Below are 70,299 nucleotides of genomic sequence, written 5' to 3' on the forward strand. Positions count from 1 at the left end.
CCTGCAGAGCACGGAGCCTGATGCGGGACTGAATCCCAGGACCCCGGGGTCATGAGCTGAGCCGAAGGCAGACGCTTAACTGACTGAGCCACCCAGGCGCCCAATGCCATGGATTTCTAGAGGAAAAGTGACAAGCAAGAAGGGAAGGAGGGAAGAGGAAGGGAGGGTAGAGGGAAGAGGAGGGAGGAAAACCATGGAGGTAAATGGAGTTCTCTCTTCCCCCCTGCATCAGCCACCCCATGGGGGCAGAACAGCTGCTCAGAGCTGAGTTACACAAGTATCCGAGGATCCTGAGCAACAGCAGTAGGGAGGCCTTCCAGGAGGAAGCGGGTGAGCCCTGAAGTACGGAGAGATTGCCACAAGGAGGGGCCTGGAGGGAAGAGCCCCAGGAAGAGCCAGCAAGTATGTTTGGAGGTCAGATGGACATCCAAAAGAGCATCACCTCCTACCTCCATCCTCCCATCCTGCCCGTGATTGTAATGATTGCAATTTTCAGAAAAATACTAATATTAATTATCATTGAGTATTTTCAGAGAAATACAATATTATACCTGCATGGGAAAATCAAGGTTTAAAAAGGCAAATGTACTTGTCCAAGGCCTCCTGTAGAAGCAGTGCCGGGATTTGAACCCAGGGTTTTGGCTCCAGGCCTCATGTCCTGACCGACTCCAGTCTCACTGCTGCCCCAACCACAAGTCCACCCTGCTGGGTCTCTGAAGTGTGGCACCACCACATGCTGGGCACCCAGGCTCAAAACCTCCTTGGCCCCCTTCCAACACCACTTCGGGCAGACCCCAGATTCTGAGTCTATTTTCTCCTCGTGGCCAGAATCAGACGGACCCGGATTCTAATCCTGCTCCATCACTTGTCAGCTGTGTGATCTTGGGGAAGTCACTTAACCTCTCTGTGCCTCAGTTTTCTTGAAGGAGAGAATAGTAATGGCACTAAGAGGATTGTGGTGAGATTTGAACCAGTGAATTCCCATAAAGAACTGAGACAACATCTGGCAGAAGAGATACTTAGGAAACGAGCTATTTTTATTTCCACTAAACTACCCACAGTGTTGATAACCGCCCAGCACAAGAACCTGTCACTTGTGCCTCCTGCCTTGCAGATGATCAGGCAGACTGGGCCAGAAATTTCAGAACACGTCTTGCTATCTATATTGGTAGGTAGGTCTGCTCAGGCTGCCATAACAAAGACTACAGGCTCGGGGGGTTCCACAGTGGAAATTTATTTTCTCGCAGTTCCGGAGGCTGGAAGTCCAAGATCGATGAAAAGTGTTGGCAGATTTGGTTTCTCCGAGGCCTCTCTCTTTGGCCTGCAGATACACAGTCTTTCCTCCATGTGCGCACCCATCCCTGTGTCTTTGTGTGTCCAAATTCCTTCTTCTTACAAAGAAACCAGTCAGATCCACTGAAGGCCCACTCATATGACATCATTCAACCCTAATTACCTCTTTAAAGGCCCTCTCTCCAAATACCACCACTTTCTGAGGGATTGGGGTTTAGTGGTCTGATGCACAAATTTTATGGGGGACACAACTCACCGAATAATACTATCTTCCTTCTCTGGGTGTTTGCTCACGTGGCCTTTCTCTCTGCCTGGAACAGAGAGAATTCCTCTGTTCCTCCTCTCCTCCCCTCCCCTTGACGACCTCCTACTCATCATCTAAAACTCAGCCAGAGCATCACCACCTCCAAGAAGCCTTCCTGGCTGGGCCCCCCACAGTACAATGTGCCTACACATGTCGTATCATGCACCCCACTCTAAGAATTGTCTTTTCTTTTTTAAAGATTTTATTTATTTATATATTTATTTATTTAGCGAGTGGAAGGGCGGGGCAGAGGGAAAGGGAGAGAGAGAATCTCAAGCAGATTTCCCACTGAGCACAGAGCCCAACGTGGGGCTCTATCTAAGGACGATAAGATCATGACCTGAGCCGAAATCAAGAGTGGGCATTTAACCAGACTGTGCCTCCCAAGGGCCCCTAAGACTTGTCCTCTCATATTGCCTGTCCCTCTTGCTCGGGTAGATGCCTGTTGTTTTGATCTCGGAGCATCCTTTGTCCCTCTCGTAACAACATCTTCTTCACAAGGAAGAAGGGACCCTCCCACTCTCCCTCCCCTTCCCTACGGCCACTTTAACCTTTCACATCCTCACAGGGCCCATCTCCAAATACAGTCACACAGGGGGTTAGGGCTTTAAGATATGAATGGGGGTGAGGGAGCACACAAGCATTCAGTCCGTAACTGTTGATGAGAATGTGGAGGAATTGGGACTCTCATATCTTGTTGGTGCGGATGCAAAATGGGGCATCAAATCATGGTTCTTGCTTCTTGCCCCGGGAATGAACATAAGACTCCAATTAGAGTCCTTCCTTGGGCTTTTCATTGATGAATGCTGGGTGAGAAGATACTTCCATTTCTTCGGGGATCCAGAATGATGTAGCCTGAAACTTGCTGTGGTCATGCCCCTCTCTACCCCTGCTGTGAAGGGTCTTCATTCTGCAGGGGACAGAGTGAAACTTAGGCACAGAGGGAACACCTACTGTGGGCCAGATTCTTTACCCAAATTTAAAATTTTTCGTATTTCAATTTCTAGTGTTTTGGATAGGTAACAGAGTTAAATTGTTCAAAAATCAAAATAATATGGAAAGCTATACAATAAGAAGGCTCAGTTTTATACCTGCTCCTGTCAAGCCCATTACCTACCTCCCACCACACCACATGGATAAGCACCTTGTCTGTCTACCTATCTATTATCTTTGAGCCGGGAGGAACAGAGGGACAGAGAGAGAGAGAGAATCTTAAACAGGTTCCACACCCATTGTAGAGCTCCTGATGTGGGACTCCATCTCACAACCCTGATATCATGACCTGAGACAAAAAAAAAAAAAAAAAAAAAAGAGCCAGATGCTTAATTGACTGAGCCACCCAGATGCCCCTGGATAATCACTTTAAGACATTTCCTATGGGTCCTTCTAATGGTTCTTTATGGCAATATAAACAAATAAAATAATATGTATATTATTTTTCTTTCTTTCTTAAAAAAAAGAAAGAATACTATATATATACACACAAACACTATATCATATAGTATTATAATATATATATCTTCTACACCTTGTCTGTTTTCCTTTAACAATATATTCTGGTATATTTTCCATAAAGTACTCTGTGATCCTTCTCTTTCTTTTTTATAGCTGCATAACATTCCAACATGGGAATGAACTACACACTTCCTAATGATGCACACTGGAGTTATTTCCAATCTATTGCAACAACTATGCTTGATATGTATACTTTTATGTGATACAAGAGTACATTCAGACTTAATAATAAAATGATAACTCAATTGAAAAAACTGGGCAAAGTACGTGAATAAACATTCCTCTAAAGAAGATATATAAATGGCTGATAAACACACGAAAAGATATTCACCATCATTAGCGATTAGGGAAATGCAAATCCAAACCACAATGAGATACCACTTCACACCCACCAGGATGGCTGGTGGTCAAAAAGACAAAAAATAGGGAGTGTGAGTATCTTAGTCTGCTCAGGTTACTAAAACAGAAACACCACAGACTGGTTGGTTTAAACAACAGAAATTTATTTCTCCTAGTTCTAAAGGCTGAAAAGTCTAGGATTTTTTTTTAAAGATTTTATTTATTTATTTGAAAGAGAGAGATCAGAGGTCATGGCAGAGATAGAAGTGGACTCTCCACTGTGCAGGAAGACTGATGGGGGACTTGATCCCAGGACGCTGGGACCATGACCAGAGCTGAAGGCAGATGCTTAACTAAGTGAGCTACCAGGCAACTAGCCAATTTTGTTACTTGTGAGACTTCTGGCTTGTAGATTGCTGCCATGTCACTGTGTACTCAGTGGACTTTTCTTCATGCAGATTCAGAGAGAGAAGAGAGTGCTCTGCTGTCTCTTCTTCTGAGAGCAGTGATCAGATTAGAGCCCCACCCTTATGACTTCATTTAACCTTTCACCTCCTCATGGCTATATCTCCAAATATAGCCACGTTGGAGGTGAGGGTTTCAACATATGAATTTGGGAGGCACAAGAACTTTCAGTTCATAATAGTTGTTGAGAATATGGAGAAATTGGAACTCTAATACCTTGTCAGTGGGAATGCAAAATGGTGCAACAACTTTGGAAAACAGTCATTCAAAATGTTAAACATGGAGATATCATTTGACTCAGAAATTCTATTTCTAGGTACTTACTTACAAGAAATGAAAACATATGTCCACAAAAAAACTTGTACATGTGTGTTCATGGTAGCATTATTCATAACAGCCAAAAATAGAAACAACCCACATATCTATCAACTGATGAATGGGTAAACATGCGGTATGTCCATATAATGGAATATTATTAAGCAATAAAAGCAATGAAGTACTGATCCATACTACAATATAGATGAAACTTGAAAGCAGAGTGAAGAGAGAAAGTAGAGGGAAAGAGAGGGAAGCCAGTCACAAAGGATCACATATTGTATGAATTCCATTTATATGAAATTTCCAGAATAGGCAAATCTATGGAGAGAGAAATTAGACTCGTTGTCTAGGGCTTAGGGAATTGGTAGAAAAGGAGAGAGACTGCTAATAGGTATGGAACTTCCTTTTTTTAAAAAATTTTATTTATTATTTGACACAGAGAGAGACCGCGAGGGAGGGAACACAAGCAGGGGGAGTGGGAGAGGGAGAAGCAGGCTTCCCGCTGAGTAGAGAGCCTGATGTATGGCTTGATCCCAGGACCCTGGGATCATGACCTGAGCTGAAGGCAGATGCTTAACAACTGAGCTACTCACGTGCTGCAGATATGGAATTTCTTTTGGAGAAGATGGAAATCTTTTAAAACAGATTGTACCACTCTGTGAATAAATTAAAGTCATTGTATTGTATAGGTTAAGTTTTACAGGTGAATTATGTGGTATCAGAATTATATCTCAAAAAAACTGTTGGGATAGTAGGGTCGTAGGACTGCAACTATTGGGTAAAAGGGTAAATGCATTTAAAATTTGATACATATTGACAGATTTGGCTGTGGGGTTCTTAATTTGGGGTTCATAACATGTGATATATGAAAGTGCAAGGCAGGTACTATTATCTTTATTTTATACAGAAATTCAGGCATGGATAGTCCAATATCACACAATAAATAATACCCAAGATGTAATTGAAATCAGTCCTGTCAGGCTCCAAAACTCGTGCTTTGCTGCATCCTATTCATTTGATGTTTTCCCAATAGTCATTTGATCTAAAAACAGTAACAAGAACTTTTGATTGCATTGATTTTTCTCTATTATTTTTCTGTTTTCTATGTAATTGATTTATGCTTTAGTCTTTGTTATTTTTTCTTTTCTGCTGACTTTGGCTTAATTTACTCTTCTTTTTCAAGATTTTGAGATAGAAGTGGATGACACTGATTTGACACCTTTCTTCTTTTCTAATTTATATGGTTAATTCTATAAATGTTTTCCTAAGTACGTTTTTAGTGTCATTCCACAAATTCTGATATAATGTATTTTCATTTTCATTCAGTTCAAAATACCTTCTAATGTTCTCTATGATTTCTTCTTTAACTAATGGGATATTTAGAAGTAACTTAATGAGTTTCCAAATATTTAGGGGATTTTCTAGGTATCTTTTTATTATTGATTTCTAATTTAATTCCATTATAGTCAGAGAACATACTTTGTCTAATACTAAATTTATTAAAACTTGTTTTATGGTCTTGGTCAGTGTTTTATGTGCATATTAATAATGTGTACTCCACTGTTGTTGAGTGAAGTGTTTTAAAAATGTCAATTAGGCCAAGTAGGTTGATAGTGTTTAAGTCTACTCTATTCTTCCTGATTTTTTGCCTGCTGTTCTATTGACTATTAAGAAAGTGATATTGAAATGTCACCAACTATAATTGGGGATTTTCTCATTTATACTTACAATTTTATCAGTTTTGGAGAGTATTTAAATTTATATTTAAAGTGGGTTTCTTGTAGGCAAGCAATATGTAGTTGGATCTTGCTTTGGATAAACAATCTGACAATCTTGGCCTTCTAAGTGCGGTTTTAGACCATTTATAGTTAATGTGAGTATCAATACGAATGGGTTTAAATCTACCTTCTTGCTATTTGTTTTTATTTTGTTCCATGTGTTCATTTTCCCCTTTTCCCTATTTTTCTGATTGAGTTTTTAAAAAATTTCATTTTACCTCCTTTATTGTTTTAACTAGCTATATATATATATTTTTATGGTTACTTTGGGGTTTATAGTATACATCTTTAATTTATCCCCATCTATCTTCAAGTAACATTAAACCACCTCGTGTATGGAATAAGAATCTTACAATAATATGTGCTTTCACTTCTCCCCTCCCCAGCCTTTATGTTATTGTTGTCACACATTTTACTTCTATATGCGTTATGAATCCTGAATACTTGCTATCTTTTTATTTGCTTTAACAAATAAATTCTCTTTTAAATATATTTTTAAATAAGAAAAAATGTATTTTATATTTTTCCACATAGTTATCATTTCCGGAGGTCTTCATTCTTTTGTGTAGATTAAAGTTCTATTTGGTATAATTTTTCCTTCTGCCTCAAGGACTTCCTGTAGCATTTATTATAGTGCAGTTTTTTTCTTTTAAGATTTTACTTATTTATTTGATGGAGAGAGAATGCGAGAGAGAGCGCACAAGCAGGGGGAAAGGCAGAGAGAGAGGAACAAGCAAGCCCTCTGCTGAGCAGGGTGTGCAACATGGGGCTTGATCCCAGGACCCAGGATCAATACCTGAGCCAAAGGCAGATTCTTAACCAAATGAGCTACCCAGCTGCCCCTCTTATAATGCAGTTTTGATAGTGATTATTTCAGCTTTTTTTTAATCTTGGAAGAAGTCTTTATTTCACCTTTGTTTAGAAGTAGATTTTCAGTGGGTATAGAATTTTAGATTGATGGTAGTTTTTTGTTTTATTTTTTTATATTCTGCACCACTGTCTTCTGACTTGAATTGTTTCTGATGAGAAGCCTGCTGTAATTCTTACTTTATTTTTTTGTATGTCATGTGTATATTTTTCTCTGGCTGTTTTTCTGATTTTCTCTTTATCACTGATTTTAAGCAATTTTGTTATTATAAATTTATAATAATAAACTGCCTTGGTGAAGTTTTATTCATGTTTCTTGTGCTTGATGTTCTTTGAGATTTTTTTAACCCCTGGTTTAGTTTTTGTCAAATATGGAAAATTTTGACTATTATTTCTTCAAATATTTCTGCTCCCCTCTTCTTTTGGGGACTCCAATTACATATATATTAGGCCTGTTAGAGTTGTTTCACAGCCCATTGATGATTTGTCCATGTTTGAAATTTTTTTTTCTCTATGTATTTGGGATCTTGTTATTGCTATGTCTTCAAATTTACTAATCCTTTCTTCTGTGTCATCAAATCCGTTGTTAATCCCAATTAGTGTATTTTTCATCTCAGACACTGTATTTTTCAACTCTAGAAGTTCAATTTGGCCTCCCACTCCCCATTCTCCACTTAACATGATCAATCTTTACTTTAGCTTCTTGAGCATATAGAATATAGTTATGTTGTTCTAATAACCTTATATACTAACTCTATCTTCTGTGTTATTTTGGGGTCTGTTTCTATTGAATAACTTTTTGGCTTATTAAGGGCTATATTTTCCTGCTTTTTTTCATGCATGTTAGTTTCTGGTGGATTCCAGACATTGTGATTTTTACTGTGTGTTCTGGCCATTTTAATATTCCTGTAACTATTCTCGAGCTTTGTTCTAGGATGCAATTTACTTGAAAAAGAGTTTGATTCTGTTGAGACTTGCTTTTCAACTTTATTAGGTGGAACCATTACCTTTCTCCCCCAGTACTGAAGCAATACCCTTTTAAGGAATCAATCTGGTGCCCCATGGCTTATGAGGTTTCTCACTCTGATCGGCAGGGACACAAACCATTGTTTGTGTGTACTTTGCAAATTGTTTCCTCTGCTCCTTTGGGATGTTCTTTCCTCAAACTCAGATAGTTTCCTCACATACAAGGGCTGTTCAATATTCAGTTGAAGGCTTGAGGAGAACTCTCTGTAGATCTTTGAAGCCATCTCTCTGTAAGGCTCTCTTCTCTTCAGTTTTCTGCCTTGTGAACTCTAGCTGCTTTGGCCTCCCCAGACTCCCTGCTCCGTCTTCTCTATGTGGAGAGGCAGCTGCGACCCCGTTCCCTGTGCTGCAGCCTGGAAACTCTCCCCAGGCAGAAGCTAGCAATCAGAGGGCTCACCTCATTAGTTTCTCCTCTCTCAGGGGTTGCTATTTTGTGCTGCCTGATGTTCAATGTCTGAACACTGTTGTTTCATGTATTTTATGTGGGTTTTCAGTTGCTCAGAACAGAGGGTAAATTGACTCCCTGTATTTTCCACTTCCCAGAAGCCCCATAGCTGCATATTTGTATTTAATTATTACTATAATCTTATATATTAGGAATGATTATGCCCATTTTACAGATGAGGAAAACTGAGGCTTAAAGAACACATTACAGTAGTGTTGGGAGACAGAACAATCTAACAGATAAAAAGATGGATTGTGTAGCCAAACCTCTGGATTTGACTCTCAGATTCCCCATTTTATAGTTGTGTGACCTTGGAAAAGCTCTTTAACCTCTCTGTGCCTCAGTTTCCTCACCTGTATGAGTGGAACGATAATAATAAAAACTACCCGATAAAGGGTTGTTATGAGAATTAAATGAGTTAATATGTAACTGGCATACAGTTACTATGTAAGTGTTAGTTATTATTATGAAGGTAGACTAGTTGACACACCTAGAGCTGAGTGGCAGGGAAGCTCATTTTTTTTTTTTTTTTTAATTTTATTTTATTTGACAGAGATCACAAGTAAGGCAGAGAGGCAGGCAGAGAGAGAGAGAGAGAGGAGGAAGCAGGCTCCCTGCCAAGCAGAGACCTGATGCGGGGCTCGATCCCAGGATCCTGGGATCATGACCTGAGCCGAAGGCAGACGCTTTAATCCACTGAGCCACCCAGGCGCCCCAAGGGAAGCTCATTTTTAATTCCAGCTCCACCACTAACTTCTTGTGAAGCCTTCACCATGTCAGCGTTTGGTTAGAGACACAGAACGGCTAGGAGATCCCCGCCGCAGCTGTGCAGGAAAGGGAATTCTGGGAAATGTAGTCACACCATACCAATTATCTGCTCTGAGAATCTAGCTCTTCCTCTGTGAGATGGGATAATAATATCCCTCATTGGATGAAATGAGATCATGCACGTGAAGTGCCTGTCATGCTTTCTGGCTCAGGGTTCAAGAAATGGTTCCTGGAGCCCAGGATCCCATGGCTAATAATGGCCAGGGTTGTCATGTTCTGTCTCCCAAATCTGTTGTTCTCCCCCCATCACCATGCTGCCTCCCCATTCTGGGCCTGGATGTATGAACATGTGTAAGTTCCTAGCCCCTGGTAGAAGGGGAGGCCAGGACACCCATGAGTATAACAGAGGACAGGAAAAGGAAATCAGTCACTATTAACGGGAGCTCCTCCAAGGCTGGCTCTGGGCTGGATCTTCTACAGGGGGATGCAGAGGTAGGGATCCAAGATCTTCTGCATGCCAGGCACTGTACATGACCATCCCACTGAGTCATCACCACTGAAAAACAGGACGGATAGTCTTATTATCCCTGTAATATACAGACAAGGGAACTGAGACTCCGAGAGACTGGGCCACTTGCCCTGGGTCACAGAGTGACCAGATGACAAAGCCTCCGTGTCCCAGGTGATGGCTAGAGCGGTGGTGGAGGCGGCACCGGGGGTCATCCCTGGGCGGTGGCTCTCCCTAACTGGCTCTGAGCCCCCCACCCACCCGGGGCCGGCTGGCTCTGCGCCTGCGTCTGCCCGTGGGCGGCGGGCACGCTGGGGGCTGCCTTGGCGGTGGCGATGGTGGTGGCGGTGGCAGCGGCGGGCGGCAGCAGGGAGACAGTCACACCTCGCTGTTTTGTAAACTGTTTCTCACAGCTTGTTTGTTCCGGGTTAGGGCTGGAGCGGCACCGTATGGAAGTGTGACTCATTGTTTAATGTGGCAGCTCATTAGCAGAACTTGTTGCTGCCTCTGATTTCTCTGCTCCCGCTAATTGGAGAGCCCAGTGGGGCCCTGGCTTCCCGTGAAGAACAAGCCAGTCCCCGGGGCTCCAGCTGGCCCTTGCCCCTCGGGCTCCCTGAGGAGGCCACCCCACGCCGCTGGACTCTGGTCTCGGCCAGGCTGGGTTCAAATCCCTGCTCCTCCTGGCTGGGGAGCCTTGGACAAGGCTCCCAGTCCAGGCCTCTTCTCTGAGCCTCAGTTGCCCCACTCAGCAATGGAGGAAGCAGTAGCCACCTCATCAGAGTGGGTGGGAGGAAGAGCCATAATACGTCTCCGGTCCCCTGGCGCATAATAGATGCTCAGTAAGTCAGTCATGCAGTTTTATTGTCATTAGTCTGGAACCTGAGGGAGCGGCTCCATCCTGAACCTCCGCTGGGGCAGACACCCAGTCCAGAGGAGTTCCTGAGGCTCTGGTTGGGAGGAGCTTTCCACTGCGGACAATCTAACAACACTTCTTCATTCCCTGTGACACTTCGTAAGGCAGATCTGTGGGGCCCAACCACACTCCGTTCCCCCGGAAGAGGGACCGACAGAGACAGTGCAGGCCTGCCCTGGAGTGGGGGCTGGCTTCCCTGGAGCTCTCCCTCAGGTCGCCCAGAACGGGTGGGCTCCCTGGGCCCTGGGACTGTCCTCTGATCTTTGGAGACAGCAACCATGCCTCTCTCCAGGTGGAACCAGTCCAGGTCCTTTGTGGCTCCCTTCTGGGGTATAGTTTATGGGGTCCCCGGGATGCAGCTCTGGTGCCCTGGAGTCCTGCGATGCTATGAGCTCCTTCTGAGCCCCTTTCCCACTGCCCCCACTCTCTCTGGACATGCTCCTGCCCTGTCCGACAACACGATAACGCCAGCCCTGTGTGTGTTTTTAAATATTCTAGTAACCTTTTATTCATACAAATTAAAAAATAGGCAACATGAACTTCAAACTATATTGTATTTAACTCGATATATCTGAAATAGTATCATTTTGACATATAACCAATACAAAGATCATTAATGAGAAATCCTGACATTTTTTTTCCCGCTACAATATCAGATGTGTTTTTACACTTATGTCACAGCCTTTGGGATGAGCCACGTTTCAAGTGGTCAGGGACCACACGTAGCGGCGACAGTGTTGGCCGGGTGTGAGGCACTTCTAGACTCTGGCTCTATTCGTGTGGTAGGAACTTACTTGGGTATTGTGGCTAACATGTGGCTCTGATTCAGGAGGGTTGGGGCATCTGGCTGTTGGGAGATCTGGGACCCACACTGGGTTCTGTTACCAGCTCATTCTGCTGGTGACTGTAGATATGTCACGGCTCTTCTCCAGACCCCAGTTTCCTCATCTAACAAATATGAGGAACTCTCTCGAAGGTGCTCTTTGTAGGTTCTCTTAGGCATTTCTTAGGACAGCCCATGATGTAGGTTTTCTTATCTCTGTTTCCCAAGTGGGGAAATGGAGTCTCAGAGATCTGACCTCTACCTCCTGTTAGGGGTTTGCCGATTCACCCAGTGGGGGGACTGGCCGCTCCTGCCTTCCTGGCCACCATGGATCCCAGTGGGGCTACTTCAGGCAGACAGCCCTCAATCCTGTCTCTTCCTTATTGTGATTCCTTCCCAGAGTAACAGATGAAGAGCGGGTGATGGCAGCACAGCCGGGTGGATACAGTGTGTGCAGGTGAAGGTCTGCTGGAGGAAAATGGCTCCATCTGCTCAGGGATCTGCTCTCTCTCTCCATCGCTGTCCCATCACAGTGGGGGCCTAAGGGCAGGTCCTGGCCCCTCCCTATGTTTGCTTCTGCTCCATGGGGATGTATGGAGCACATCAGACATCAACTCACTCAAGGCTCCCTCCCTCCATCTGCTTCTTCCCCAAATCTTTGAGGCTGGCTGACTTCTCCACCCTGACCACTGACTTGTCTTCTAATTCCAGAGCCATCTTCTGTCACCTGTGTGACTTCAACTAAATCACTTTGCTTGACAGAATCTTCACTTCCATGTCTGAGATAAGGCAGACTCTCCTTTCCTCACAAGGTTGATGAAAGTAATGACTGAGTCAATATATGTGAACGGCCCTCGCTGGGTACTTTATGGAAATGTTAATTGTGACTGAATATTGACTTGTCATTTTAAGAAGACTTAGCTTTATTCTTCCAAACTGGACCTTGCCTGGTCTACTTTACAAGGCTCTGTACGGCTTTGTCCTTTTCACTAGCCAGCCAGCCTTCTTAGCCTGGCAGGCAGGCTCCCCACTGTCCTCTGAGGAGAGTGATCACCCACAGATGACCACTCTCTCTGCTGAGAGCGTGGGATGCCAGGGCTGGAGGGGTCTTGGCGGTCATGCCTGGGACATTTCATCACCAAGACCAACCATCTTCAAAAATAAGACAATTGACTTTTTTTTTTTTTTTTTTTTTAGGTGGGCTCCACACCCAGCGTGGAGCCCAATGCAGGGCTCAAACTCACAACCATGAGATCAAGACCTGAGCCAGGACACAAGAGTCAGACACTCAATCAAATGAGCCACCCAGGTGCCCCAGGACAGATGTGACTTCCTTTTTTTTTTTTTTAAGATTTTATTTATTTATCTGACAGAGAGAGAAAGAGAGATCACAAGTAGGCAGAGAGGCAGGTAGCTGGGGAGAGGGAAGCAGGCTCCCTGCTGAGCAGAAAGCCAGATGTGGGACTCGATCCCAGGACCCTGAGGTCATGACCTGAGCCAAAGGCAGAGGCTTAACCCGCTGAGCCACCTAGGCGCCCCGACAGATGTGACTTCTATTGTGAATCTTTCTAAAATATATTGCACCCTTCCCTGTATCCCCCAAATGAGGATAATTGATGTGAATTTATCTTTTTCTTGATTCAAGATCATCATCACAGATGGATGTTTTTATATTAAAATAGGAGTAAGAGCACTCACTCTCATTGAGCATTCTCTGTGCACCGATGCCTTGCAGACGGCATCACGCAGTTCTTACCCGGCCCCGATGTTGTATTTGGGTATTGTCCCTTTCTCATGGGGGAGGAAGCTGAGGCCCAGAGCTATGTAGAGACTGGGCAGGGCCTCCCTGCAGAGGGACTGGGTCCCACTGGCTGAGAAAGACAATCCTGTAGCACAGGCTTGCCTTGACCTTGCCTTGACCCAAGGAAGACTTTCCTTGACCTGGTTGTGCCACCTGCACTGTTCCCAGTACCTCCTTCTTTCACCCTCTCTTCTCTTGGTTTTCATGAACCCCCTTTCCTTCTTAGCACTCTGGCTATTTTCCCCAGATTCCTTTGCAGTCACACCTTGCTCTGCTCCCCTTAATGTAGGAGAATCAGGACACCCTCTGGCACTCTGCTTTCTCCACATCTCCTCCGGGGTCTTAGCTGTGGCCAAGACCATGGCTTCATCAGCTCCTCACCATGGACTCCCAGATTCCCATGTTCTGCGCAGCTCCCTCCCCAGAGCTCCAGGCTGTGTGTGGATGCATGTCTTCCCTGGTTCTCCCACAGGCACCTCCCGCTCAGCACCCCAAACAGAGTCCACCCTCCTCCTCTGTAGCTCCACCCCATCTTGGAGTTTCTGGCTCAGTGACCCCTCCTGACTCCCCCAGCTTCCTTTTTTTTTTTTTTTAAAGATTTTATTTATTTGTTTGATAGACAGAGATCACAAGTAGGCAGAGAGGCAGGCAGAGAGACGGGGGGAAGCCGGCTCCCTGCTGAACAGAGAGCCTGATGCAGGGCTTGATCCTGGGATCATGACCTGAGCTGAAGGAAGAGGCTTAACCCACTGAGCCACCCATTCGGCCCTCCCCCAGCTTTCTGATAACACAGGCTACTATTTCTCATGGCCTTACAGAGTACAGACTCGTGCTAAGTCCTTCCACAGCTCTCACTGGATCCTCCATCAACCACCTAGGTCACCAGGATTTCGTTATTATCCCCCTTTTCCAGATGCAGACAAGGTCTGGGCAAGGTAGCAGATGTTCCTGGCACATAGTAGGCCCTTGACAAGTGCTGGTTCATTCTTTCAGCCTCTGGTCTTTCAACAGTCTAAATTCATAAAGGAAACCAGCTGATCTCACGCCAAGCCGAGGTGCACAGTGGTCGTTCCCACCCAGATGTCCACAGGGGTCCAGCTCGCTCTGTGAGTCTGGCTTGGCAAACTGGGAGCCCAGACTGCTTCCTTGTCTGGAGGTATCTCACCATAGCTCCTTCCTGCTGAACTTGACCTTGCCTCAGGAGGCAGTTGCTGTGCAGCCCCCAGCGTGCTCCTTCCCTGGGAAAGCAACGTTTCCAGGTGTGTCTGAAGGTGGTGGTCTGTGAGGGGTTTCCTCCATCTGCCTAGGTATCAGCCTCTCCAGAGCTGGCCCACTGTGACCAACTGTGGTGAGGTAGGGTACAGCCCCTCCCCATGTCAGTTGTCCTTGTTATAGTTACAATAATGATTCTTATCGTCATTATCATCCCCACGATAGCCTGTGAAGAAGGCAGTGTCAGTCTGTGTAGCTAAGACAGCTGGGGCTCTGGGAGAGGAAGTCACTTGCCCAAGTCCACACAGCTCGAGCCAGGCTCTGTGCATGTGCTCTTTCGATGTGTAGTTTCAAGGTGATCGACTGCTTAAAGAGAGTAAGATTAAGTTCTCCTTAAAATGACTTGTAAAATGCAGGCATCCACCCAGAAAAAGACTGAAGATTTGGTCATAGTGAATATTTACTCCAAGTCCTGGGCGAGGCATATTCACATATATTGTCTCAATTGTGACTCCCCCTAGCCTTGTGAGAAGGGGGGTTCTCCTGGATCCCAGACACGGAAACAAGGATTATGTCAAAAGCAGTACTTTGCTCAAAGTCACCCGGGTGACAGGTGATGCTCTGGGGTAGAAAGGCAAGACTCTGAGACTCTAAGCCCCGTGCCCCATTCCTGGTGAGACTATGAGCAGGAGCAGGGGCTAGGGAAGTAGGAGGTGAAGAGAGAGCCTTGGGTGGCTCAGCAATTCATTATTCTGAACAGGGAAACTGAGGCTAGAGAAGCGCAGTACTTTGTTTCGAGTTACACAGTTAGGAAGTGGGGATGCTGGCATCCTGCTCGCATCCTTCTGGAGCTGCACCCCTCCACCCACACCACAGTGTAGTTGCCAAAGCCACACACCTCCTCCTCCGGACAGGCTCTTCTAGCCATAACCTAAGGTCCATTAGGAACTCTAGATCCTTTTCTCTCAGCCCTTCTGCCTTATTACCCCAAATTGCTCCAGGCACTGTACTGGGCACTTTACATGCATTACTTTATTTAATCCTCATATCAAGCCTGAGAGGTAGGTGCTACTATCCCCCATCATAATGATGAAGACTCTGAGGGCCAAAAAGGTCACAGGATTAAAAGTAAGGAAGCTGGAAACTGGAATTTGCATCAAGTACTGACTCCACACCTGCATCTGACTGCGACCTTCTGCTATTTCTTGCCTGGACTGGGTGGAGACAGCCCTCTCTGAGGTATATCAGGCAACAGCCCCGAGGGCCAGAGTCCAAAGCTCCAACCACCCTTGTCCCCATCCATAACTCCCTCTTCTTCATAAGGACATCACCACCCCCACCTAACACCATGGGTCAAGTCCCACTCTGACCTGGGGACCTCTTTGGCTATTTCTTTGCTTTGTCACCAGTTTTCACAATTGCCCTTTGGGTGGTCTCCATTTCCCGGAAGATTCGAATCTCCAGGGTGCCACAGGGTGGGCATCAATGTCCAAAACCAGGTCTGTCTGTCTCTAAGTCTCATGTCCTTTCTAGTTACCTCTCCCCTCCTCCCTGGGAGGTCTTGCAGGGAACCTGAAAAATCTCCCACTCGGAATTGTGATGCCTGAGTTGTGGCCAGTTCTACCCCTACTTGGGTGCCTCATACCATCCAAGGGACTCAGTTCCTATTCAGGCAATGAGCCTGATAAAGCTCCTTCTTGATCTGAGAGCATGGGGTCCTGTCCTCATGACTCTGTCTCAAGTTCCACAGGGAGAACAGGGCCAAACTCCACCAGGGAACCAGCCTCCTGACCTTGAAACTGATACTCAGGCAGCTGGGACCACCCCCGTGTCTCCAGAGGGGTCACCAGTCACAGCCCTCCTCCATGGAGGCCAATTCACCTAACTGTGCTTTCTCTGGGTTCCTGGAACCTACCCCACGGGCCTCCTCACCAGACTCTGTGATTTCCCACCCTCTGTGCTCCTCAAGCCTGTCCCAGGGCAATGGAGGCAAAGTGAGCAGGTTGCGGGACCCACCGACCCAAGTCACTGGGCTTTCCAGCTGGACTCTTTTTGGGGCACTGATTCACTAAAGAATTAACCCAAGGACAGGTATTCTAACAACTCTCGCTCTCTTCTTTCATTATTCTTAATTTGTTGAAAAAATATCTGACAATATAAAACGATATAAAAAGAGGGAAAGCTCTCTTGAAGCCCCAACATCACTCTGGATTAGAACTAACTATTCTTAACAGTTTGGGGCAATCCTGCATACATGTATAGGGGACTTTTTATGTATGTATTTATATACATACATGTTTAACGTGCACGTGTGGGATTGGCAGAAATGGAATCATGACACAGCGCCTGGCACAGAGTAGGCACTGACTACTTTTCTGTCACTTTGTCTTTCACTTAATGTTACATTAAGGCCATCTTGTGTTAGCACATGGAGGTTTATTTAATTTTTTTATCATTTCTTTATTTAAAAATATTTTTTTAATTAAACTGTACACCCAACATAGGGCTCGAACCCATCACCCCAAGATCAAGAGTCAAACGCTCTTCTGACTGAGCCAGCCAGGCACCCTGGAGGTCCATTTATTTTTAAAGAGCTGCACGGTTGTCCTCTGTGTGGTTGTGCTCTAACGTAATGTCCTACAGATGCTCTCCAGTGTTTCCCTGCCTTGCCCAAGATTACAGCTGCAGCCTGCCCTTCTGGAGTGCCTAGCATGTGCCTGTCACAGCAAGAGGCCCATTATGTACACACATTTATGAATACCTCCCCTGGCATCTACTAGGGGCTCAGGAAACTATTGGAAGACCTAGCCCAAGTGGCTCACCTTCCCCGTCCCCCATGCCCTCCCACTCCCATCAGGTCCTATGCTGGACCCAAGAAATGAGCAAGACCGAGACCTGAACCTGAGGACCACCCAGAGTAGCAACCAGATGTGGGAGCAGGTCATCAGAGCCCAAGGACAAGGAGAACAGAGGAGGAAGGACTGGTGTTCCTGAAGGTTTGGGGTGGGGACGGGGACCCTCTCAGGGGAGGGGACAGTAGAGACTCTGGAGGATGTGAGGAGAGTGGCAGGTGTGCAAGGCTGGGCCGAGGGCTGCCTGCCTTCCATGGGACTGGTTTTCTGCATCTGTGCTTCATGCCATCCGCAACACGCGTGCCTCGTCTATTTCTGAAAAAAGGACTGGGGTAGATGCTGATTTTTATGAAATTACGTACACAATAGGACCATTGAGTGAGGAAGAGGAGTAAGAGTTCTGTAATAAAATGGGGGAAGAGAATGACTCTTCTCCTACGAAGAGGATAGTTCCTGAGATGGAACACAAAGCTGACCTCTCTGCTCCCAGCAGCCAGACAGGGTGGCAGCCGCTGCACTGCAGGGACAGAGGCCCATTCAAGCCCGCTGGTGGAGTCATGTCCCCTCCTCTCCACACTTGACCCCTGTTTACTCGCTGGGCTTATGGCTCCCTTGTGTCCTGGGCTGCTATTTTGAAGGGATCATTAATTCCGACCCATTCACCCCATTGAACTGTGGCACCTACCGTGCCACAATCTGAGACACACACAGAGAAGAACCCAGGGCTCAGAGGAGTTAGGGGAAAGGTGGGCAGGGCTGTCCCCGGGCCCCCATCTGTTGACCCATCCTCTTTACACATTCGGCCAGGAAGGAGCTATGGATAAGATACCTCTAGACAAGGAAGCAGTCTGGGCACCCAGTTTGCCAAGCCGGACTCACAGAGCGAGCTGGACCTCTGTGGCCGTCTGGGTGGGAACGACCGCCATGCCCCTGGGCTTGGCCCGAGCTCAGCTGGTTTCCTTTATGAATTTAGACTGTTGAAAAACCAAAGGCCAAAAGAATGAACCAGTACTTGTCAAGGGTCTACTATGTGGCAGGAACATCTGCTACCTTGCCCAGACCTCATGTGCATCTGGGAAATGGGGATAATAATCAAATCCTGGCAACCTCAGGGGTTTGATGAAGGATCCAGTGAGAGCCATGGAAGGACCTAGCATAGTGCTAGCCCCCAATGAGGATTCTCTTTATGATGTTGGTCATTAAGATTATCCTCCTCACAATGGTCCCATGAAATAGGGACTGCTAGTGCTGCCTTATGGCTAAGACATGGAGGCCCCGGGAAAGGAAGTGCTCAAGGTCACAGAATTGGAGCAGGAAGCCTGTTGGACTCAACTTCTGGGCTGTGTCCACACTGAGACATGAGCCCAGGAGGTCAAATGAAGACCCAGGGCAAGCACGCAGAGGGCAGCCGGACTTGGGCGGGTGAGCTTGACGGTGTCAGGTCCCTGACGGTGTCAGGGCTCCAGAGGGCAGCTGCAGAGAGAGTTGGGGCCCAGGTGGCTGGCCCGGGCCTGGGGGCTGGAGCTGCTGTCACTGTGGTGGGGCCATGCTAGGGCCATGCAAAGTCCCCAGAGGAGCAGTAGAGAACAGCCGCAAAGCAAGCTGGGCCCAGGTCCCAGGGCTCTTGAACAGGCCAGGCCACCTAAAAAGGGCCATCTCTTGGCACCTGGTGCTAAGAGCTTAGGATAAACGGGATGATATCCTTTGCGTGACTGCATTTTTGGCTTGTCCTCACTTAGTCTGACCCAACTCTTAAACTGCAAGGATTGAAAAGTAGAATTTAAGGGTGCGGGCCGAGCAGGTTTCCCAAAACTGTCAGCCGCCCTTGGCTGGGGCACCCTGTGTCTTCCCCGCCCCACCCCACCCCCGTCCTTATTTGGCCTTACCCGCCTGTGCAGGCAGCGGCCAGGTGTGATAAAGCAGTTGCAGGGGTGAAGGCACGAGCTTTGGGGGCGGGGAACTCTGGCTTAGATCCTGGCTCAGAGACCTGGGGAAGTCATTTTACTGCCCTGAGCCTCTGCTGTCCCCTAGAAAGTAATGCCAACCTCTCAGGGTCAATTCAAGATCATGGGAGGACTGTGGAATCATTTAGCAGAATGGCTGCACTTAGGAAACACTCACTACATATTACTATTGTGTTTATTATTGTCATTGCTCTCATGACAGTCCTGTAAGGTTTCTGCCACAGATCCTGCCTCAGTTTCCTCAGCAGATGCCTTGTTTTCCTCATCTGCAAAATAGGACTCATCCTGAGGCTCTGAGGGTGCATTTGTGGAAGGAACGAGGAGTGCAGTGGGCAGCTGGTGCGTGATCCCTGAGAGCCTCCTCAACCCTCTGCAGCTGCCTCAGTCGGGCCGGACTCTCTGGCTGTCCTCATCGGCCGGGAGCCCACTGCCTCCCTTACCCGAGGCCCTCATGCTGTAGGGATCCTGAGACCGAGGGCTGGGGAGGGTGGCGGTGTGTGCCACACCTCCAGTGGACACAGGGCCAGGCCAAGCCGTGGGCCGCAGAGAAAGCACGACCTGAGAAATTCTTTGGCGGTTATGCAGCTCCTTCTCCCCCACGTTCTCTCCTTTCATTCTCCTGCCTGCTTTGGGGGGGTAGATGCTGTGATCTCCATTTTACATATGGGGGAATCTGAGGTTGGTGACTAGTCCTGGGTCACCCAGCGTGTCCTTGATGGGGCTGGGACTTGCTGCCTCCTTCCCCAGTACTAGGACCGTGACTGCAGAAGGGAGAAGCGGCAAACCTGGGGTGCGATGGGTGGGTGGGCATCTGGGTGCTCCTCCCAGACTCAGGCCCGGTGGCCTGGGATAGACTGCTGCCTCCGGGGCCCGATGGACTGGGGGTGGGGGTACTGGAGAGGGGGACAGCTGGAAGAGGCTGCCTTCTGTTAGAAACCTCACTCCCTTTTCCAGGACTCATTCCCCTAACAGTCATGGCTCTGGAATTCTAAACGACTTTAGTGTTTTGCAAGGAGGTCTCAGGGCTCTGGGAACGTCAACCTCAGATTGAACCTTCGAGGTCACCTGCTCCAAGCCTCCCATCCATTTGACTAATCAGAAGACAGAGCCCCTGAGGAATGGAGAAACGTCTTAGCTGAGAGCAGGGCTGGTGGCAGAACCCTGCAGCCCCATGTTCTGAGAGCGTCACTGGATCAGGGAGATGACAGGCTGGGGTCAGGACATTCCAGAGGACAGGTCACATGGGCTGGACAGGGCAGGACAGGACGGGGCAGGGCGGGCAGGGCAGGAGGCCACAGTGAGATGCTAGGAATTCTTCTGCCAGGCTCTGCTGTCAAGTCCTCACTTTGTCATTTCCTTCCCACATCCCGGGGAGGTCACTGTTGTTGTCCTCATGCTACGGGCTAAGAAACAAGACACAGAGAAGTTCCAAGTCAAAGAGCTTCTTCGTGAAGGAAGCAAACTTGAATGTGGCCTGTCTCCAAATCCTACAGCTTTTCTATTACACCTCCGTCCCAGGGGGAATCTTGTCCATCCTCCACCCCCCAAAAATCCTGCGTTTTCTAGAATCTCAACACGCGACCTTATTTAGAAACAAAGGCATTACAGATGTAGTTGGTTAAGATGAGGGTCTAGCGGAGTGGGGTGGGCCTAATGCAGTGTGGCTGGGTTCAGAAAAAGAGGAGAGGCACAGAGAGAATGCCGCTGGAGACCTGGAGAAGACACAAGAGAGGACAGCATGGAGAAGGAGACAGAGGCTGGAGCGATGTGTCTACAAGACCAGGAACACCGGGCTTGCTGGTGATGCGCAAAGACCGGAAGAGGGAGAAAGGGTTTTCCCCTAGAGCCTTCAGAGAGCACGGCCCTGCCAGCACCCTGATTTCAGACCGCCAGCCTCCAGAGCCTTCAGACAATATTCTGGTTATTTTAAGCCACTTTGGAGCTTTTGCCCTAGCAAACGAATACGCCTCCTTCCTGTCTCGTGGAGAGAGGATGAGGATGACGTGCAGGCCTCAGGGATCCCAGACGTGGTCGTGTTGCCATTTAGAATATCAGGACAAACACATGGGGGAGAAGGACGGAGGGGACACGTGTTTGTCTGACATTTGCTCTGGGCTCCACCTTCCACGTGTGGTCCTGATCACCCTCCATGGGTGACGACAACCATCTGTCGGAGGCCCCGTGAGGCGTCCCAGAAGGGAAAGGATATGCCCCCAGGCCCTAGGTGCCTCCAGGTACAATGCAAGGAACAAACCTGGGCTCTAGTATGAGTCCTAGGGAGGGAGGCCACTCATTTCCCTTCTCTGACCCTCTTTCCTCATCCAGAGAAAGCGAAACATGGTCACTGGCTCTCAGTGATTGGGAGAATGAAATGGGCTCATTCTGACGTTCAAGAAACATGTGTTTGATGGTCTCCGTGCCAGCCCCTGCTCTAAGTCCTGGGGACACAGCAGCGAATAAGATAGGCAAAAAGGTCTTGCTCCCAAGGGGTCAGATTCTTCTGGATAATATGTGTCAGGGGCTGACAGTAAGCGCTCCATACAACTTACGGCGATAAAGACACAGGGTTGAATGGCACAGTGGGCAGAACGGGCTTGGCCTGGAAGAGGAGTCCACATCAGCCCTAATTGTCTTCCCTGTGGGTGTGGCACAGCCTCCTGGCCCAGGAGAACACCAGGTCCTTGGGCACGCAGCAGCCACTGGTCTAAGCTGCTTGCCCAAAGCCAGAGAGCTCTCTGCCCGAGGCAGGGACGGTGGAGGCAGCTCAAGGAGGCTTGGGTCCCATCAGGAGGGCCCTCCCCTGCTGCTCTACCACACAGCCTCAGCTCAGCCCCACCCACTCCCTGACACTGTCCCTGGGCCAGGCCTGAGCCTGCTCTGGAGGCTCTCCCAGCTGTCCTGATGTCCCCTCTGGCTTCTGCAGACGCTCCCCATTTCCACCCCTGGAGGCCTCTTCTGGGCACCAGCCCCTCCCCTCCAGAGGCGTCCCCAGACATCACTCCTGTGCTATTCTTTTTTCCTGACAACTGTGGCATCAAATGTCAACCAGGATCTGCTCGGCACCAGAAGGTGGGGGCAGGAGGTTGGTTCTTGATAATGACTGTGTGGTTTAGGGGAGGGTCCTCCTCAGTCCTCCTGTGAGGGGCTAGACATGGCTGGCCCTGGTCTGGCTCTGCTTCCAGATCACTGTATCGCCTCAAGCAAACCTCTTCCTCCTCAGACCTTGGTTTGTCTGAGCCAGGAAGGGGAAGCAGGCTTCACCTGGTGGTATGAGAATCAGGGGACACAAGCAATACCCTCTGGGGACTTGGAGAATGCTGGGCCAGTGGCAGTGGTCTTCCCTGAGAGCTTACTTCCTTCTAGATGAGCTCTGGAAGAGGTTCTGGGGGGTGCACAGTAGCTATGCCCATCAAACCTCAGAGAAGCCCGTCCTCCTGTCCTCACTTGCCCCGAGTGAGCTGGGACAGCTGGCACCAAGCACTGGGGAAGCGGGCTCTGGCGGGCCCTGACAGCTCAGCAGTGGCAGCGGGGAAGTGGCAGTGGCCGCAGTGGCAGGGGCTATTCTGAGAGTTGGGAAGGGCTGGGGAGCTGAGACTGGAGATGGGGAGCAGCCCAGGAGAAGGTAGTCCTGTGAGGGTGAGGGGAGTGTCCCTGCGGCCATGTCCATGTTCATAGTAGGGAGGGCTGTGTAATGCGCATTGGTGGGGGGCGGGGATGGAGCACTGAGGTCATGAGGCACGCACTGGGGTTGCTTGGGTGTCTGTGTACAAGTTTTGGGATCCAAGTACGAGTTGAATGGGTAAAGCACACATCTGGAAGTGCACGAGCAAGCCGGCGTGCATGCATTGGAATGCGAGCGCATTCGAGTGCACAGGAAAGTGAGAGCAGAAGCAAAAGCTCCCGTGTGTGGAAGGGGGAAGAATGCAAGGGTAAGCAAGTGGGCTCTTGTTTGTGAGCAGGAGCAAATGTGGGAGTGGTAAGAAGGGTATATGAGAGAGCAAGCGTGGGGGAGGGGAGCAGAGTGTGAGAGCCCTGGGGCCAAGGGAACCCTCAAGAGGGTTTGGGGACACATGGGAAGGGACATGCGCGCGCGCGCGCGCGCGCGCGTGTGTGTGTGTGTAAGCCAGTGTGTACCAGTGGATGTGTGCATGTGCGCGGTGTGAGCAGTGGGGCCAGTGCGGACTGGGAGGGGTGGGAAGGGAAGACGTGCAGGAGAACCAGTAATGGTCATAAAAACAGCTAGCATTTATTGAGCACTTACTCTGAGCCGGGTGCTGACATGGATGAGCTTACTGAATTCTTTACATCTCCCATGACGTCAGTGCTGTGATGATACTCATTTATAGATCAGGAAATGGTGGCCTTGTGCAGTTAAGTAACTTGCCCCTAGTCTTGCCCCTAGTCTTAATCGCTACGTTATACTGCCTCGTAATGAATGTGTGAGCAGCAGCCAAGCTGTGAGTAAAGAACGAGCGTCTGTATTGGTGGTAAGTGTGAGTTTGAGCGTGTGTGCATTCAGGGCTGAGTGTGCCAGACGTGGGTTCCAGAGGAGCGTCCCAGCAGCAGCTGTGGACACTGGGCGGGCAGGGGCCCGAGCAGAGCCTGAGTCAGTCTCCGTGGCGTCTCTGCCAATCTGACTTCCCAACCCCGCAGGGACAGCCTGTGCCAGGGCCCCCAGCTAAGGGATCCTCCCAGCTCTGGTATGGCCCCCAGCAGGCCCCTGGCTCACACGGCGGGCTGGGCCATGACTGGAGACTGGCAAGAGGCCTGGGTGGCCTCCAGGGTACCTAGGGGGCTGCCCTCAGTGTGGCCTCCCCAGGCAGACAGGGCATATGAGAAGTGTGGGAGGGGGTCCAGCAGTGATTTCAGGCCCCTTGTGACTCTAAACAGAACCACCTGGAGGGTGTGTGTATGTATGCAGAGTGGGGGCAGCCCATGGTTCCCATGCCCATCCCTGCCTTTGGGATGTGACTCAGGCAGATGCCATGCCAGGCATTTGCAAGCTGGGCCTACTTCCACCCTGGGGGGTGGGACGAGGAGGGGCCCCTCCAGCCCTGCCCCCACAGTCACCCTTGGCCCTACTCCTTAGGACCTAAGCTGGAAGGAAGGAATTTTTGAGAGCCAGCTGTGTCCTATGATGGATCGGGCCCCTGACTGCCCAGAGAAAGAGGAAAGCTGCTGTCTCCAGCCCGGTCTCCAACCTCTCCAGATGTGGTACCCCCCCGGGCTGGAGAGCTTGGAATTCTGTTCCTGGAAAGTTACATCCCACTCTAGGCTTCTGTATCCTGACTGGCAAAAGAGAAATAATATACTAAAGGGACATAAGTGACATAAGGTGTTGCTGGCAGAGCAGCAAGTGGTGGGAGCAAGCAAGTAACAGAGACAGCGGTGGGAGTGGGGGCTAGAGAAGGTGTCAGGATGAACTGATATTAAGCTGAGCTTTGAGGAATGGGAGAATCTCCCATGAGGGTACCGAGGAGGGGAAAGGGCTGTCCAGGCAGAGGGGCAAAGGCTGGCAGGTGGAGTTGCAGCTGAAAACCTAGCCCAGGACTCTGTGGGATGAGATCATGGACTGCCTAGCTTCTCAGACAGCCTCTCCTTCCTGAGGCCATATGATGATCCCATCAACATCTGAGTCCTCCACTAGCCGGTGCAGTAGGGACCTCATCGGTCTCTGTCACCTGCCACTCTTGTTGCAGTGGTCCGAACAGTGCCTCGTGCATTAAAGGTCCTCAATAAGTATCTGTTAAATAAATGAGAAGTTTCTCCCCAAACAGGATGAACTCTGGGGCAAGAGCTTGTTCAACAGCCGCTGCAAAAGCCTCCCTGAGCGTATGAAACTGGTCTGTAAAGTGTGGTCCTGGGTGCATCACCTGGGAACTTGTTAGAAACGCAAAGTCTTGAGCCCCAACCCAGACTTACTGGGCTGGGGCCCAGCAATGTTTTAACAAGCTCTCCAGGTTGATTCTGTTACACGTTAAACTAAGAACCAAGGCTCTAAAACTATGTCCACAGGTCCCCTAAGAGCCCATGAAGAACCAACCCATCTGCAGATGGAGAAGCTGCAGTTGTGGCCAATGTGGCCCCAAACTCTGATATTCTTGATCCCTTCCCTTTCCCCAGCCCAGTCCAGGGCACAAAGGAGAGCCGGATCATCTGCCCTATCAGGTTTCAAAGATTGGAAACCAAGGGGTCTAGAATCAGGGGGCGGAATACGCCCCCCTCGGGAGTGGTAGGCGGAGCCAAATGCTCTGAGCCCCGCCCCTTCCCCGTTGCCCCGGGAAACCCCGGGTTGTAACAATAACCCGCTGACGCGCTTCTGGGAGGGATCCTGCCGAGTCCGTGGGCGGGACAGCTCGGCTGCGGACCAATGAGAGAGATCGGGCCCCGCCCCCGCATCCCCCTCCCCCAGCGCCGAGCAGGGGGCGGGGTCGCTCCCGCCTCTCCTCCCCTGCTCGGTAGGCGGCGCTGTTGCGCACGGGGGCTGCGGCGGGGTCGCCCGGAGCAGGGAGCCCCGCGCCCCAACCCCCAGCCCGCAGGCGGGGCACCCGGGCAAGCAGAGGATTCCGTGGCCGCGGGCGGGCACGCCCCGCCCCCTCCCGCGCCGGGCCCGCCCCCTCCCCGTCCCCCGCCCATCCCGAGGTGCAGCCGGCGCTGAGCGCGGCAGGCGCGGGAGCTGGCGCTGGAGCCGGAGCGGCGGCGGCGGCGGCGGCGGCATTCACGGGGCGGCGGCGGCGGCGGCGGCGCGGGCTCCGGCACGGACTCGGGCTCCGGCATGGTGCAATCCGGCCTCGTCCCGGGAGAGCGGGGCCCGCGCGCGGGGCCGGCGCCGGGGGAGCGGCGGCAGCGACGGTGGCGGTGGTGGCTGCAGGCGCAAGCAGGCGGCAGGTGCTAGAAGCGGAGCTGGGCGAGGTGTGTGCCCGCCGGGCTCCGGGGCTGCCGCTCCCTCGCTGCCCCCATCTTTCCCTCCCTTCGGGATTCCCAGAGCGTCCAGCCCCCTGTCTCCGCGTCCCGGCCCATGGCGCCCCGCGGTTGAGCCGGCGCCGCCAGGGACCCCTCCCGCGGGCCTCCCCGGGGCGCGCAGATCCCGGAGCCGCCCGCCCACCCTCCGCGGAGTCTCCCTCCCCTCCTCGCCCGAGCCGGGCGGGACCATGGCTGCGAAGCTGCGAGCGCATCAGGTGGACGTGGACCCCGACTTCGCGCCGCAGAGCCGGCCGCGCTCGTGTACCTGGCCCCTGCCGCAGCCCGACTTGGCCGGCGACGAGGACGGAGCGCTGGGTTCAGGGGTGGCAGAGGGCGCCGAGGACTGCGGGCCGGAGCGCCGGGCGACGGCCCCGGCGATGGCCCCAGCACCGCCGCTGGGCGCGGAGGTCGGACCGCTGCGGAAAGCGAAGAGCTCCCGGCGGAACGCGTGGGGGAACCTGTCCTACGCCGACCTCATCACCAAAGCCATCGAGAGCGCCCCGGACAAGCGACTCACGCTCTCGCAGATCTACGACTGGATGGTCCGTTACGTGCCCTACTTCAAGGATAAAGGCGACAGCAACAGCTCGGCCGGCTGGAAGGTGGGAGCGTCCGGCTGGGGAGGGGGGCTGGGGTCGTCGGCTAGGGCTTCCTGGGGCTGCGAGGTGCGTCCGGGGCCCCGACTAGCCGTCGGGAGGGAGGCCCTGGGGCACCCCTAGGGGTCACAGAGTGTGTGCCTGGGGAGTGGGGCCGGCCCGCAGACAGGCGGGGGCGTGCTGGGAGCAGCTGTGTGCGTGCTCTGGATGCAGGGTGGGAGGTCTGGTGAGGTGACAAGGGACTGCCACTTTGAGGCACCCCCGAGGGACACCCCCACCCTGTCCACGGCGGCATGGCAGAGGAACCGACTGGGAGACCTCGGATATTAGGGGCCCCCACTGAGACCCTGCGAGTTTGCTTTGTGTGTTACTCTTGTTTTACCCTCTTCACCGGGGCACCCTCCTTAAAGAGCTGGAATAATGGCCTGGGGCCAGTGCCTGCCTTCTCCCCAGATCTTTCCCACTACCTTCCCTGGAGCTGGCCCCAGGGCAAGGAGTGAAACCCTGAACCCTTCTTCCTGTGGTGCCAAGAGTTCACCCTAGGGCACCAGCCAGCCTGGGGTGGGGAACTGGTCAGGTGACCTGGAATCTGAGTTCTCTATGGGGCAGCTGCTGTCCCCCTTTCCCTGGATCAGCATGGTGGGCTGGGGATGACCTCTGCCGGTATGAAGGCAGGGTATTGAGGGCTGGGGATCTGTCCCTTCCCACCCTAGGCTGTCTGGCTTCCATTTCCCTGGCTTTTTGAGCCCAGATGCATTTGGGGAGAGGGGAGGGGAGGGGGCACCCTAGGGAGGCCTCAGTGCCATCCAGTGGAAAGGGGGGAGCCATCTTGGGAGAGGACAAGGGCTTGACTAGATTGTGGCCTCCAGACCCTTCTCTGACCATCTTGTTGGGGAATGGGGATAGTCGATGCCTTTGCAGGAGGAGGAGGAGGTTTGGGGGAGAGGGAGGGGTCTGTGCCTAGGGCCTGGGAGCTGTTAGGCTTCCTATGGGAGAGGGGTCTCTGCAAGGGAGGCATGCTTACATGGAGGGAGGGAGCAGTGCCTGGTAGTGGCTGCAGACAGGTCAGCGGAAGGAGGGGTGCCAGAGGAGGAGGGGAGGCTGGTAGACATGAGCAGCTCTGGTCGCCCAGTGGTTTGCATTGTAGGGGCCACAGCACTCTGACCTGGGGGCCCATGGCTCTCAGGTTTCATGCTGGCATCTTCTCTGGCTCTCTCTGGCCACTACAGGGTGGAGGTACAGGTTGGAGGAGCACCCATGAGTCTCCCATCTTCTTGGGTTCAGCTCCCACGAGAACACTTACTCCTCCTAAGTGGGTACTGCCCTTGGGATTTGCTTCCACCCCCGTCCCTGTCCCCACACACTCTCCCACCTTTCACTTCTCCCTGTAGATGTATTTCTTGTCTTCAAGAGCACAAGTTCAGATGCCTCTTCCAGGAAGCCTTCCCTGACCCTTTTTAGCTAGCTAATGACTTCCTCTTCCCTGGTCCTCTCCTTGCCTGTGATAGGGCTCAGTCTTTTGTGTCCTGTCGCATTTCCCCTCCCCACCCAACCATTAGAAGACAGTGGCAGTGGCAGAGTAGTCTCCGTGCCCATGGCACCCAGCATAGAGCCTGGCACCAAGGAGCCACAGGTGAATGTCTGGTGAGAGTGTGAAGGAACGGGTGGCTGGTGCAGAGGGTGCAGAGGCTGGGGAGGGTACTGTGGACCAGAGTAAGCCAGGAGGGCTTCCTGTAGGGGGTGGAGCCCCACTTGAGCTTGAGGGACCAGGAATGGTGGGGGAAGATGGCAAGAGAAGACGTGAGACCAGAAGCTGAGGGAGAACTGCAGTTCATGAGGGTCTCAGGGCCAAGCCAGGGCATCCAGGGGCTGCTAGGGGCCTGGTGTCAGCCACCTTCAGGCATCTGTGCCAGGTGTCTCCTTAATGCTCTCAGCAGTTCTTGAGGTAGGTTTCATTGTCACCGTTCACAGAGCTGGGCACTGAGGCACAGAGTGGAGGAGTGAACTGCCCAAGGTTGCACAGTCAGTAGATGGGAGAGCTGGATTTCAATCCAGGTGTGTCTCCCTCCAAGGCCCCACACAGCCTCTGGAATAGTATCCTGCTGGCACTGGGTGTGGGAGGGGGACACAGACAGCTTTTGAACAGGGGCAGGTCTAAATCCTAGAATGTGACTGGGAACGTGCTCGGAGATAATTTAGTCCCCGGACTTCATTTCTCGGACAACGGGGAGCCTGAGGCCCCAGAAGGGGATGGAACTCCTCAGGTTGTTGGTGAGCTGCAGGTGCCGGGCGATGGCCCCCCATCTCCTGCCTGCCCCTTGGAAGTGGTTTCCACTGCACCACGCTGCTGGGGACACACTGGTTCTCCCTGTACCTGGCTCAGGAAGGAAGGTGCCCTGGAAGGCTGGTCCTGGGCTGGGGCATGGGAGAGGGAGCCTGAGGCTTGGGCTCCCGACCCAGGGCCTGGCTGAGACCACCCAGACACTAGAGGAGGGCTGTTCAGAGGGACCTCTGGCCTTTCCCATTCTACCCCACACCCAATCCTTTTTCTCCTCTCATTCCTACCCCTGCCCCCATTCCCATTCAGTCCCTCCAGAGAACTGGTGGAGGGACCAGCCCCAGCCCCAAGCCAGCCCGTGCTTTAGCAGAGGGTGTGGAGTCTGTGGTATACCTCTGGGGCTAGGGCTGGGGCTGGGGCCCATTGTTCCTTCCTCCCTCCCCTCCCCCACATAAGTGTGGACCTGAATTCCTGGGATATACTGAGAGCCCTATGTTAGAGGGAGGGTGGGGGACCAAAGGGGAAGGCATCAGACCTGCCTTCAGGAGGCATCAGGGCTCCACACCCAGGCTGTGTGTTTTACAGCCAGGAAGGGCCAGAGGTGGGGGAAGGTACAGGGAAGGCGGGTTAGATCCCCTGGGAGCCCAGGCAAACCCTCCCAGAGAAGGTGGCACTTGATCTGGGCTGTCTTCATTGGGGGCCGAATGTGTGAGAAAGTCTCTCAAGGGATGTTGAACGGAGATGCAAGGGCAAGGAGGCAGAACTGTAGGAGATGAGAGGATTGGGCGGCTCCTAGGAATGGCAGGGAGGTGGCATGGGAAAGGGAGTGGGCCAGATCAGGAAGGGCCCAGGTGCTTGGCTTTCACCCTGTGGTCCCACCTGGGACTCAGGGAGGTAGTCAGAGGTGCTGCTGATGGGAACAGGAGGAGGCCAGACCAGCAGCAGGTGCAGGACCCCCAACAGCCTCAAGCCTGCAGAGAGGCTGGCCTTGGTGCTGGGAACTCCACTGCCTCCGAAGAGGCTGCTACTGTTTCTCTCAGGACAGAGGGTCTGCAGGCCCTGGATGAGGGCTGGGACAGGAGGTTCCCCTCCCTCTTCGGTGTCCTAAAAGTGTGGAGGTCAGACATGCAGGTAGAGCCTCCCACTTCCTCCCAGATGCTCCAGCCCCACCTTGCCTAGCAACAGGACTCCTCCAGGAAGCCTTCCAGACTGCTCTGGGTCCTGGTGCTCCTTCCACTTAGCGCCCCTGGAGTTGTTCTGCCTGCTTTTGTGTTTCCTGGCTGCCAGCTCCCCTGGGAGCTCCCAGGCCAGGCCTGGGCACCTCCCATTCCTGTCCCCAGGCTTGATGGGGGAGGAGCACAGTGGATGGGGACTTCCCTTCTCCCTCAGGGCCTAGAGCAGCTCTGCGGTTGGGGGATGGGATCAGGAGGGAGGGTGCTACCCCCATCTGGCCCAGGCTGGGCAGCAGGTCTTAGGTGGGGTGGAAGGAGGGACTGAGAGGCCAAGAGGAGGGTCCTCTGACAGACAGGCTGAGCAGTGGATGTGAGTGCAGAGGGCTCCCCCTTCTCTCCTCCCTCCAGCTTGCTCCAGAAGGGCTCCCTCCTCCTTCTTTGTCCTCCGGGGATCCCCAGCCCCAAGGGTTGGTGGGGGTGCGGGAGGAGGCGGTGTGAGCCCCGGTTGGGGGGTGTCCTCACCCCCCGCCGCGCACGAGCGGGGGGCTGGCAGCTGCCCGCCTCCTGGGCACGAGCCCGTGCCAGCCGCTCCTGGCACAGTTGCTGGCACGCCCGGCAGACTCCCACGGCCACCTGCTCACACCCACCCACGAGCGCTGGCGCGCTGCGGGCCCTTCCGGCTTCCCGGGCCTCCCGGCGCCCCTCCCCCGCCGCCCTGCTCCGGAGCCCCCACCCCAGTCCCCTTGCTCTCCGCCGGCCCCCGCGCTCCTGCCAGCCAGCCCCAGGCCCGGCCCCCTCCCTGCGCCACTTGGGGAGCGCCGGAGTCTGGGTCGCGGGGAGGCCCCTGGGGTAGCTGCGGGGAGAAGGAGGGATGGAGAGGCAGGCAGACAGACAGAGGGACAGACAGGGTGAGGGCCCCGCCTGCCACCTGGCGCCGCTCCAGCGGGACGATGGCGGGCAGCGCCGTGCCAGGCGGTAATTGCAGACAGACTAATTTAAAGAGATGAGACGGTTATTTTTAACTCGTGTTAAGGTAATGAACGGCGCGGGGGGTTTGCGGGTTCGAAAGTTCAGCACCCCCCAGCCCCCACTTTCTGTGGGTTGGGGGCCCCCCTCTCTGCACACCCAGAGGACTTCAGCTTCAGGACTGACTGGAGTTGGGGGCTTCTGGCAGGGCCTGGGAGGGCTAGAGGGCCTGGAAAGAGGCGCCCCCTAGCCCAGCGCAGATCCCTTCACATCCTGGCCACCATGTTTGGTTGGGGGGGGGGTGTGTATTAGCATCCCTATCTTCCGGAGTGGAGAAGTGACTTGCCCTGGGGTCACAGCCTTAGGAAGTGTCTGCCCTGAGAATCGAACCCCCTTCTGACCCCAAAACTCAAACTTTTTCTGTGCCACTGGGGCTGGAGGAGAGGGCTTGTGTTTGGGTTTTGAAAGGGTGCAGGTGTGTTCCTTGCAATCCAGAGTCTTGTCTTCAAGTGGCAGCTGGTGGTGGCCGCCACACGGGGTCTTGGGGGCTGTGGAAGCCCCTCTGTCTGGGTCTTGTGAGGGGCGAGGCAGTGGTGATCATGAACTGGGTGTGGCCATAAGCTTCTAGGATATAGGTGTACTGGCTATAGCCAGGGGAGCCCCCTCTTCTCCTCACTGTCTCCCTTACCTTGTGGACGGCTCACCAGCAGCCCCTCCCTATGTGCAGCCTGTGAGCCTGCCTCCCAACTAGGGGATGGGTACATGGGAGACAGGTCATGCATTGGGGCTCACTCCTTCCACCTCCAAATCCGACTTTGTGTCTCTAGGGGAAGTGGGGAGTCATGGAACCCAACACTACCTTGCACGCCTCCTTGCCCAGCTCAGTCCCCTTCTCACACACTGTAGTGACTGAGTGCACTGGCCTCTGGGACTGCCCATTCTGTTGCCAGACAGGTCTTAAAAGTTGTTAGCACTTCCTTCCTTTTCCCTGGCAGCCGTCCAACCCACTGGAGCCGTGCTCCTCTCCTGGTGTGTTGGTTCAGCTGTTTGGGTCCGCTGGAGTTGCAGAGTCCAGAGCCTTTGAGAGTGGACAGAGCACCCACAGAGCCCCCCTAAGGGAGCCTGATCAGGTGTGTGTGAACTAGAGCAAATTCTTTCCCATTCTCATCCCCGATGAGATTGGTGTCCAAAGGGCCTTAACTGGATCCCTGGTTCTTTGAAGTCTGTAACCGACCAACACTCTGGTTCAAGGAGCTGTGAGACCCAGGGCACAACGTACTGATGGGACTTCTCAGGGGTGCAAGCATGTGATTACAGGTGTGGATGGACTTGAACTTGGGATTTCTGCTTGCAGATGCCTACTCTGACCCTGGCAATACCTAGGTGGCAAATGGACTTTGGACACAATAAAGAGAGTACTCATGGCAGTCTCAGTGGGCCCCCAGAGCAGAGAGATGGGGGGTGCAGGGTGTTAGGTGGGCACTAACTAAGGCTCTGGGGCCTGAGTAGGGTGCTCAGGGGGACAGCTGGATCTGGAGCGGCCCCCCTTTCCTCCTGGCACCCTGGTTACCATGGAAACCAACTCCTGTTTGGGAGGGTTTGGCTGTTTGCTGCCTCTCCCACCCCCCAACCCATATGTGGAGGTGGGAGGGGGGCCAGGTGGCGTGTGGGGGAGGGGCCTCCCACAACCTCCCCCTGGGGCCTCCCTCTTTGCAGAGAAACCTCTCTGGTCTCTAAGGGGGGGGTGCCTCTTGTGGGAAGGGGAACCAGAATTAAGAGAATTAACGTCTGGGTGCTAGGCCTTTGGGCACTTCACATACATTCTCTTTTTACATCCTCCCTGGACCCTGCCAGATATGTGTTAATAGCCCCATTTTGCAGTTGAGGAAATGGAGGCCAAGAAGGGTGAAGTCACTGGGCCAGGGCAGCATAGCCAGGACGAGGCTGAGCCTGATTTAGACACAAACCTATCTGTCCCCTGTTTCTCCCAGTGCTGTGCGGTCTCAGCCCTATGCACACCAGCCCTCCTGCCCCAAGGCTCTCTTGTGCTCCAGAACCCTCAGGGGCTCCTCAGTGTCCCCCTGGGAGCCAGCCAGGCTTGGACAGCTCTGTATGGACTCCTGGGCCCTCAGCTGGCCTTGGCCGGGCCCTCCCCTCCCTCCTGCTTTCTGTGCTGCCTGTGATCTCAGGGACCCTTTGCTTTGCCACCTTTACACCTCGCACGCCCTGCCTTTGTCAGATGCTCATTGAGGCAGCTCCTGACTCTTGGACAGACCCCTTGGGTCACCCCTCAGAAACTGGGCTGGGTGCTCAGGTGGATTAAATACAGGCCCACCTCCCAGGAGATTCTGGAACCCACCACATCTCTCCGAGAATTCCTGCCTATTTTCAAATCCTTCATTGTTGGCAAAACTGGTTGATGATCAGAGTCACCTTGAAGCTTTTAAATAAGAGTTTTCCAGTTCCCATCTCAGACCCTCTCTATCAGACCCTCAGAGGGTCTGATTTTAATAGGTCTGTCTACTGATGGACCTAGATTCTGCGCCAATGCCTTCGTGGAGGTGTCCCAGACTCCTAATTGTCCCTCCCTTCTGCTCCCAGTGTAGACCAGCTTCTTCTCTAAGTAGGCTGCCCCGGTGGAGCCCCTTCCCCTCCTCCTCACTCTTTTTGGGTCCTCCAGAGAATTATAGGCCATGTAGTCAGCTTCAACACCGGATTCCCCAGCCCCAACACCATCACCCTCCTGTCTTAGGAGTCGCGCTGTATAGAACACAGCTGGAGAGGATGGAGCCTGCAGCTGGGGCAGAAGCCCTCTGCCACTGAGGGCCTTTGGCTGCAGGAGGATTTGTTGTGGCATAAAGACTCAGCAAGCATCTGGAACTGGCCCAGTAAGGACCTGAGAGTCACAGCCCCTCTTTTCGGATAGCTCCCTGTGTGTCCAGCTCAGTGCTATCCCTACAGGATCCCGTCCGGGGGCCTCACCTGGCATGACATTCAAGGCCTTGGCCCCCTGCTCCCAGTCATTTTCTCCAGCCACATCACTCCGCTCTTCTGACCCTTGAATCAGCCCCACTGAACTATGCTAGCCCAGTATTCAGCTTCCGGCTACCATTATACACATGCTTTCTTCTAATTCTTGCAGCACCCTGTGAAGTCGCTACTGTGACTTTCCCTGTTTTGGGAGGAAACTAAGGCTGGAGAAGGAAAGTGGCTTTTACTGTATCCTGCTGTAAGTGACAGAAATAAAACTCCTGGGGCTAACTCTTCCCTAGCCCAGTGTTCAGGCCAGGTCAATCCAAGCTCACACACACCCCTCACTCCCTGCCAGGCCTTCCCCCCACTTCGGCCCTGAGCCTTCCAGTCTTGGGGTTGGCGGGGGCGGGGGGGGGGCGGAGAAATGGCTCCAGGGGCACATGGCTCCCTCTCTCACACAGAGCTCCCCAAGGGCAAGGCCAGACCAATGTGCTGTGGTGTTCACTGCCTCCTCCCTCACCTCATCTGCAGGCCCAAGGCTGATGACAGCTTTCTCCGTTCACTTTAGTCCAGGCTTACACCTGTCAGCCACCCACTACAGTGCTGCTGAGAGGAACCAAACTGGCTCCCTGACCTTGAGTGACCCACAGGTCAAGCTGGGGAGATAAGATGAGGTCTCCTGAATTGGACTTGGGGATGAAGATTGCTCAGGGTCATGAGGGAAGGCCAAATAATGGGTATTTGGAGGTGGGGGGAGGGGAACCAGACAAAGGCGGTCAAACCCTTAGGACTCTTTAGGAGCCCATGGGGTCCGGTTCTGTTGGTCAGAGCACAGCAGAACTTGAGGCTGGGGAAGCAAGCAGAGGACTGAAGGGAACGGTCTTGAGGACCAGGCCAGGGAGCTGGCACTCCACGCTGGGGAATGATCTAGGCAGAAAGATCATTCCGAGGTGGTGTGGACAGGGGGCAAGACTAGCTTGGGCACACAGTGTGGGCCTGGCACTGGGGTACAAGGGAGAAGGTGTGTAGAGGGTAGAGGTCCAGAGAGTCTGAGAAGCAGGCCTGAGGTGCAATGCGGACCGTTTGGGACCTGAGGGATGTTAGAGGTGAGACTGTGGTGCGGTTAGGAGTCCCGGAGGCAGAAGGGAGGAGCTAGAATGGCCGCTCACCATCTGTGTGGCCTTGGGCAACTGAGCCTGTTTTCTCCTCTACAAAATGGGATGATAATAGGATTTATGTCCAAGCTTTGTGGTGAGAATTACAGGAGAGTTACATATAAGGTCCCTAAGAAATCCTAGCAAACATCCTTACTGTGTTGTACATTGCTCTGGGAGAGGAAAGGAAGCCCTTCCCCACTGCTGTGTTGGGTGGGGATCCTGGGCCCTGATCCTTGAGAGACACTGACTCGTGTTGGTGTTTGTGTGTGTGTGTGTGTGTGTGTGTGTGTGTGTGTGTGTTGGGGGCAAGTGGTCCTTCCTCTAAGGCCTCCCGTTCTGTCCCTGAGGTGTCAACTCTTCAGGATGTCCAAGCTTCCACCTGCCCCTAGCATGACCCACCGTTCTCTTGCCTACAGAGTCTTCCTCCTGGCCTTGGGAGGCTAGCAGGCAGGTTTTAGGCTCCGTATTTTCACAGATGAAGGCAGTGGTTTGCTCAAGGTCACCCTTGAACCCAGGGCTGCCTGCCCCTGGATGAGGTCTCCTCTTTGTCCACTGGGAGGCTGTGTGACCTTGGGTATGGCCCTTCCCTCTCTGGCTCTGAGTCCCATCTAGAGATCCGAAATTCCCCTCCCCCAACACTCTGGGAAGCCTTGCAGCCTCCTCCACCCTGTCTGTCCCCTCCCCCTGTCCTCTGCTGGCCTTGCCTTCTCTGTAACCTGAGCTGGGGCTGTGGGGGAAGGGGGCTCGCCCTCTGCCAGAGGCACCTGCCAGCTGAGCAGATGTGAGGGGATGGAGGCCCCCCTCCCCCCAGGGGATCTCAGGCTCTTAGCGCAGCTAGGCTGGGGCTGAGGCTGGGGCTGGGGCTGGGGCACGCTGGCACTCAGCACACCCAGCCCTGGCCTCTGGCCTCTACACCCAGAGCTTACCCTGAGCACTTGTCCATTTTTCAGGGGACGTTCATGCTCCAACATGTCCTGCAAGGACCTCTCAGAATCCAGAAGACAGATGGCAGATGAGGGCGGGTGCCCCGGTCTGGGTGGGCTGCCTGGGGATCCTGGAGCCCCTTGGCATAGGGACAGAGGGCCAAGGGCAGCCCCTGGGGGCGAGGCCAGTGTCTGTGCGGGTGGCCATGCCCCTGGGAGAGCAGATGGTTCTCTTGGCGCCATGCCCACTCTGCCTCTTTCCCCCCCCAGGAGCCAGCCTACAGGGCTGGGGCACAGCTGCTGGGCCCTCCCCAGAGCTGGGCCCAGGGCAGGGCGGCGTGAGGTCACCGCAGCTGCTCCCAGGGCCTGTGGCAGGGGTGTATGGAGGTGATGCTTGCAGAGGGAAGGACAGGGCTCCGATTGAAGAGTGATAGGGAGGGCCCTGGATGGCTTTGCACTTAGGGATCCCCGTTAATCTTGGATGAAGGAGGAAAGAGTCTTTGGAGGATTTGATGAGTCAGTGCGGACTGCCCCACCCCCACTCCTACCCCAGGCCCACCCCTGGAGCTTCTCTCTGGCCTGGGCTCCTCCTTTGAGGCATCTCAAGGTGGAAGGCAGGGCAAGGGCCCTGGGTGTGAATTCCTTCCCACATCACCACTTCACCACGTGACCTTGGGCAGCCCCATTCGTCTTTTGGAGCCTCAGTTTCTCCTCAGTAAAATCAGTAAAATCGGCACACTACACCAACGCAGAGGATTGTTAAAAAGACAGTGAGATTTCAAGTGTGGTGCCAGCATGGTGCACAGCACATAATGAATGTTCATTCAGTAAACGGTAGTTTCTTGCCTTCCTTCCTTGCCTGAATTCTCCCGAGGAGTCTGGAAGCGCTGAGGAAAAGTAGGGAGGTGGCAGAGGCAGCAGGAACTGGAGGGGAAGGCAGGAGGAAGAAGGCGAGGCCTGGAGCTCTGGCCTGAGGTTTGGCTGAACAGAAAGGGCAGAGAATTGCCAGGCCAGAGAGGCTCACGGCTGCCTAGTGCTCCGTGGCATGTGTGGACTAACCGTGAGCCGGGAGTTGCCCTGCGAAGTTCAAGTGGGGAGGCCAGCGTGTGCCCAGTTGTCCTCGGGTTTGGGGTTATATTTCTGCCATGGCACTGAGGTGGGAGCTACTACCTTTGGGACTTGCAGAGGGAAATAGAAAGATGACACAGAGCTCCCCTTGCCGGAGCAGCAGGAACTGGTCAAGCAGAGAGGGAAGGAGGGGCAGTGGGAGCCGAGTGTGCCGAGGCCTGTCTGTATAAGACAGTGTAAGACATCCAGGGTGGCTGGAGCCCTGGTGGGCAGAAAGGGAATGGGGGTGATAAGCCGCACAGCCTCGGAGGGTTCTCGTGTGGGCAGGCAAGGCCAGCTTCCTGAGACAGCCGCTGGGCTGAACCTCAGAGAGTGATGGAACCTGGAGGGGCGTTGGTACCTGGCTTTGGGATTGGGCGGATGGGTACAGGTCCTAGGACTGAACTGACAGGGTCCTGGAATTCCCCAGATGTCCGGAAGGCCAGGAGGTTGCACAGGACTTGTGGTGGGTGGGGACACACCAGACTTGGGTCTCCTGCCTCTGATGAAAGCCAGGAAGCTTGGGCTTGTGAACCCCCAGCGGGCGGGGGTGGCCGCTGAGGTGTGCGGGACCATGTCCCCTGCCACTTTGGGGGAGGGGGTAAGAAGAGCTCTGGCTTTGGAGCCCCACCGCTCTGAGACCTGGACCTGGCTCCAGGACTGCCCAGCTTTGTGGCCTTAGTTGTCATTGAACTCTCCCGAGCCCACTTTCCCCTCTTTGGACGAAAGTGGTCCCTGTTTGCACGACGGCTACCAGGACTGCATCTAAAGAACCTAGTCTGGGTCTGGCATGGGGGAGGTGGTGCCCTTCTCCCGCCTTGGTATTTGAAGCACACCCCAGTGGTGTGTTCGGGCTGGCTTGCCTTGGCTCAGAAGGGCCCGTCCTGCACACTTCTCCCCAGTTCTGTACTCAGTGATGTCATGCTAGCAGCTTAAAATTGGCTGCGATGGGAGTATCCAGGCCACAGAAATCAGCCAAAGTTGCAGATCAAATCAGGTGGGATCTTTTCCCTGCTGGGGAGCTGGAGGCAATCAATCCTGGGGGCCCTTTTGACCCCTAGAGGGGACAGAATGGAAAGTGGGGTCATGGTGGGGCACTGGCTGGGCCAGGCAGTGCAGAACTCCTGAGTCCGTGGGCCCTTTTGGTGTGGGCGGAGATGGGTCCATCTGAGTCATAGTGTCAGGCAGCCCTCTATAGGCAGGGGATTGGACTGGTGAGACCACTCTTGTCTCCACGTTCTTCCCCCGCCCTCCCCACCCCCTGCGCTGGGGGCTCTGGCAGGCTCTGGCTCTGAGAAGGGTGAGTTATCAGAGAATGGAGCTGTGCGAGGAGGAGAAATGAGGTTGTAGTGGAAGATAAACGAGGTTGTACTGTCAGGGAATGAGGTGGTACTCGGAGGCAAGGTGAGGCTGCATTATGAGATAGATGGGCTTGTCCTGTCCGGGGATGAAGAGGACTTGTAGGAGAGATGACGTCCCGCTGGACCGGGCGGGTTGCCCCGGCAGAGAACACAGCCCACCGCAGGCAGAAGGAGAGACTTGGACTTGGAGGATAAATGAGGGTGTCCTGCTGGATGGATGAGGGGGCCCGTCAGGTGAATGGAGTGCTGTTAGCAAATGAGGTTGTACTTGCTGGATAAATGGGACTGGGGTGCTGGATAAATGGGGCTGTGCTGTCAGAGGAATGCATTACTACTCGTGGGCGAAGGGTGTCCTGGGAATAAATGAGGGCGTCCTGCTGGATCGATGAGCTGCCAGCACCAGGTGGGTCAGACCCTGTCCGTGTGGGGGGACACCCGCAGCACGACTGAGGTGGTTCTCTCCCCACTGGGGCCCCTGGTGTGTCTTCTGGCCCCGGTGGGACAGGTTCTCTGAGACCTCGGCCCCAGCAAGGCCCAGATGACTCAAGTCTGTCTGGGCAGCGGGAGGGAGGGGGGAGGGGCTCTGGAGTGGGGGGAACAGGGGCACGGCCACCCCCTGAGGCTGTCCCCTCATTTCTCACGGAAGCCCTGACCCTCCTCTGTGCTTCCCTCTGTGGATCAGGCTGTTCCTGACTTGTTCCACCCATGCTTGTCTTTCATTCTGCCTGTGTCCCCTTCTCTCTGCCCAGTTTCCTTTAATTCTCCCTGCAACACAGTATTACCCCCTCCACTCTCTCTCGCTCATTCATTCATTCAGTGAACATTTACTAAATGCCTGGTGTGCATCAAACACACGGGGTACAGTCAACATGTAGGTTATCGACAAAAATCCCTCCTGAAACTTACATTCTAATGGGAGGGGCAACAGACAATAAATAATAAATACAGACTCTAAATAAATTATATATTTATATATAACTTACATAGTAATTGTTTAATATATGCATATGAACTGTCTATTAATTAAAAAAGTGATTATTGCTCTAGAAAAATTGAGCGCAGGTCGGGGAAGTCAGGAAATGGCAGAGAGGAGGAGCAAAAGATTAGAGTGGTCACGATGGGCCTCGTGGCAAAAGATTCTATCTGCACGTGGACTTGAAAGAGATGAGAGATGGATGGGGGTATCTGGGTGAACAGTTTTCCCTTGAGACAGAGGCCCCAGGGCGGGACCGTGCCTAGCAGTTTCAAGGAACAGGAGGAAGGAATCGAGCAGATCAGGCTTAGGGGAGGAGACTGAGAGGTCATGGAGGCTCTTGCGGGTTATGGCAAGGCTGTCATTCTTTACTCTGAGATGGGGGGCATCAGAGCATTCTGGGCAGGCCTGGATGTGATCCAAGCTATTTGGTGGGTGGGACTGCTTGGGGGGAGATGGCTGTAGGGAGGCAAGGGTGGAAGCAGTTAGGTCTTTGAAGACACAGAGGTTCAAGGCATGTTGCCCCAGAGTTGCACAGTTCGTGGGGTGTTGGGAGCCCAAACTGAAATCCAGATCCAACACCAGAGCCCATGCGCTTTCCCCTGCACCAGCTCCTCTCCCAGGTGGGTGAGGCCCCCGGGGCCCAGGCTCTCTATCCCGGGTTCCAAGGGAGAGTGGGATGGGCGTAGATGCAGTCAACTGTGCCTTCCCTCTGCCCTGAGATGGCCTCCCTCCCAAATCAGGGAGGCCTGACCTCCCTGTTAACCTGCCCCAGGCCTGCATGGAGGTATGGGAGGCGGGAGGCCCCAGAAGCTGGGCCCAGCTCCGGGCACAGGGGAGCCTGGGCATGCCGGGGCTGTGGCTGTGGTGGCGGGTTGCTAGGCGACTCTAAAAGGGAGCCCTGGTTACTGCTGCCTGGCAGAGGCGTCTCCCTCTTCTGCCTTCCTCACCTCCTCCGTGGCCTCTGGCCTCCCAGGAGGCCCTGTGGGTGAGCTATGATCTGTGCTTGCCTCTGGATCTTGGCTGGGAGCTCTGAGTGGTACCAGGTGGCTGGGCCCTGAGGAGCCAGACTGGGCTTCAGGGCCTGGACTGCCTTCAGGGGCCACAGCCCAGGTACACAGCTGGTGCCCAGCCTGGCTCCACAGGCAAAGGCCTAGGTCCTTACCCAGCTCTGGGCTCCCTCTCCAGGTGACCCCGGGCAAGGTGTGCCAGACCTCCAGATGTCCTGTCCACAGTCCCTTCCGCCTGGCCTGCAGCATCCTTCCACCGGGGCCTGGTTTTCTGCGAGAGTGCCAGGGGTGTGAGCCGGTCCTGCTCCCTGATGGCTTGTGTCTGGAACACTCCGTTTTGCATTAGATTCCATTTGCAAAGAGTTCTACTATTAAAAAAAAAAAGTTTGGGACACTTGGGTGGCTCAGTCAGTGAAGCGTCTGCCTTTGGCTCAGGTCTTGATCCCAGGGTCCTGGGATGGAGCCCCGCATCATGGGGCTCCTTGCTCATCCCTCTCCCTCTGCCCCTCCCCCCTGCTGGCACTCTCTCTCCCTGTCTCTCAAATAAATAAATAAAAATCTTAAAAAATAAAAAAGGTTTGAAAACCTGTGGACTGGATGAGTTCAAGAACTTACAGTGTCAGATTGAAAAGGTCATGGAGTACAGCTGACACATCTCATCAGTACCCAAGTGGGGAGACAGGCCCGGAGAGATGAACAGGCCTGCCCAGGTGAGGCTTGGTGGGGTGAGAAGAGCAACGAGCCAGGGGTTAGGAGGCCTGTGCTCGAACCCCCTCTCTGCTACCAGGTCCTGGGTGACCTTGGGCAAGTCCATCCTTTCTGGGTCAGACCAGCAGTGGTTTCAGGCTGGGGCCTCCAGGTCCCAGGGGTACCTGGCCAGGCAGGGAACAGAGTGGGGAAGAGTGCAAACCTTCACAGGCCCAGAGTGGGCGCTCTTGGTACAAATCACGGAAAACATGGAAACATGGAAAAACATGAAACACATGATTTGTCTGTTCAGAAAACTCAGATGCAATTTTGCAATGCAAAATCCCCCTGAATGCTAAAAACGAAGCACAAGACTTAATAGGAAATTTTGACCTTGAGGCATGCCCCCAGGCTTCCTATGCTGCCAGCTTCTAGGGATAGTTTACATGGAAAGTTTGAGAAGCACCAGAGTCCTGGCTTCCTAAGATTCTTTGGAAATTCCCTGACTCGGTCCTCTCCGCCGTGGTGGAATGTGATGTCCTTTGGACTCCGGGTGAGAGGAACCTGAAATCAGTACCTGCCTCTGCCATCTGAACGGTGGGACTGGCAGCTTACTGAACCACTCTGAGCCTTACTCTCCTCATCCAGAGACAGGGCTCACAATCCCTGAGTTGTATGGAGCTGGAGAGAATACGAGAGATCAAAGACTTATGATACCTCGGGCTGAACAAGCAGGTACTGAGTGGGTGCTGACACTTGGTGACGTCCTTCCTCCTCTCCCCCAACCCCACCCCCAGCACCAGGCTGGCACACTGTGACACCGCTAAAGAGGTGTTGCCTGACCCACCTCCAGCTGGAGAAGCTGGGAGGCGGAGCCTCCGAGAAGCCAGACAGCCCCCTGGGGGAGAACTGAGGCCCCTGAGGCCTCTGAACACAGGTGTGCAGGAGGGGCTGGGGAGCCAGGTGCAAGGGCAGGAGTGGGAAGGGGGTATCTCCTGGAGGGAGCACCACTCCCTGGGGGTCTAGCTCCCCTCTTCTCGGGGCTCCAGGAGAAGCCAGGCAGGGCAATGCTGGGAGGAGCCTTGGTGCTGTCACCTCCCCAGACCAGAAAGTGGCAGCCATAGGGAGGTGGCGGGGTGCCTCAACAGTCAGGCCAGTACCTGGAGCTGGGAGTGTGAGGGAGGCAGCAGGAAGGACCCCTCCTCCTGGAGACTGACGGGAAGGAGGGAGAGCCCTCACTGGTCAGTGGTTATGGAGCTGGGCAGACAAATAGGTTAGGAGTAGGTCCATGAGCTGGGTTAGGTCTGGGGTGCTATCTGGCATTTGCTGCCTGTGGGACTCTGGGCAAATTACATCATGCCTCCGGGCCTCTGTTCCCTGGTGCAGTGAGACGGGGTAATGCCAGCTTCCCAGACGGCTGGTGCCTAGCGCAGTTATACCCAGGACATGGTATTAAAGAGGCAGAGAAAAAGCAGGTCCGGGGGGTGATCTCGAAGTGTGGTCTTCTGGACAGAGTGAGGCCTTTAACCAGGCTTTAGGAGCACCCCGTTCAGTCACCAAACACGTGCCCGCACACATTGCCTCACGCAGTGATCTAACAGCTTTCTGGGGTGGTTACTGAACCAGGCCCATTTTGGTCAGAGGCATTCACTGAGGCACTGAGGCTCAAGGACATTGAGTCAAGAGCCCTGGCAGTTCGTGGGAGCTGTGCCCCGCCACCCCTCCCCACCTTTTTGGCAAAAGTGCGCTGTGACGTGGGGAGCTCTAGAGACTAGCATGGCAGAAATTTAGAAGAGAGTGTGTGCATGGGTGGCAGGGGTGGAGCCCACGAAGGTACCAAGCGACAGCGGAAGGCACTGGACTGCCCTGGGCGAGCCACTTGACCTCTCTGAGCCCTGGTCTTCTTGTTGGAAATGGGGATCAGGCCACCTGATGTGTGGCGACTTTGTGAAGCTTCTGCCAGAAAGGGGCTTGGGGGCAGAGCTCCTCTGCTCCAGGTGGTCAGAAAGGGAGGGCAGGCGGGAGAGCTGGGCTGGCCTGAAGGTGGGCACTGAGCACAGGTGGGGTCTGAGGTCCCCCATGGCTGATGGATGTGCTCTGAGGGGCTTGCTGGGAATCTAGGCTGCTACGGTTCCCAGGAGCTCAGGAGAGTTGGGGGAAATTTCAGAAGAGTTCCAGGCCTCTACCCACCTTAGGGACCCCCAGCCTTTTCTGCTACCCCTGGCCAGGCCCTCCCAGCAAAGGGTTAACAGTCTTCTCTACCTGCAGTTGCATTTTAAAGACACGAAATTAAAGCAGGTAATTTATTCTCCCCACACACGAAAGAGCAATTAGTTCTAAACAGGGCTTAATCAGTCACCGCGAGATTGATTTCTGGAGTCCTGGGTTTTCGGGCTCCTGGCGCCATGCCAGGCTGGGGAGGGAGGGGGCAGACAAATGAGCCACGCGGCGGCATGAGCCCTTACATAATCTGCTGGGGGGCCCTGGCAGCCTGGCTAGCCCCAGGCGGGGCTTGGCTGAGCTGGGGAGAGGGGGCCTTGCTGTGGTTCCTTAAGAGTAGCCCTCAGGCTTCTGCCAGGCCTCCTGGGGAGACGCCAGGCCCAAAGCCCTAGCCCCTCCCTCTGGGCGGTGTGTGTTGTGGGGGGAAGGGGTGCTGGGGAGAGGGAAGAGTGGTGCGGTTCTGGGTTAGAAGGTGGGTCTTCCTGTCCAACCTGGTACTTAACACCTGTTCTCCCTCTCTTTACCCCATTCACCTTTCATCATTTTCTGTTTCCTCCCATTGCCCCTTCTGGCCCTTCTCCTTCCTCCTCTCTCACCTTTTTATTCCCCCTTCCTCTTTCCATCACTTCCTCCTCTTTTCTAATGGCCTCCTCGCTTCCCACTCCCCCACCCATGTCCTTGTCTCTGGCCACAGAACTCCATCCGGCATAACCTGTCGCTGCACACCCGTTTCATCCGCGTGCAGAATGAGGGCACAGGCAAGAGCTCCTGGTGGATGCTGAACCCCGAGGGCGGGAAGACAGGCAAGACCCCTCGGCGGCGGGCCGTGTCCATGGACAACGGGGCCAAGTTCCTGCGCATCAAGGGCAAGGCGAGCAAGAAGAAGCAGCTGCAGGCACCTGAGCGAAGCCCCGATGACAGTCCCCCGGGCGCGCCGGCCCCGGGGCCCATGCCTGCCGCGGCCAAGTGGGCCACCAGCCCGGCCTCGCACGCCAGCGACGACTACGAGGCGTGGGCAGACTTCCGCGGCGGCGGGAGACCCCTGCTCGGGGAGGCGGCCGAATTGGAGGACGACGAGGCCCTGGAGGCCCTGGCACCGTCGTCGCCGCTCATGTACCCGAGCCCCGCGAGCGCGCTGTCGCCCGCGCTAGGAGCGCGCTGCCCCGGGGAGCTGCCCCGCCTGGCCGAGCTGGGGGGCCCGCTGGGCCTGCACGGCGGCGGCGCGGGGCTGCCCGAAGCCCTGCTGGACGGCGCGCAGGACGCGTACGGGCCTCGGGCCCGGGCGGGGACGCCTGCCTACTTTGGCGGCTGCAAAAGCAGCGCCTACGGCGGGGGCGGGGGCTTCGGGCCGCCGGCGCTGGGCGCGCTGCGCCGCCTGCCCATGCAGACCATCCAGGAGAACAAGCAGGCCAGCTTCGCGCCGGCCGCCGCTCCCTTCCGCCCGGGGGCGCTGCCCGCGCTGCTGCCGCCGCCGCCCGCACCCAGGCCCGGCCCGGTGCTGGGTGCGCCGGGGGAGCTGGCGCTGGCGGGCGCGGCCGCCGCCTACCCCGGCAAGGGCGCGGCCCCGTACGCGCCGCCGGTGCCCTCGCGCAGTGCCTTAGCCCACCCCATCAGCCTTATGACGCTGCCCGGCGAGGCGGGCGCCGCGGGCCTGGCGCCGCCAAGCCACGCGGCCGCCTTCGGGGCCCCGCCCGGGGGCCTCCTGCTGGACGCGCTGCCGGGGCCATACGCGGCGGCCGCCGCCGGGCCGCTGGGGGCCGCGCCCGACCGCTTCCCCGCCGACCTGGACCTCGACATGTTCAGCGGGAGCCTCGAGTGCGACGTCGAGTCCATCATCCTCAACGACTTCATGGACAGCGACGAAATGGACTTCAACTTCGACTCTGCCCTGCCTCCGCCGCCGCCCGGCCTGGCCGGGGCTCCGCCCCCCAACCAGAGCTGGGTGCCGGGCTGAGGGCCGCCTCCCGCGCCCCCGGTGCCCCGCCCCGCCCCCAAGGGGCTTCTGTCTTCCTGTCCTGATTCCCTGGGCCCCATCCCCGATTCCAGCTCCACGGGAGGATCCGGGAGACAGCCCCAGGCCTGCTAGAGACGTCCCTCAGAGGCTGACCGCTGAAGGGAAGCGGTAGGGCGGGGCTGGGGCGCCTGCCATTCCTGCTCCAACTCCTGAGACCCGCTCCTCCTGCCCCCCAGGGCAGGAGGCCTGGGGGAATTTCAGGCCGGGTGGGAGTAGGGAGGAGCCAGGTGAGCTGCGGTGGTCGGTGGTCGGGGATTCTCACCAGGAGGTGTGGCGTCTCTGAACCTTCAAGTTGCAGACGCCCTCGCCGCTATGGATCACCCACCCCAGACTCGGGATCTGATTCCCAGTTGACACCTTCCCACTGGTCTTAGCCTCATCCACCCCAAGCCAGGAACCCCCTCCCGGAAGCACACCTACCTGTTGGCTGTTCACCCTGAGCTGTTTTCCTTCAGCCCTAAACCCCCCATAGAGCCCTCAATCCCATGGTTCAGCCCCTCCTTCCTATCCTGGCAGGCCCTAGCTCCTCCTCTCCTCTCAGGTTGGAGTTAATCCCCCTTTCCACCCCCCACCCCTCCCACCCCCCAGTACTGGTCTCAGCCTCTCCAGCAGGCCTCAGCTCCGGATCTACCCCCAAACTGACACCCCTTTTTCTCCGTTCCAGTCCTGCCTCCTCTCCCGTATTTATAAGTGTCCGGCCGGGGCGGGCTATGGGCGCGGCGTCCCCGGCGCATATCGTAGGCAGTGTACCGTGGCCGTGCCGTCAGCGTGTGCGTGTGCGTGTGTGCCGTGTCGAGGCCGTGTAGAGTGCATTGTACAGCATATTTTCATGAATAAAATTGTTTTAAATATTTCCCGCGCCTTGGGCTAGCAGGGGTGGTGGTGGTGGCCGAGGAGGGTCATTGGCAGGGATCGTAGGGTGTCCCTGTGCCTGCGTCCCTATTGTGGCTTTGTGTCTGAGTCCCTGTTGGCATTCCCTGATGCCTGTCTGCTCACACACATTGGTTAAGCGCCTACTGAGTTCTGGACGCTGGCGATGTGCCCGTGTGGAGTTCTGCACCTGTTTCTGTGAGCATATGCATTGCAGGAAGTTTCTGGTTTGCGGGAAATTCTGTCCTGAATACATAAGCCTCAGAGGTTCGGAGAGATGGCACAGATATTCACTGAGAACCTGCTAGTGTCAGGTCCTGCATTAGGTATGATTTTCATTCCCATTGTACGGATGAGAAAACAGGGTCAGAAAGGGAAAATGGCTTGGGAAGGCAGGGTGGGATAAGGGAAGGGAGACCTTGGAAGGCACACAGACTTCTCTTTGAATCCATTCCCTGCCACTTGCCAGCTCTACGCCCATGCGCAAGTTTTCAATGTCTTACTTTCCTGGTCTAGACCATAGGGTAATAGCACCCATTGCATGGATTTCTGTGGAGGAGTAGATAAGAAAAGGTATGTGAACTGCTCGGCCCTGCATTCATTCATTCATCCATGGAAGCTTTCGTGAGCACCTTTAAGTGCCAAGGTCTTGTACCAAGCATTGGGGCTGCCAGAGAGGGCAACAGAGACGCAACCTCTGCCCTCAAGGAACTTAGAGGCTCACGGGGGACACAGGTGGATAAACAGGCAATTATGGATCAGAGCTGTAATGAATGGAGGAGCCGGGCTGCTGGGGGAATGAAGGACATGCCGCACCCTTCCCAGGGAAGGTACCTGGAGGGGGTGCTGTCTCAGCTGAGTCTTGAAGGGTGAGTTGGCATTGGGAAGGGCAGGGATTCCGAGGGCGAAGGAATGGCATTGTTGAGAGGCCCGGAGTCAAGATCGTGTGGGTTCCAGAACCAAAAGCCGTTTAGTGTGGCTAGAGCAAAGAGACTGGAGAGATTACCGATGATGGGGAGGCAAATGGACCAGAAGGGGGAGAGGGTTAGTGGCCAGGCCAGAGGTGTTGGAGGTGATTCAAACAGGGAGGGGTTAGGGAGGACAGTGGGGCTGGAGGGGAAAGGATGTATTCCCATGTATTTTAGATATAGAATCACTGGGATGAGGGGGTGAGGGACAGGGAAGAATCAGGTGATGCCTGGTTTCTAGTTGGGCACCTGGATGGGCAGCGCCATTCCCTGAGCAGGGGAGCCTTGAGGTGGGAGGAGCCCTGGGGGAGATGGTACGCTTAGCCTCAGATGGGCCCCATGTGAGATAGGCTCCATTGAACCCTTGGGATTTTGGAGGGATATTCAGCAGTGTAGCTACTGCGTGAATGGCAGTCCCTGGCACTGGGCAGCATGGTGGCCTGGAGATGTCCAGCTGGATCATGGAGTTAGAAACCCTAGAGAGGGAAGTTAAAGAATCAGGAGCACCGAGGTTGTCATGAAGGTGTTAGACAGGCTTGGGGGATGATGCTGAGTAGGAAGAGGTAGGCGACCCAAGTCTGCTCTGGTAAACACCTAAGAACACGTTGGCACGGGAAAAGGAACCCACTGGCTGAGAAAGAGCCACCAAAGGGAGAGGAGGAGGAAAACCAGAACACTGAGCTCTTAGCGTTTGTGAAAAGAGCGTGGTCCTGGAAATAAGGCCTAGTGCCTTTACTTTTTGGAGCCTCACTTTCCCGGTCTAGAAGCTGGGGCCACAGCCACTGTCTCAGATCTGTTTTGAGAAGTGAACAAGATTGGAATTCTTCTGTGAGGTCACACATCTGAAAAGTGCCAGAGCCAAGGTTCTTGCCCAGACTGTGTACCTCCAATGCCCAGGCTTTCCCATGGCCCCCACTGCCTCTAGGGAGGTGGCAGCAAAGGAGCTTGGAGCCAGCAGGACCTATACAGGTCCTGGGCTAAGTGCTGGGAGGCCAAACCTCCCTGTGGGGTGTGGTAGCTGTCCTCACTGGGTGGGGAGCATATAGAGGCTGATGGACTATCCCCTGGGACAGATGCCCCAGCCCCACCCCACAAGCAGACTCCAGGACAACCCAGCTGGGTCTGGGCTCCATATGGGTTGCAAAGCTGCCCCCACCCTAAGCTGATGGTGGGCTGCTGGTGTGCGTGTGCAGGTCTGTGTGTCCGTGTAGCGCCATATGCATCTGTCTGTGTGGGCCCATGTGCGTGAGCCTGGGAAGGGGGGACAGCCTTGGTGATAGTTGGGGTCTCCCTGTCTGTGCACATGCCTGGGTGAGGGTGTGTGTGTGTGTGTGTGTGTGTGTGTGTGTGTGTGTTAGGCATAACAGCGTATCCATCACCTAGTGTGCCCACATGTGCGCCCAGGGCTGTGGAGTCTGCCTGTGTGAGTTGTGGGCACTGCATGTTTTCCTCTCTGGGTGTGTCTGCTGTCTTGGCGCAAACCTCTCCCTGGGTACATCAGGGCCGGTGTTCCCTTGCCAGGAGCGTCTTCTGGGCTGCTCTGCTGGGGGATGGGAAGGGAGGGAAGCAAAGGGACACTCCCAGCCCTGGGATCAGGCCAGGCTCATGAGCCCAGAGCAGGGAGACCACCTCAGAGTAAAGACAGCTCCGCCAGGCTCAGGCCCATGGTAATTCCAGAGACAGCGTCTGTCTTTTGGACCCCATCAGGAGAAAGGGGACAACATCCCTGCAGCTGGGGGTCTGCAACCGGCCCTTCCCTGCCAGCCTTGGAGCCCAGCAGACGCGCCCCCCTCCATGCCCACTCCCTGGGAGGCGTCTGACACATGATTTATTCATAAAAAGCCATTATTTGTACCAAAGAACTGAGCCGCTGCTTTTTAAGTGCTGATAATGCTCTGGGCCTCCTTGCCTCTTCTCCCCACACCCGCCTCCTGTCTCTCTCCTCCTCTCTCTCACCTTCTTGGGACTTCCCATCCTTTCACCTCCCCTTCTCCCTCCTTCCTTCAGTTCCCTTCCCATTCCTTTATTGTTTCTCCTCAACTCTTCCCCCAGTTTTTCATTCTCCCTTCACCCACTCTCCTGCTCCACAATGAGGGGAGTGAGGCAGGGTTACGGAGCCTCAGAACCAGTTGTCCCAGATTGGGGAAACCAGCCTGGAGCCCAGGGCTCCCCACCCTCCTCCTCAGCCCTCACCTCTTACAGGGGAGGGGGGTTGGTGGGGGGGCTAGGGCAAGGTGGGGAGGAGGGAGAGCAGTCTGTCAAAGTCAGCTGCCCCAGGCTACAGGCTTAGTAGCCTGAAGCCTCCAAAAATAATCTAAAAAGCAGTGCACTTTGCTATGCAAATGCGGATCTGGGCAAACTCTGTAAGCCCTTTCTCCACCCCACCCCCGCCCCCGCCCCCGCAAGGGCTACCTATGGAAATTCTGGAGCCACCATTCTCTGGATGGTGCCAGGAGATGCTGGCATCAAGGGAGGCACTTGGGGTCCCCTCCCAAAGTACTCTCTGTCCAGACAGGAGGCAGCAGAATGAGTATCACAGATGTGAGCTGGATGTAGACATCACAGATCCACGTGTGTGTGTGGCCCTCATGTTCACATGTGCACACACACAGGCACGCACACAGGCGCACACCTACTCACGCAGATGGAGAGTCATTCCTCCCCTGAGCACCTGCAGCGGGGGCTGAAATTCTTTCCCCATTCAGGTACCTGGTTGCTCGCTCGCTCATTCGTTCGTCCATTCATTTATTCATCCAATCTCTAAACCTTACTTTCACACCCCCTCTGGGCCTGCGCGGGGGCTGGGCACTGGTGTGGCAGAGATGAACATGGCTGGGCCGTAGGGAGGAGAACTGGAGCAGAGGGGGCACTACAGGCCCCTCCGGCAGCCCTGGGCTGGGGGTTAATAGCCCAGCAGGCAAAGGGTTAAGTCATTTGGCATCCAGAGCTGGAGCCATTAGGCCTCCTAATTATGAAATTATCGAGGTCCTCAGGTGACTGCTAATTTCACACACACTGTTCCTCTCACGGCTAATGAACGCCCGCAGAACCCACGCCTTGTCTTTCCTGCTGAACGGTGACCTGCAGTTAATGAGCTCAGGAAGGCAGACAGGCCACCGGCTGGGTGGGTGGGGCGCCAGGCCTGAGGAGGGGGCCCGCAGGAGGGCTGTGGGGCCAAAGCCCAGCCTGAGGTTTGCAGGACTGGCTAGGCCCCTGGCTCTAGCAGGCAGGGAGAGATGCAGACTCGGGGAGGGCTTCAGGTCACAGGATCCCAGTTGGAACCTGGTGGAGGCTGGGGGCGGTGGTTAGGAAAAAGGCAAAGGATGGGGGAGAGCACTGGCATGGGCCTGGGGCTGGGGGTAGGAGAAATGGAATGCAAACAGTGGGGAGGGGAAAGCATTTCTGCTGGGTCCTAACACCAACTCCCCCTAACCCCCCAATACCCCTACACCCCCCCACCCCCGCCCCCCCACCCCCGCCGGAGTCACAACAGCACAGCGCAAGGGGTGGGATTGGTGGGGGAGGGGGGTGCAGTCATCACAGGGCAATGCTGGAGATGGTGATGACTCTGGGGCCAGCAGTGCTAATGGCAAGGAAGCGACGCTGCTGGTTACGATTTTTAGTTTTGATTTTTTTTAGGAACATAAAAAATGATCCTGCAAAATAAGAAGAAAAAAATCTAACATAGCCGTCATGCAGTCTTAGGTGGGGGCAGGGCAGGAGCCCTGGTCTCTTCCTTCTGGGGACATCACTGGCCCTTCAGGCTCAAAAATCAAGTAGGTTGGAAGGCTCCGTGACCTGCCTCTGGGGGCACCCCGCCTGGCCCGGAGTTCATCAGCCTGGTCAGTGCCAACAGAGCCCGAGTTCCCATCAGTGACCCTCTCCTGAGGCAGGTACCCTGGGCCCGGGAACAGGGGAGGAATCCCCTCTCCTCCAGGATGCGTGTGGTACATGGTGATGTGCATTGCTCGGTCCTCTTTGAAGCTGCCCCCTCTCTCTCAGGGGTGCGAGGGGCGTCCGGGCTTCCACAGCCCTGACAGCAAGTTCCCGCTCTGCCACCAACTCCCGTCTCCTTGTGCACCGCAGTTTCCCACCTGTCAAAGGTAGGTAACCAAAGTGTGAACTCACTTTGGGTGTGACAAAGATCTCAGAAGTTGTCGCTGCTGCTCTGTGACCTGGGCCTGACCAGTTCTCCCCTCAGGTGCCCAGAGGGTCTCTGTGCTGGGGTGGGCTGGGGAGGTGGGGGGAGTGTCTGCACCGGGGGTGTTCCCAGGGAGGAGGGAAGGATTGGGAAGGTGGGAAGGACCTCTCCATCCACAAAGAGGCACACACCCCTGCAGCTCACACGCCCCTGCTAGCCCTTTGAGGGTCCATTCCCATTTGACCCGTGCATCAGCAATATGAGGTAAATGCTGTTATCGCCTCTGTTTTCCCAAAGAGAAAACTGATGGTTGGAGCAGTGAAGTGATTATCCCCAAGTCGCACGGCAGGCAACGACAGAGCCAGGCCTCACACCCAAGCCTGTGCGTGGGCCCTTCCCTCCTGCGTTACGCCTCTCCTCCACGTGCCCTACGCAGAAGCCCACATACACGCGTGCCACTCGCCCATATATACACCCCACACAGGGGGCCTCTCATCTCCACGCCCTTCCTGCACACACACAAACACCCGTATCTGCCCTCCTCTAGGCCTAGGCGTCCAACCCCACACACCCACAGGAGCACTCAGACACAAACACGGACTTTATCAGTAGGCTTGCAAAAATGCACGTGGACACGCCTGCCGCAAACAGACGTCCACACGCAAACGTGCAAAGCACATGAACCCACGCGTAAACACACACACAAGTTCTATGGAAACCGCATGCTGACATGCCCGCCTGGGGAAGGTGTGCACACACACAGACACACACCGTGTACACACGTGGTAGTATTTACCCACGTGCATGCCCTGGCATGCAAACACGTGGGTACACAATAAAGATCCTTGAAAGAACTTCTGTACACACGTGTGTGCCTGTGCAGATGTGTCCTCCATATAGGAAGCAAGGCCTGTGAGGACTCTCACGTGTGCACCCGGGAGCAGAAGCACAGGCTGGGCACTCTGAGGCAGTGAGGTGAGCAACCTCCCGGACCGTGGGGGTGATGGAAGGACCCACTTCCTAAGTGACTATCAAAGTGTCGTGGTGTGTGAGGTGCAAACACCAATTAGTGGGGCCTTTGAAAGCATCAGCTCGTTAGAGGGGAAGCAGAAGAGGCTGGAATTGGCATAAAACACGGAGCTATTTAACTGTCGTGGGATGGGGGTGTGTGAGCTGGGGAAAGGCCTTCGGGCAGTGCTCCCCCTCCACTCTGTACTTGTTAGTGGAGAAGGACCCTCACGAGGGGCCTTGGCAGGCAGCTTTGACGCTCCTTGAAAGCGGGGGGCGGGGGGGGCAGCCTCCTGCCAGTGCTGGGCTGGCACCGAGCGCGCGGGGGCTGCGCCAACTGGCGATCAATTTCATGCACATCGTAAACCTAAGTGCTTTCTGGAGAGTCGGGCAGATTGCACATAAAGTCCCCCTTCTGTCCCTAGCACACGGGTGGGCGGGTGAGGCAGAGGCTCACCCTGGTAGGCAGACCTCTGCTAGGCTGCAGGAGGCCCCGATGACCTGGTTCCCAGAAGGAGGTCTCCTTGGGGACGCGGGGGGTTCCACTGGGAGGCTGGGCAGCTGGATAGGAGGACAGGGCCTGAGTGCTGGGGGTGGTCCCTATCTGCTACCTGACAGCTGAATGACTTTGGGCAATCACCTTCTCTGACCCTTGCTGTGACTTTGGTCAATCAGCTTCACTGACCCTTGGTGTTTTCATCTGTAAAGTGGGTTGATATAAGAATTCAGTGAGTTCCTGTCTGTAGCACGATGAGCCTCCTGAGTGCAAGTAAGGTCACATTTGCATTTTTCGTGATGCCCAAAGGATTCAGGCCCTGAGCCCCTACATGCTCACTAAAGGGCCGCAGATCCCTCCCCACAGTCTTCACCATTTCTGAGACGCTCCATAGTGGGGTATCATAGGGGCCCACAAACCTGTCTTTCATTAAAGGAGCCTACCTATTATTCCATCCTGGTTCTGCCCAAACGCCTGTTTACGCACATCTGCCGCCCTTAAGTGCACTTGGGGAGCCCTCCCCACCATCCCTTCCGTCATGCAATATCCATGCCAGACCAAAGGGGTGGCCTCTGGATGTTCTCCAAGTCCCCTGCCCTTTGGATGCCAGAGCAGTTCTGAGCTCTGCCTCAAAGCCAAGGTGATGGGGTGAGGTGGTGGGGTGGGGGACGCAATGGGAAGGGTGAAGGGTAGAGAAGGCCACGTTCTGCTCAGCTCTGTGCCTTTGTCATCTGGGCCCCAAAGAGTTGTGCTTGTGCATATCACCTCTCACACATACTCACGAAATTGGCTACTTCACCTTCTGCCCTCATTCTAATCCTGGAAGCTCAAATCCTGGCCTGGTGCGGGGCTGTAGGGAAGGGACCCACACTGCCCTCCTCCCTGTGGCCAGTGGAAGGGTGAAGAGCAATTCTGAAGGCAGACTGCTCGGATTCAAATTCTGACTTTGCTGTTTATAAGCCACATGATGTTGGGTAACTTACCTACCTTATCTCTGCCTCAGTTTCTCGTCTGTAAAATGGGGATGATGGTATTCGCTTCATAGAACTATTATAAAAAATAAACAAATAAATGCAAGTGAAGTGCTTGGAGCAGTACCAAGCACATAGCAGCATGATGTAAATGTTTCCTGATATCATTATGATAATATTAATATTATGATATTATAATCATTATTCTCTTTCTCCTCTGCTCTTTTTAGGTCCCCCCCCCCGTTCTTCCTCTTGTAGCAACAAAGGCAGTCTTTATTAGTGGGTTCAAAACAGAACTGAGAGCGGAAATATGACAGGTTACTATAGTTCTCAACTCCAGGAGGTGACTTCCAATTACAATTTTTGTCAGTGCCCCAGTTGTTCAGTACCCAACCTGAGCAACTGAACATAACTATCTCCTTTTCTCTCTGATATAGGAAGCCCTGCTGTCTTAGTCTGCTCGGGCTGCTATGACAAAATACCATAGACTATGTTGCTTAACCAACACTCATTTCTCACAGATCTGAAGGTTAGAAAGTCTAAGATCAAGGTGCTGGCAGATTTGGTTCCTGGTGAGAGCCCTTCCAGCTCACAGACGGCCACCTTCTCACTGTTTCCTTCCATGGCAGGAGAGAGGGAGCTCTGGTTTCTTACTCATACCATAAAGGCACTAATCCCATCGTGGGCGTGTCATCCTTATGACATCATCTAAACCTCAGGGCCCCAAAGATTTCCCACATCCAAACACCAGCGCACTGGGGCCAACATATGGATTTGAGGTTGACAGAAACATTTATGTCATAAATCCCCCCCTCCCTGGTGAGGCATGGAGAGCCCAGTGGCATGAAGTTGGCACTCAGGAGCCTTTGAATAATGAACCTCCCAATCCCTCTATGAGGAGCAGATGGTCACCAACAGACTAGTGACGGAGAAATGGAGCTCAGAGAACGCTGGATAGTCAGGATAGGAGAGGTTATGCTGTGGTGACCAACAGCCCCAAAATCTGTGTGGCTAAGCACAACAAACATCTCTTGTTTGCTTATGCAAATTCTGCTGCAGTTTCTGGCATCTCTCAGAGCTGGTGTCCTTCATGGGGTGACTCAGCTTTCTGTGTTGCTGTTCTGGAGGTGCCACTATTTCAAAAGCGGCTTTCTTGGTTCCTACAGCAGCTAGAAGGTCAGGCAACAGCTCTCATATGCTTTGGCCAGGAATGACCATTTCACCTCTGTCCGTAACTCACTGGCCGGGAGCTGTCCCATGACTCGCTTGTGACCAGGAGTCCACGAAGTGTAGGAATCTGGGTCTGCGGGAGGGAGACGGGTGGAGGTGGTTCTGGGTGTCCAGGCATGGACCAGGCAAGAAGGGCCCGGGAGCTTAGGATAAGAGGAGGTCCTGCCAACTGAGGAAGCAGGGAGAGGCTTCCTTGGAGGGGGCTAGAGCTAGGCTTTGAAGAAAAGGGACAAGATGGATTGGGACAGGCAAAGAAGAGAAAGAAGGCATTCCATGTGGGCACAGAGAAGGAGCAGACACCTGCAGGTAGTGTAGCCAAAGATGCCTCCAGGGAACCATGAGAACATTCTGGCTTTGGCAGGTCTGGCTAGGGAGGATGATGAAGGGAAGGGTGGATTTTCAAGGTCTTAGAGGGAGAAATGTTTTGGAGGCAGAGCTGATGAATCAGGAGTCCATCATTGCCCCCTGTGTGGGTGTGGTGGGAGAAAGCTACCTTGAATTGACTTCCAGTTTTCTGGCTTGGGAAACTGGAAGGTGAAGGTGCTAGTCATCAAATCGGAGAACCCAAGAGAAGTGGTGTGGGGTTAGAGGGAAAGCTGGGTTAGGGCCATGTTGAGTATGAAATACCCATGGACATGCTGGGAAACAGGGGTCGGTTGGGTTCCAAGCTCAGGAGAAGGAGCTGGGCTGGAGAGGAAGAACAGAGGAGTAGCCACACAGATGGGGTCACGTGAAGGGCAGAAGGAGAAGAGGACCCCAGTCAGAGCTCTGGAGAGCAGGCTCATGAAGCAAGGGCAGAGGAGTCCAAGATGGTACAAACCAGAGGGATGGGGGCAAAGCCAGAAGATGTCATAGGAGCAAGGGAAAGCCAGGAAGAGAGGAGCAGTTCGTTGTGTCTGACGTTGCCCTGATGGAGCATCAATATGGGGCATGACCAGGGGATTTAGTGACAAGAAGGTTGCTGGTGACCTTGGCGAGGATTGTTTCTAGGGCATGATGGGTACAGAAGCCAGATTGGAGTGGTCAAGGAACAAGTGTAGACAACTCTTCCAGAAGCTTCCTGAGAGGGCAAGGAGAGAGATGGCCATGGGTGGAAAAGTTGGGCTGTCAAGGGAGAGTATTCCTGAAAAACTATTTTATTACTATTACTGTTTTTTAAGGAGGGAGAGATTTCAATATGTTGACAGTGGAGGGAAAGGATCCATAGGGAGGAAGATGGTGGACTCAGGGGATCAACGAGGAGTTAGGGGCAGTGGGAGGAATCCAGAGTTGGGCTGGGAGATAGGTCTTCACCTGGAAGGTCTGCTGTGAAAAAGAGGCTCCCAGGGAGACCCCGGGTTGGGTAGGGGTGGGGATGCGGGCATAGGAACACAGAAAAGGGAGAAGTTGGGGGCAGAGGGAGGAGGCTGAAAATAGCAGCGAGAGGTAAGAGACATACACATAAAGGTAATCAGAGAAATAAAGACACAAAAGAGGAGAGCCAGAGAGGGGACGATAAAAGGCTGAGCTGAGGCTCAGGAGAGGCACCTCAGGAGGGGACTGGCAGTCCTGGGCAGGGCAGGGAGGGCCTCTGGAAAGAGTGTGTGCTCTTCTCAGGGGCCCCCGAACCAGCCCAGAGCTCAGACCCTCTCCCAAACCCCACTAGGACCCAATCCAGAAGTCTACCTGACTGTAGTCCTGCAGGCGCCAGGGCCCTTGCCTTCATGGCCGGTGGGGTGGTGGAGGTGGTGGGGGGGGTCATCTGCCAAACCCCTTCCTCTGTAGCAGGAGTGCCTGCCAGGCCCTTCCATGCTGCTGATCCTGGGCAGAGCGGGAGCCTGGTCTTCAGGGGGTGGGGAGGGCAGTCCTATCTCTGGCCACCCAGCAGGCATCTAGCCCCCGCATATGGTCTGGTCAGGCCCTGAGGGAGATGAGAGTTGCAGCCAGCCCCCTGCCCCTCAGCCCTCACGGCCCCCAGCCCAAGGTCTTGGTGGCCCCGTGGGGCCTGGGCCACCCTGACATTCACCTAATTGTCTTCCCGCTTTGATGAGTGGCTCCGCAGAGGCGCCGCCACGGATCAAATTAAATGTGAGCCAAGCAGGCAGCCCCGCTGATGAGATGGGAAATACCACATTTACATAGCCCCGCACCAGGGCCGCACCAGGGCCGGGGACCCAGGCCCGGAGACAAAGATCTGGGGACCCAGGCAGAGACAGAGGGAGTCAGAGAGAGACAGAGACAGAGAGACGGGGGTGCGGAAGCCAGGAAGAGAGCGGATAGGTGTGGGAAGGGGGTCAGAGGCACCATTCCGGGGGTCCTAGTCAGTCGCTGAGCCAAGGGCAGTGGGGGAGGGGAGAGATGAACACAGGTAGACTGCTGCCCTGCCAGGCCCAGCCTGCTGGCCCCAGAGGTGGGAAGGTGGCCTGGAGCCCAAGATGCAGCTGAGTCCCCCTCCGGCCTGACGCCCAGATGAGTCTCCACTTGGCTCCTCTCTTCCACTCAGACCCCACAGCTGGGCTGCAGCTGCCTCCCTCAGCACAGCCCTTGGTGGGTGCGGCTGGGAGCGTCCCCTCAGTTCACTTGGGGACATTCTGGCTGCCCCCAGGAAGGGGGTGTGTGTGTGTGCGAGTGTGTGTGATGTATGTGCAAACGGGATGGAGAGAGCATGACCACATGGGGCCCCTGCATGGGATCTCTTGTGCGCAGGTGTGCTGGCTGTCCCTAGGCCTGGGTGCTCGGAGGATGGCCGTGAGTTAGGTCTTCCTTCTGACCTGAAGGGCTAGGGTGGCCCAGATGCTCCCACCAGCGGACCCCGAGTCTGAGTGCAGAACAAGTAGGGCTCTGGTGTTCCCCTCAGAGCCATGGCACCAACAGCCCCTCCCCGCCCCTATGGCCTATCCAGGGTTCATTGTTGCAGCCTCAGAGCAACTCTGTGAGGAAGCCTGCTGTCATTCTTCCCACTTTCCAGAGAAGAAAAACTGAGGTTTGGAGAGGAGAGATATACCAGCCAGAAAGGGCACAGCCTGGACAGGAGCCCAGGACCATCCCACCCAGGCCAGTCGGGCCTCCTCTGCCTGATTTTCCATTGGTTGCTCTAGGTGTCTGGGGCTCCTGAAGAAGGCACAGAGTCCTGTGGTCAGTAGGGGTGGAAAAGAGCTTACTCATCCCATTGTTCAGTTTTCTAAATGGGTTCCCTCAGAAATGCACCCTTCCCTCCCCCTTCAGCCTCACGGGCCTGGGCTGGGACATGCATGGTACTTCCACCACCAACGGCGTCCGCTGAGCACAAGCCACATGCCAGGCATGAGGCGTGCCTCACCGGTGCCATTGACCCCTCACTTCAACCCTGGGCAGGAGGCCTCCTCATTAGCCTCATGGGACATATGTAGAAACTGAGGCTCACACAGATCCAAGAGAGGCAATCCATTAAGAGCTAAGCTCTGTTAGGGTTCAGTCCCCTCTTGCCCTGAGAGTCCCCTCCTTTCCTCTGTCCCTGACCCGGACCTAGCCGTCCTGGCCAGTGTGTATGAGCTTGGGGCCGGGGCTGGCAGGATGCCCCACTGTGTGCTGGAGTCTGTGGGTTCCTCTGACGCTTTAACCTCTTGATGCCTTGCCATGACTCTACTGCCTGCGAATGATTTTTAACTCATTTTGGCGGGAGCACGCTGAGGCTCAAAAATGGGAAGTGACAGCAAGTTAGCATCAAGGCTCGTTCTGGGACCCAAGTGTCCGGATTCCCAGCTCTTTCCAGCCCCCCAAGGCTCAACAAGCTTTGTCTTTTTTTCCCCCCTTGGGAACCCTTACTTGCCCCTCCTCCCCACCCAGGGAAGTGCCTGTTGGCTCCACTGAAAAGCCCTTCCCCCTCACCCATGGGGGCCAGGGCGGCTTTTACTGGGGAAATAATTAGAAATCTAATTCTTATTTCTCCCACTCCGCTAATTGTCTGTGGACAATTTGATTGTAACAGTCGTCACTGAAGCAGAAAAAACACCTTATTTCTGCCAGACATCCTCCCTGCAATTAACACCAGCCACTGGCTGGCTCCCCTCTCACCTGCAGAACCCCTGGGCCTGAGGGGACCCTCACCTCTCTGCCTCCTGGCTCTGGTGAGGCACATCTGGGGGCCAGGCCTGGCTATGGGGGGAGGGGAGGGACAGGGCCAGGGGCAGGTGCCCAAGGACCTACAGGACAGGTGTGTGGGGGGGGGGGTCAGCAGTGGGGGTGAGGAGAGAATATGAATACTGGAGCATTTATTTGGGGGAAAGAAAAAGGGGGAAGATGGACACCCCAGTTCAAGGAGATATAAGGGCAGTGGCCAGTATCCTCAGACCCAGGGCAGAGAGAGATGCGGGAGAAGGAAATGCCTGGTAGGGGTCAGGGCCGAGGAGGCAGGAGCCAGGACCCCCCTAGCCCAGACTATCTCTCTGCCAAGGCAGGGGACACACCTCTGAGACAAAACCAGACGGTGTTTTTAGGAGTGGGCTGCCGAGGGCTCCCCAGAGAGCCAGCCTCCTCCTGGGGTGGGACATGGCTGATTAAGAAGGGAGGGGGGGAGGGGAAGTTGGGGAGGGGGGTGTAGGAAAGGTGAGGATCTAGAGACTATGCAAGAATGCAGATGGGGCCAGACTGGACTGATGGGGACAGGACTGAGCGTGAGACAGACACACAGCCCAGCACTGACCTGTTGATGAACGCTCTCCCACCAGCTGCCCACCCTTCCCACCCTGGCAGCACAGAACCACCACCACCCCCACCCCGTGCCACCACCGGGGGATCAGGCAGGCTCCGGTTCTCCTCCAGTCTCCCTACATATCTTATCGCTAGAGTCCCCCACCCCGTCCCCCTCTCTCTCTTCAGGGCCAGGCAAATGGCAGGGGGTGGTTGTGGGAGCCCTATACCTTGGGGTGCGGGTTGAAGAGCTCGCAGTGGCCTCCTTTGCCATGGAAGCTGGCACGGGGGGGGGGGGCGGGGGGCAGGAGGGAGAGACTCCTGACTGTGTAGGCACTAACCTGCTTTTGGATGCCCATCCCGGGGCGTCTGCCCTGGGGTTGGTGGCTGCGGGTGGCTTGCTGGGTGCTCCGTGTAGGGGCGGGGGAGGCAGCCCAACCCTGACTCGCAGGGAACCCTGAGCAGCCTCCTCTGCCTGCCCCCCAGAGCTCTGCCCCAGCCCTGCTCCCTTAGCTAGGCCAGGAGGGAAAGTGCCAGGGACTGAGGGGCGGGCAGCCATGTGGTGGGGCCTGGGGCCCCCCTGCACAGGGTGGGAGAGAGAGGGGCGGGTGAAGCCGCAGCCCAGAGCCTCCTCCGCCTCTTCTTCCCTCTGTGGGTTCTCAGCCCTCCCCTTTCCCCCCCTCCCAGTCTTGTCAGGGGAGGATGTGGTGGTGGGGGGGCGCCGGGGCTCCTGTCAGTCTCGAGCTGGAGAGCTCCCCGAGCTTCATTAACATGCAAATTAGCAAGTTCTGACTGGCTGTGGCAGCAACGGGCAGCCACCCCTCCCAGCCCGGGAGTGTGTGTGTGTGTGTGTGTGTGTGTGTGTGAGAGAGAGAGATCCGCAGCAGGGTCTGGAAGAGGGGAGAGTGGCTCATGGCTCTGGACTCCACAGACAGCAGGACACGTGCACCTCACACACACTTCTGTCCACACAGCTACACAAAGACACACACTCACACGCGTGATACATGTGATACACAGACCAAACATGCACCTATATGTCTACACATGTGCACACCAGACGGACAGACACTCCTGGTCACAGCCAGCCAGCCACACTCCTCCAGCTTAGGGACACCCTATGTGTCATCCATATCACATGTGGTCATCCAATCACCTCCGCACAGCTTTACCCACGGGGGTCACACTCTAAGCCATCTCCCGTGGGCATACCAAGTTTAAGCTCCCCCTCCTTCCAGACTCACACGACTTTGCACCCTGACACACAGTCCCACACAGGAACAAACCCATAAAGACGCTGTCCCCCACACCGCCGCACACACACGGCTCCCGTCAGTCACTCTAAGTCCCACCCAGACCAGGCACCACAAGAGGAAGGTCCCGAGGCCGCGCGGTCTGCCACACCCTGCCTGCATGCTCTCAGGTCCATCCTGTCGCACTGTTCCTTCCACTGGAACTGACCAAGACCTGCCCCAGTGTCCTGGCCCGCCCTTCTGCTTCAGTTTCCTGTGCTGTGGGCCCCTCTGCTCGGACCGTCACCCAAATCTCCTTTGCTCGGGCCCCCTTGCACTGCGATCACCTGCCCCAGCGGCCTGCCCTTGGCCTTCCCTTTATGGGGCTGGGCCTCCCTAGAGGATGACCCAGGTCAGGTAGCACTGCAATTGCCTGTTGATGTGTCTCCTTGCCTGGGGCGGGGAGGGGGGGGACAGGGGTGGCGTCCGGCAGTCTGGTGCACTGCTCTGTCCCCAGTGCTCAGCTCACTGACCCCTCCATGCTATTTCTGCAACAGGAAGGAGCGTGAGCCAACAGGGTTGATAATGCAAATGGCTAATACTTATTTGGTCTCTGCTGTGTGCAAGACCCCAGGAGGGGGTGCCTGTTACTATCAACCCTATTGTTACCCCATTGTTAGATGAGGAAACTGAGGTGTAGAGAGATGAAGGAGCCTGGCCAGGATCACCCTTCCTGTAAGTGACAGACAAAACTGGGATCTGAAATCTGGTTGTCCAGCTCAGGACATCCCTGCATGTGCTCTTCCCCAGGATACCAGGCAGCAACTCGGAGAGTTGGAGGCAGTCACAGGGGGTGGGGAGACAGAAATAGGGGAGGGGAAGAGCAGCAGGAGAGGTTCCCCAGTCCTGAGGAATAGAAGGGGGCTCTTCACTTCTAAGGGGGAGGGCCTTGCTGGCTCACACATGTCATGGAATCTCCAGTCATGGGAACCTGGGACATCAAGGGTGGGGAGATAGCCTGGACACCACCCCCATTTTAGAAAGGGGGCGACTGAGGCCAGAGAGGCTCTGAGTCAGACTGACCCCTATTTCTTTAATACCTGCTGTGCACCAAGCCCTCATCTGACTGATCCCCTTTATCCCTCAGGAGAGCCCAGTGAGGTCAGCCCACTTACTAGCTTCATTTTACAGATCAGAGAAGTGAGGCTCAGGGTCTCTCCACATGCAGGGGTCAGGGTGGTGGCCATGTGTGGTTTTGTCTGTAAAGAACCATTCCCCACCATGTTAACCCTGCTTCTGGAATGGGAGCTGTCATCTCTCAGGATCCCACCCTCCTGCACAGGATTGATTGATTTCCTGACAAACATGTGATTCAACCTGGGCCAATCAGGGCCCTCCTTGAGAATTTTGACCTTGTGTCTCCGCCCCCCCCCCCAAACCCCAAGGCCGAGGCTCTGGAATTTTCAGCAGCCCACACTGCCTTCTTCGGGAAGAGAAGGGAGGGACAAGCGCACTGAGGGGAAGGGAGGGAGTGTGGCCACAACCTATGATCAGGGGGCAGCCTGGGCCTTCAGCATGTCCTCAGCTTACTGGACAGTCTCCAGCTGGTTCCACCTAGCCCAGGACTCTCCTCCATCCCTCCTCGCCCCTTTGCTTTGCCTAGTGCCCACCATCATCCAGAGGGTTCCCAACATTTGTCCTGGGGATGGGAGTCAAGCAGGAGGGGGCTGTGGCCATTGGATGGCCCAGGGAAGTGCTGAAGCAAGACTCAGGGGCAGACAACCTCACTCCTACTGGACAATTTGTGGGTGTGTGGCTGATGGTCATCTCCGAGTGAGCGGTCCTTACCCTCACACTGCCCAAGGCCAAGGGCCCTCATCACTTGTTCACTGTGCCCCAAACTGTGTCTGGCATACAGAAGGCCTTCATTGTCTATTTGTGAAACGAATGAAGGGCTGGATTCATTGATGTATGTCTTAGGCCTTGGACGGGCACAGAGTTCATTCACCTGTGGGGGGTTCTACAGGTGGTCCTCCCTGCTGACCAGTCTTCTTGGGTCCCTTTGACGGCCCCTTCCCAGGCTTTGGAGTCTTTGATCTAGTCTAGAGGGTGGGGCTTGGGTGGCTCTCAACACCGAAGGAAGCATCTGGTCACTTAGGGTCTTAAGTTAAAAGAGAATCTTTTGAACATAAAAGGCCGAGACTACACACCTCTGTTTGTTGCTTCTGGTGCGGGGGCGACCCAGTGTCATCCATCAAGTATGGTGGAACAGGCTAGGAGTGGCCCCCCTGAGTCGTGCAATGTCGTGGCTCAGGACCCAAGCACAGCTGTGGAGGCTGGGAGGAAAGACGCTTGGAGAACAAGTCAAGAAGTTTGGTGAGAGTGGGCGGGGTCGAGATTGATGAATCCTTCAAAATGTCATCAGGGAGCTGGGACTCAAACCCAGGGCTCCCACAACCTAGGACTTCACGGTCCCCACGGTTGCTTTCTGAACACCTCAGAATTTCTAGCACTGGCTGTTTGCTTCTGAAATTGGAGTTGGCAGGACTCACTGAACGTGGCCTGGTGAATCCCGCCCGTCTTGGCCCCGTGTGGGCCCTAGGTGGGGCTCAGCAGTGACCCACCCTCCCAGTCTGACGGCCACTGTTAGGCCTGTGGCCTCTGTTCAGGGCTTTTCCATCTGGAGGAGGGCATCAGGTCTCTGGAGAAGAGAAGAAAGGGCCAGGCTTGTCCTGTGGGCCAGAGGCCCTGAGTATCCTTTGGGACGGACCCCAGATCCTGCTGAGGTGGAACGGAGGTGTCCGCGTTTCTGGCTCGGGTTCCTTGGCTTGGCAGCTGCCCCTGGCATTTGTCGCAGAAGAGGCAAGGGCATGGCATCCAGCGGGGGGCTCCAGGGTTCTAGTGTGGTGGGCGAGCCAGGGCGGCCCTTCCCAGTCCTGGAAGCAAAGGGTTAACCGGCTGGGGAAGGCGGGAGCAGCAGTCATTTGGCTAAGGAGCCTTGTTAATTGATTCCCTCATTCCCATTTGTTCCTGCTAAAGAGAGACAGATGAGAGCGAGCCCGCCAGGCCCGTCTTGGCACCCGGCAGCTTGGCTGGGCACAGCTGTGCTCCTGGCTCTGGTGTCTCTGTGGGGGGGAGGGGCCGGTCACCGCGGAGGTGAGGAGGTGGGGTACTCCCACCCCGGGGCCCGGTGGGTGCCCCTCTGCTCACCCTCGGTACCCACGGAGATGATCTCAGAGCGCTTTTGAGAGGATAGATCTTTTCTTTCACCTTGTGACACCTCTTTGATCTTCTGGCCGGTGCTGTTACCACCCACGGTCTGGGAGCTCGGTAGCAGAAATCAGAGGCAGTCCTGTCACCACGGGCTCGAGAGGGGCTCCTGCCAGCCTGAGGCCCAGGCAAGCTTTCTGCCTGGAAGAGGGTCAGCTCTGATCTGTCCAGTTGCACTCTGTGGCTTTGGGAGGCACGCCGAAGCTCATCACAAAACGGGCAGCCTCGTCCCTTGTCATGGCCACAGGCTCCGTCTGCATCCCCTGGTCCTGACCTGTCTCAGACTCCACGTTTTATCGGCTCCCGCCTCGCCATCGTCTCGGCCACGCACTCTGGGGCCTGCCAGATCGGGCTGTTTGGCATCGTGCCAGACAGGGGCCCTGCTGCTTTCCCCCGAGAGAACAGAGTTTGAATGTCACAATGCAGTTGACCATGGAGACCTCTGAGTTCAAATCCTGGCTCTTCCACTTCCTGGTTGCATAGTTTGGGCAAAACATTTTTGCCCTTTCCAGTCTCAAGTTTCTCACATTTAAGATGGCAGTTATGCTGGTACCTCTCGTGGTGGCAGGTGAAAGTGGCCACAGGTGTCCACTCCTCTCGAGGATGACCCACGGCCACAAAGCTTCGCACCTTCTTGCATCCCTTTAAAATCTGGAGACTTATTCTGGCCAAAAGAATGTGGTAGAATGCCAGTCCCGGTTCTGAGCCCAAGCCTCAAGAGGCCTTGCACGTGTTCGCTTGTTCTTTTGGAACCCTGCCCAGCTGCTGTGTGAAAAAGCTTGGGCTCTCCTGCTGGACGAAGAAAGACATATGGCTCAGTCACCTCCGTCCCCCAGATGACAGCCAGACAACTCCCAGAAACGGAGCCATTAACTGATGAGTAGCTGAATATCGATGCATGAGTGAGCCCAGCCACGGCCAGAAGGTTAGCCTCACTGAATTTCCGGACCACAGAATCATGAGCTTAATAAGGGGTTGTTGCTTAAAGCCATAAATGCAGGGGGGCGGGGTGGTACTTTGTTACGCAGCAAAAGCTAACAGATACACAATTTCAAATCACTGCTGTGTGGACAAAAAGGATCTCATGCAAGTCAAGTATCTAGTGCCGTGCCCAGCCTGTTGGGGCAATCAGAAAGTAGAGCTTCTATTTCTGTGGCCCAGGGTGGGGTCATCGACCACAAAGGAGAACCTTTTGCATTTGAGACTGTTCGCTCGCAGGTGCTCAAGTTGTGGGAGCCCTCCTTGACCTACCCCTTGCACACACAGGCCCTCTGGAGCAGTCACGGAACCAACACGGAACAGGATGGAGGTTGCCGGTCCCGTGCTCCAAGTTCTGGAGCCGCTGTTTGACGTGCATTATCAAATCTTCGCTGGACCTCATAAGAGAGGCCCTTTCGTTTATGCATTATTTCATTTTTACTCATTCACTGTTTTGAATCCGAGCAAACCGAGGCTTGGGGAGCTGAAATCTCCTGGATGGAGAGCCGCATAGCTTTTGTGAGTGGCTTGCGAGAGATAAATTGACCACCCTCCACGTTTGTCTGCTTTGCTAGTTCAGCTCCCCTCTGCAGGCCGTTTCGTGGCAACCCCAGTCTTTGGGGGATGGAAAAGTCTTTCTTGGACTTTCACCAGGTAGTATGGTTAGGCTCAGGTAGCTCCCTATCCAGCCTCTGCTCCTTTGGCCCCTCAACATGCAGACAAATGCGGTTGGAAGCCTGCATCCCTTCTCGGGATGCTTTTTATCCTTCGCTCTCAGTAGCTGGCTTTTAGGGCCACAGGCCTTTCTCCGGCTGCCCTTCCTGAGCCTCCAAATGACCATTCCATTTTCCAAACGGTGGCAACGTTTTCTTTGTTCTCATGGTTCCTTTCCATCTCTCTGGTCAGGAATTCAGCAAACATTCACAGCATGGAAGAGATATTGGGAGCCTTCCAGGTTCAGCACCTTTCCCTTCTCTTGGGAATCCTGGCCCTTCCTGACCCTACCAGCCCTGTGCCCCTAGCAGTGGCCGCCATGTTCTTCCAGGAACCATCCCTGGCCATGGCTTTTTGACCCAAGTGTGGCACACGATTCAGGCCTCGCCAGTTAAAGCTCTCTGAGTTTTTCAACTGGAAATGAAAGAGAGTCAGTCCTTCTTGGAAGTTATAGGATACAAAACTGGAAAGGATACTATTATGTGCTTTCCGTATTTTATTTGTCCTGCTTCAAACTATATTGCTTTTGTATGTCAATACATTTTAGAATAGTGATTTTTAAAAAAATATATATGTACTTTTGGAGTAGCCTTTTCCCTCTTCATGAACTTCATTACCATGTTTCTTCATATTTTAGCCCCAAGGTGGCCTCGCCAGCCTCACGAAAGAGAAAAAAAATTCAAACTAAAAGTTGATTCTTCTTTTTAAATCACTGAGGATTCGGTGTTTCCTGCCTTGGGGAAGAAGTGGGTCTGCAGGCGGAATGAATGAGCCGGCACTGGGGCAGAAGCAGAGAGCAGAGCTGATCCACCAGTCCGGGTCATTCCTGTGGGTTAAATCCTTGGATTCTTCTAGCCATTGAATCTTTCTCTGTGCCTTTGGGAGCTGGAGTTGTTTCTGTCACTTACAAACCAGAGTTCGGACTTTGGCTTCTTGTCATACCGCCTCTCCAAACGCCTCTTCCAGGCCCCAGGGGACAGGGGAAGGGGAAGCAGCAGGGCCTGAAGGGTTGCTCTCCTGCAGGTGTGGCTTCTCCCTTGGGGAAGTAACTTCAGTCCCATGGACTCAAGCTCATCTTTGTAGATGACTCAAAAGCGAGTCAGTTTCCCATTCTCCAAAATTGGCATCACCAGTCATCTTTACTCAGACCAGAGACCAGATGTTTGTTATCCTTCTTTCTTGCCTTTCCCTTAAACCCCGTATCTAGACCATGAAAGAGTTCTCAAAATTCTATCTCCCCAAATTATCCCGAATCTGACCACTTCTCTCCATCCCCATTGCTACTTCCGGGTTCATGCCATCCTTTTTGCTCTGGACCTCTGCAACTGACTTTCACCTGAGCTGGCCTCAGAAGGCCCTTCTCCACATGGCAACAAAAGCATCCTTGGCATGTGCGTGGGTATCAAATCACAAGGCTTCTATAAAGCTCCCTGGCTTTCCATTGCTCATCGCATTTGGAATCCAATCACCAGCTCGCACATACCTGTTTGCTCCAGTGCAACCACAATCCTGGAGACTTGCCTCGGGATGCTGGTTCTCTGGCTCCCTGGGCCTGGAGCTCTCCTGGTCACTTAAGAGCCCAGCTCTTTCTCAGCTGAGATGTCATCTCAGTCCATCCCAATCACCTTTGTAAAATAAGCCCTTGCCTCGTTACTCTCCGCCCCCATCCCTCGTTGGTGTTCTTCATGAGACCCTCGCAACCTGAGACCTCCTGTTCCTCTGTGTACTTGTCCGGGGTCTGCCCACCAGGATGTAAGCTCAGAGAGGGCAGGAAACGTGTCAGCCTCTTTCACTCTTGTGTCCCTAGGACCTACCATAGTGCTTGGTACATACATGGGTTTGATAAGTATTTATTACATGACTGAGTGAATAAGTATTTATTACATGACTGAGTGATAAGTATTTATTACATGACTGAGTTGAATCCAGGGAGGGAGACAGTATTAGCCCATTCTACAGAACAGAAAGTCAGGGCTGGCCCAGAGGCAGCAAGTGGTGGAAAGGGGACTGAAGTCCAAGTCTGTGTGAGGGTGGAGGCTTTGAGCTTTCCTAAATAGCCAGTGTTTGTGTCATGATTGAATTTACAAAGCAAGCCCGTGCTGATTATTTTATTTGATCTTTACAACCCAGTCCAGTCTCTCAATCTGATAAATGAGGGGATGGGGGCCTGGGGCAGGGAGGCTCATGGCTGGTCCAAGGGGACTCACCTTCAATAGGGACCTCCAGGGTTTCATGGGCTTCTGGGGCCCATAAACCTGCTGTGGCCAGAGGGACTTAGCCTGAGCTCCCCCCTGCCCATGGGGGCACAACCTCTCTCCGCCCTTGTGCCGGCTACCCGCCTGTGTCTGTCACATCAAGTTCAAGTGATTCATGTGGCAGCAGCTCCTGGTCTGCCTGTCGGCACGTCAGCTAGTCCTGGTTACCATGACAACAGGATGCAAGGCGCGAGGGCATCAGTGGGCTGTGGCTCTTAGAGGGGCAGTGCCATGGGCAAGGGAGGGGCTTTGCTTCCTCCTCCTGGGGGAAGCTTGGCAAGGGCTGGAGCCTCCGGGGGGGGGCTGGGGGGCCCCTCCCTGCCTCTGTGCCTTGGCATTTCCTTCCTGCCATCTGTGCTGGGAGATGGGGGAGGGGCTAGAGTGCCATCCCTGGTAGGAGGGGTCTGGGAGCAGATGGGCGGGAAGAACAGCCCTTCCCATCTGGGCTGTACCTCCACCACACACAGGTTCTAAAGACTCTCTTCCAGGGTGCCCTCCTGAGCCCTTCAAGCCACTGCCGTCTGCCCCTCCACACCACAGGCTTCCTTTCTCTGCTTGGCACAGATGCGAAGTTCAAGACCCAGTTCAGCCAGAAACCCGGTTTCAGGGCTTGGAGTAGATCCCTGGTGTCCTGGTTTCAAAGGAGAGATCCTGAGGGAACCGACTGGCTTTGTGCCAGCACCTGGCTGGGATCTCATCTCAACCACTATTCCTGGGGACCCTATGGGTGTAGTATTATGCCCATTTAGCAGAGGGGGAAACTGAGGTTCAGAAATGTGAGGGAACTTACCACAAATTGGCCAGCTGGAAAGTAGGAGTCCCCCGCTTCAAAGCCAGGTCCATCTGGCTCCCAACCTTGCTCTTGCAGGAACCCCCGCTGTAGCCTCAGGGTGGGAGTGGGGGTATTCCCGCCTGCCCCAGCTCTCCATCAGTCAGAGACATGATGGCTGGCACTGAGCTGGTGGAGGGAGCACTAGCCTGTGAGTCTCGCAGGTGTGGGGCTTGACTCTGGGGCTGGTCCCCCTCGGGGCCACAGTCCCTTTGTCCAAGGCACTGCTGGATGGCTGGAGTAAAAGCACCATTCTACAGTGGACCCAAGGGAGGATTGGGGCTGGGCCTGGGCTCGCTGACAGGGATGGGGAATTGGCCAAAGGACTCAAACCTAGCCGGGGCAGCAGGGACTGGCTTTCATAACGGGTTGTCCAAATGGGACATGCTCGTTGGAATGCTTCTGAGAGGCAAGAACCCCCATGTTCTAAATCAAAATGTACATTTCTTTCTTTTTTAAAAAATTTTATTTATCTGACAGAGAGATAGAACCAGAGAGCACAAGTGGAGTGAATGGCAGAGGGAGAGGGAGAAGAAGGCCCTGCACTGAGCAGGGAGCCCGATGCAGGGCTTGATCCCAGGATCCTGGGATCATGACCTGAGCTGAAGGCAGACGCTTAACCCACTGAGCCACCCAGGCATCCCTGAAATGTACATTTCTTCAGGCTTCCCAGTTTGGTGACCTCAAGCTGCTTCTGGGACCCTTGGTCCCCACCTCCATGCTGCATCAAGAAAGGGAGAATGATGCGGGTGAGGCAGGGGGAGACGGGCAACGAAGATGCCTTTGGAGGGGTGAGGTGTGTCCCCCTACAGCCAACTTAGTTGGGTGAAGGGGTGATGCTTCAGAAACAACACTTGCAAAAACTGACATGTGTCCCCTAGGATTTGGGCAGGCACAGCGGCCCAGGCATGACCTGGGCTTGGAAAGAGTCTAGAGTGACTCGGAGCCATCTCTGGTGGTGGCAGAGAGGGTCCGGTGAGCCCAGTTTCTTCTGTGGGTCTGAGTGGCCATGCAAGGCCCACTGGAGTCTGAGTCGGATGAAGCCCCAGGGACAGTCATGAGATACCATTCATTGGTCATGTCAGGGAAATCCTGGTTG

General features: G+C 54.5%; 1 protein-coding gene across 1 annotated transcript; it reads left to right on the forward strand.

The window, feature by feature from the left end:
* Nucleotides 1–26,342: 26,342 nt before the first annotated feature.
* LOC111142834 (forkhead box O6) lies at nt 26,343–45,531 on the forward strand. The gene is made up of 2 exons (XM_022496156.1): nt 26,343–26,756; nt 44,272–45,531. Exons 1-2 carry the CDS (start codon nt 26,343–26,345, stop codon nt 45,529–45,531), a joined length of 1,674 nt encoding a protein of 557 aa, XP_022351864.1.
* The last annotated feature ends 24,768 nt before the right edge of the window (nt 45,532–70,299 follow it).

This window comes from Enhydra lutris, unplaced genomic scaffold (genome assembly GCF_002288905.1).
Source record: "Enhydra lutris kenyoni isolate GAN:26980312 unplaced genomic scaffold, ASM228890v2 scaffoldscaffold9, whole genome shotgun sequence".
Classification (NCBI taxonomy): domain Eukaryota; kingdom Metazoa; phylum Chordata; class Mammalia; order Carnivora; family Mustelidae; genus Enhydra; species Enhydra lutris.

Coding starts and splice junctions, on each gene's coding strand:
- LOC111142834 (XM_022496156.1), top strand. CDS start 26,343: ATGGCTGCGAAGCTGCGAGCGCATCAGGTGGACGTGGACCCCGACTTC. Junction 26,757..44,271: donor ACAGCTCGGCCGGCTGGAAG/GTGGGAGCGTCC, acceptor CTCTGGCCACAG/AACTCCATCCGGCATAACCT.